Below are 72,089 nucleotides of genomic sequence, written 5' to 3' on the forward strand. Positions count from 1 at the left end.
TGACCATTATGAAACAGGTCTTGCAGAGGCATTTGTTTAAGAGGCTGAGGTTCAGGATGGGCTTGATGTTCTGTGTTTTCTTCAGAACCAAAAAGAACTTTAAGTAAAATCCTAACCCTCTCTGGTCTGGTGGAATCTCTTGGTTTGCTGTTTTTTCTAGAAGAGAGTCTATCTCTTTTTGATCTACTTTCACCTGGTTGGATAGGACATCAGGCAACAGCTTGCTGGGTTGAGGTGGGGTTAGGAAAAAGGTAATATAATTGCCTCTGGATTTTATCCATCTTGCTCACTTATCCTGTGTGATGGCCTGCCATGTGGTCAGTGGGGTGAAAGATATCCCCTGACTGTCTCTAGAGTAGAACAGTCAGGCAGACCTTTAGGGATACTGCTAATTATGAAAATGGGCCATTGTATCCCTGATTTTGCAGTCCAATCTGCCTCTGGGTTGGTGTCTGTTAAAGGGGCCACCTTTACCATGGCTGTCCCTGTCAGAGGGTAAATGAAATTGGTGGCACTTAGACTTCTTGAACTGAAGAGATCAAGGCCCCATTTGGTTTCTACTGTAAAATCTCTGGGGAACCTAAAGCTTACCTCCAATAGCAGAAAGAGTCTTACCATCCTGCTGACACTTCTGCATCCTTGTCTTCACTGAAGGGCAAAATGTAGATGATCCATCAAAAGGGACATTAGCAGAAGATGCCCAAAAGTTGTCCACAAAGTACCATAAGCACAGCCATGCATGGAGTCTCTTAGTTGTGCCAAGGCTCACTGTACCAGGGGCTTGGCTTAATCTGTGGCTTTTTGGAAAGGGTTGGATTCTAGATGTATTCTAGAAGTAGCATCATGGTCCTCTGTACATATTTTTACAAAGCCCTACAAGCTTAATTCCTTCTCTAGGTCTAGATCAGGGTTTGCTAGGACCATTCACCAGGTTTCCTGGACCCTTCCCCTTCCCCCTCTCAAATGTAAGCTAGGGTAATCCACCCTTGTAGCGTATGCTACTACAGCAGTGAGCTATATGATGAGCTTAGTAAATTTGTGTAAGTAAACTTATCAGAACAGTAGCTGTTCGAATGATCAATGCTGCAGTAGGTGCTCCCTTTCTCCCTCCATCCCCTTAGTCTTTAGTGTGTTTTTGTGCCAAGGTGTGGGCATTCATGTATTTTTATTGCTAGTTTTGTCCTGTTAAGTTCAGTCTCCTTCCTTCAGTTGGCATGAAAGCTCTGAAGGGCTTGATGCCCAAACCTGTCTGCTTAGGCATTTCTAATTGAGCTGTTTGGGCACATGGAAGGTGCCCTGAAGCTTTTGAAGCTGGTCAGCTGTTATGTCCATGACAGAATATAACCCATATAGCTTAGGATACTGCAGCAATGATCATTCAAACATCTGCTGTTATGGCAAGTTTACTTATACAACTGTATTTTGATGCTGAAGGTACCTCCCCAGATGTAGAAGATGCCAAGCCATAAGCCTCAGTCAGTACAATTTCATCCTCAAAGTGGGGTTTACAGGCCAAGCTCCCTTCTGGTAAATATTTTCAATGTTTCACCAAATGAGACATCCTCTGACTAAGATTGGGGGAGCCCTCTTGATCATTTGAGTTAGAATCTGAAATGGGAGACTCCAAAGGGAAGTCTGGGTGCTTCCTTTTGCATGTTTTCTTTTTCAGTATATTAGGAGATGATTCACCTAAATCCTCAGAGGACCAAAGTTGCTGTTCATCAGGGGGATTGAATCTCAGACCCTGGCTCTGAACCATAGATGGTTGAAGAGATGAAGGCAAGATAGAAATAGAGTTTCAGAGTAGAAATGTACCTGCTGGGACTTGTGGCACTGTCCTCAGAAAACCAGTCATCCTCCCCAAGACCTAGAAAGCCAAACCTACCTTCATCATATCTGAAGGCCTTGCTCCAGCTACTGGATCCAACTCCACCTTCAGAGAGAGTGTCCAAACAGGAGGCAGAGGCTCTGAAATCTGGAGAATGGATGCCTTCAATGAAGAGATCGGGGCTGAAGAGCTGAAACTAATGGGTGTAATAGTATAGTAGAGGCCACCAGTCTGTCTCTTCAGTCTCATGACTGTCTCAGCTCTGACAAGACCAGAGTCAAAAGAATCGGATCCAAAAACCTTGGTGCTGAAGCTAAATAAGCAGTCTGCATCAGGGGCACAGGTCCTGGCAGTAGGGATGGATTCAGAGATGCCAGAATCAAAGTACGGACCAACAAAGGCACCATGATCAGGGCAAGATGAGTGGATCCAGCCATGTTTAGAACCAAAGTGCATGGCATTATTCTTTATCTCTATCTGGTTCCTTAAAAATTCTGCATCAAGAAGTACAAGTCTGTTTCAGAAGCACTCTTATAAGACCTGAAAGACCAGTTTGAAAGCACTGAAGAGGATCTCCTGGAAAGCCATTCGCCTGACCTGTCCACAGAGCATTCCTTTCTAGAAGTGTCATACAGTATGATCACCTCCAATAAGACTAGATCCACAGGGAGTGTAAGAATGAACCATCAAGACTAAGAGTCTTGGCTGTTTTGGAGATGAGGAAGAAGATATTGGACCAATGTGCATATCTCTTCTTCTGATCCGATTCTTTGAGTACTTCTAAGTGGATTTCTTTGTCTTAGAAGCCTCCAGATCCAGGGGAATATTTCTTTCAAAATCAATGTATTCAATTCATATGCTAATGCCCATGGAACCGTACACTTTGTAAATCATTCAGTCTACCAAGAGATGAGGTGCCCAAGCAAACCACACACAGATCATGAAGGTCCTGTGGTGGGATTTTATGCCTAAACATGAAACATTTCTTGAAACTAGTCTACATATCCATAGTTGGAGCCAACAAACTGTAACAATTGAACACAAACACAGCAACTTCTAAAATATTAGCTAAAATGGTAACAGTAACAGAGAGTTCAAAACACACTAATAATCTAATAACCTAACTTTCTACAATGATCCAAGGTACTTAAAACTATTATAACAGATTATAACAGTACCATCAATGACAAGAGCAGTTATCTACCAAGGAATATTATTTTAACTCTGACTAAGCCAGAAATACCAACTCAAAAAATTGCAGAGCCTTTGGGGCACTAACTATAAAACTATGCAATCATTTAAAAAAAACTCATACAATGTTTAAAAGATGAGACAAATCACTTTGCAAAAGGAAGAATGCATCTGTTTTTCAAAGGTGGCAAATGAGATCTGGGGTAATCAGGTGGACTGATGCATTATGAGAGGGAAATTCTTTAGGGGCTCAAGGTTGGAGGACTAATGCTGTCAGGGTGGATCAAGGACCCATATACCAGATCAGGTGGACTGAATGATAAGATATATTGTTTAGTATATGACCAGATGACAATGCTGTACAATGAAATTCATTTCAAACAGTTCAAAGTGTATCTGTCAGAAAATCGTGAAGCGCGCACACACACACACACACACACACACACACACACACACACACACACACACACACACACACACACACACACACACACTCACATGCACGCATGCACACACACACACACACACACACACACACACTCACACATGCATTTATAGAGAACGTAGCTATACTGAGTGCACATTTCATTGCAATACAAATAACTACGAAACACATACATAATGCATCAGTTACAGTGTTTTTACAGGGGGTGTGATGACCGTGCCCTGGCCCAGCAATCAAGGAGCCTCAATCCTCACCACTAACACCAGTGAGGTCATCTCATAGAAGAGAAAATGATAACTAATACACAGTAAAGTACAATTTCCCTTAAGTGCACACAGAGATCACAGTCAGTCTGGGGCTGGTTACTCCCTTGCTCTCCAGGTCCCCAGTAAGACTCCCTACTGGCACAGCTATAGGATCCAGATCTCAGCCTAGCTGGCAAGCTAACCTCCAGTACCCTCTCTGTCCAACCAGTGCTTTGTGTCCCTGCCCAGGTTGCTGACGCACCATACACACACTTTGAGAAGAGGTTATACAACCACACAGACCCTCCGGGGACAAAGGCTGGCACAGGTTCTCCAGCTGTGCCCCTTTACCCAGGCTATATGGTAGTAATTACTGCCACCACCAGCTAATAAATATCAGCTACTCAAAGACCCTTAAAAGGGTGTCCAATTATTACTGTACAATATTATTATCCAATGGTAGTATGACTAACAGTAAAGGCTTACTTTAGAGTGGCCTATTACAATAACCTCTATAAATATGCAATGTACTCTAGAGATTATCTTTACACAAAGCAGCCACAGGTAGAAGGTTTTAAAAATATTTAATAATAAATAAACACAAGACAAAACTACTGCACCACAGTGATATCTAAGAGTTCAGAGATCACACAGAAACTTAAAATAATGCAGTAGGACAGGTCTGATTTCAAAGACAAATACCTAATTAATCTTTACTAGCTTTAACTATTCCTACAAAAAATCACAGTGCAAAACTTACATGTGAGCACAAGGTAGAGTGCTGATAGTTGGATATCAAGATCAACATGCTCCAAGTCTCCCATGAGAAATAGTATTTAAACATTACTAACAAACATGTCTCTAAGGCCCTCCCAAAATTACATCATTTTTGACACTTAGGTTTTCCCAGTATCCATATTGCATCATCTTAGCACCTGGTCTGAGTTCTCAGGCAACAAACTGCATTATTTAGCAATCTAACACCTGCACAGAAACCTACAACAATAGAAGACATTTCATGTGTATATTCTAACAGAAACTAGAGCAATAAAGCACATTCCACATCTACATTTTGGTCATAAACTTTAGCCTTAAAACAATGGGCATGAAACCTTCATCCAGATGCACTGGAACCAACTTGTAAAACATTAAAGAGATTCATAAGATCTTTTCAGTTTTAAAAGACACATTTGAAATACTTGGCTTGGTTTTCCTTAATGCAGATGGCACTGTTACAACAATCTTGAAGTTTACATTTTACAGTGTTTTCTTACATTTAAAAACACAAGCCAGTATTTTACATTTATTTACAAATGCCAGAATTATATATCAAATTCTATTTGACTAGGCTGGCATCCTTCGCCCATCTCTCCCCAATCGTCACATCTCTTCCCCCCGGGGAACTCAAGCAAGTTTTTCAAGTGCCCCTTGAGAAACATCACTTGAGAGTGTCAGGTCTATCCGGGCGTACCTCACCCCATTCCCTGTCTTGAGAGCTCATCTGCATTGGCATTGCTACTCCCACTGTGGTGCTGCACTGACATATCATATACTTGCAATGCCAGACTCCATCTTAGCAACTTGGCATTTTGCTGACTGGCTCTGTTTAACCATGTTAGAGGGGTGTGATGTGTCATCACAGTGAATTTTCTTCCATACAGATATGGCTGAAGTTTTTGTAGTGTCCACACTATGGCTAGACATTCGTTTTCTACCGCTGCATAGCATTCCTCCCTGGGTTGGAGCCTATGACTGGGCGCTCTTCTCCCTCTGAAGAAATATGTTTAAGTACAGCCCCCACCCCATAGTTTGAAGCATCCACCTGCACAACAAATTCTTTCCTATAGTCTGGACTGGCTAACACAGGGGGTCCTCCCAAAGATTCCTTAAGCTTCTGAAATGCCTGCTCACATGCTGGGGTCCACACTACCTTATCTGGCCTGTTCTTCCTTATCAGGTCTGTGAGGGGAGCAGCTATGGTACTATAATTGGGAACGAACTTTCTGTAGTACCCTGCTGTCCCTAAGAATGCCCTCATCTGCTTTTTGATAACAGGTGCAGGCCATGCCTGAATAGCTTCCACTTTGGCAAGTTCTGGCCTTATGTTACCACTCCCCACCCCTGTCCTGGGTAAGAGACCTCTGCCATACCCACCTGACATTTGCTCGGCATAATGGTCAACCCTGCCCTCTGTAGTCTGCCCAGCACCTCCCTGACATGCTGAAAGTGCTCTTGCCAGGAATGGCTGTAGATAGCAATATCATCCATGTAAGCAAGGGAAAACCCTCCTGCTCCTACTAAGATATGATCTACCAGCCTCTGGAAAGTCGCTGGGGCATTCTTCATCCCAAAGGGCATTTTTGTGAACTCATACAAGCCAAAAGGAGTCACAAAGGCTGACTTCTCTCTAGCACTGGGAGTCAAGGGCACCTGCCAGTAACCTTTGGTAAGATCAATGGTTGTAAGATACTTGGCCCCATCCAGCTGCTCTAGGGCCTCATCTGTCCTAGGCATGGGGTAAGCATCTGCCTCTGTGTGACTATTTAATTTCCTGTAATCCACACAGAACCTGGTGCTGCCATCTTTCTTTGGCACCAACACCACTGGTGAGGCCCAGGGACTGTTGGACTCTTGAATCACCCCTAATTCCAACATCTCCTGTACCTCTTCCCTCAGAGTCTGTTTGACTCTCTCTCAGGCACCCTATAAGTGGCCTGCCTGATAGGCCGTTGGGATCCTTCATCCACCTGTTGCTGCTCCCTGGTTTCCCGGTGAACATGCCCCCAAACTCCTGCAACACTGCTCGGATTTCTCGAACCTGTGTAGGAGATAGCTGCTGGGACATTGCTACCCCTTCCACCGAGGTGTCAGCCCGAGCCTCACTGAGGAGATCAGTCACAAGATCTTTCTCAGACTCCTCCTGCAATCCACTGCAAATGCTCAGCATAAGAGCCTCCCTATCATGGTAAGGTTTCATCATGTTAAAATGGTACCATTTGTGCCCCTGCCATCTGCCTAGCACTTCCACCATGTAGTTAACATCACTTACCTTTCTTACCACCTTGTAGGGTCCCTCCCAAGCTGCTTGCAGTTTGTTGTGTCTGACAGGAATGAGAACCATCACCTACTGCCCTACAGCATACTCTCTAGCTCGAGCATTCCTTTATTACCACACCTTTTTCTGTTGTTGGGCTTCTGCCAGGTTCTCCTGGGCCAGGCCCAGGAGTTCTCTGAGCCTTGTCCTGAGGTTCAGGATATTTGCCACAACAGACTCCTTGTTAGACTCACACTCACCTTCCCACACATCTCAAATTAAATATAGAGGTCCCTTCACCCTATGCCCACACAGCAACTCTGTGGGTTCCTGGGAAACCTCTCTGTAAGCAAACAACAGATGGGGCAAATATTTGTCCCACTCCCTCTTAAACTGATCTGCAAATGCCCATAGCATGGACTTGATTGTAGAGTTTAACCTCTCAACAAGTCCATTAGTCTGGGGATGGTAGGGGGTGGTCTTCATGTGCTTCACCCCACAGGACTTCCACAGACAAGCCAGCAGGTCTGATATAAAATTGGCACCTCTGTCAGACAGTATTTCCTTTGGGAAACCTACCCTGCTGAAAATCTCTAGCACAGCATTTGCCACCTTCTCGGCCTCAATGGAGGACAAAGCCACTGCCTCAGGGTATCGTGTAGCATAATCTACAATCACTAGGATATACGTTTTCCCTGTGGAACTTGAGGTACTCAGAGGACCCACAATATCCATAGCTACCCTCTGAAATGGCTCCTCAATCACAGGCAAAGGCATCAAAGGAGCTCTCACCTTGTCTCCTGCCTTGCCTACATTTTGGCACTGCTCACTGGTCCTGCAGTACTCTGTTACATCTCTGGTAATTCCAGGCCAATAGAAGGTTTACATAATATGCCTCTTGGTACGTTTTATGCCCATATGACCTGCAAAAGGGAATATCATGGGCTATGGCTAGAAGAGCCAGACCGTAAGCTTTAGGCACTACCAACTGCTGTACTCTCTCACCTTCTAGCCCTCCCTCAGGGGTCCACTCTCTGTACAGTAACCCTTTGTTCCAGTATTCAGATTCCCCCTTCCGTTGAGAATCAGGTGCCTCCCTAGCGACCTGCCTCAGGCCTTGCAATGTAGGGTCTGAGAGCTGAGCCTGTCTCAAGTGTCTCCTTGTAACCCTTCCCAGTTCCCCTTCCACAGGAAGTCTGGCATCCTCTGACAGCAGTGTCTCACTGTCAGCCTGGGTACTACTATTCACCTCTACCTTTGAAGTTACTGTGTCCAAGGGACCATCAGTACCCACAAGCAGCTGTGGCTCACCTTCAGTCTCACTGCTACAGAGCAGCTCCCTCCCTGAAGTAACCACCTCAGTAGTCCTGGCTGCAAGTGTGCAGTCTGTCTGGGTCTCCTCCAGGCTACCAGACCCACATACTTGCCTCCTTGCCTCACTGCATGTAACTGCATAAGTACATAGTACTGCCTCATCCAAATCCTTCCCTCTCAAGACATCTGCAGGATGGTAGTTCCATACCCCTGTTGTCTCAAGACAACCTACTATTGGTATTTTGTCTTTCCCACTTACTGGCTCCCTCACTGTTGGTTCTCCACCTAGCCTCCACGGACATCTGTATGCCACATGGCCCCACTGGTTGCATTCAAAAAATGTAACCCTAGCTCCTGGATGTGTACCTGGACTAGTGGCTTCCCCTGCTACTGGTGGATTCTGTTGGGGCAGTCTGTGCTGCCCACCATGGGTTCCTTTAGTCCCATGAGCAGTACTGGGGTCCCTTTCCTGTGCAGGGCTGCCCTGCTTGCTAGGTATAGGTCTCCCTTCTTCCCCAACTCCCCTGAAGTAGCACACTGTCTATCAGCTAATCAGATCCTCATGTCCTTAGGCAAAGTGCTAAGGGCTTGTTCCCTTACCAAAAGGTCTGCCAGCCCTTCAAAAGTGGTGACCTGACATCCACTCACCCAGCTATGAAAATAAGTTCTCAGTTCAGCAACATATTCACATACATTTTCATCTGCCTTGCGTCTATGCTCATGAAACCTTTTCCTATACATTTCAGGTGTTAGCTTAAAACATTCTAATAAATGTCTTTTTACAGTAGTATAATCAAAATAGTCAGTGTCATGCATTCTTCCTAATGCAGTTACAGCTTTACCATGGAGTAAGGGGGTCAGGAACTGTACCCAGAGCCCTTAGTCAACTTCATACTGTTTACCTACCCGCTCAAACATATGAATGAAGCTATCAAAATTATCCCCCTCTTTAAATTGTGGAAGTAATTTACTGACCTTTTGTGCTTCTGGGGTCCAGTTACTCCCTTCCCCATTACCTCCATGACTCTGGCGAAGAGTCAGCATTTCCCTCTCATGCCTCCTCTGCCGTTCATTTTCCTCAGCTTGTAGACTCCTCATTTTCTCGGCTACTTCTAGTTCCATATGCCTGGCCTCCAACTCAAGTCTCTTTAGTTCCAGCTGGATTTTTAAGTCCACTGCAGAAAGGTTGAGCTGTCCATTCTCCGAGGATATTGTATCTCCACTATCAGTCTGATTGTCCTCCAGGCTGCTGTTTTCTGATGCAGCTGTAACCAAGGCTGCAGTCAGGTCTGCCTTAGTCAGGTTTCCATGCACCAGCCCCCTAGCCTGGCACATCTCCACCAGCTGGCTCCTTGTCAGCTTTCCATACTCTTCTGCTGACATGCTGCCTGCTCACCCTGACTAACACTAAGCTAACAAAAGAAATAAAATAATTGTGATCTGAAATCTGAGTATACACTGCGTGGCTGTTTTAGAGTACAAAACACTTTTAGAGATCACTGTACATAAGCTACAGGAATTCGCTCTACCCCACACCACTACAAGCCAATTTGTATATGAAGTAGATCCCACCATTGCCAAACACTTGTGACGACCGTGCCCTGGCCCAGCAATCAAAGAGCCTCAATCCTCACCACTAACACCAGGGAGGTTGTCTCATAGAAGAGAAAAGGATAACTAATGCACACAGTAAAGTACAATTTTCCTTAAGTGCACACAGAGATCGCAGTCAGTCTGGGGCTGGTTGATCTCTTGCTCTCCAGGTCCCCAATAAGACTCCCCACTGGCACAGCTATAGGGTCCAGATCTCAGCCTATCTGGCAAGCTAACCTCCAGTACCCTCTCTGTCCAACCAGTGCTTTGTGTCCCTGCCAAAGTAGCTGACACACCACACACACACTTTGAAAAGAGGTTATACAACCACACAGACCCTCCTGCGACAAAGGCTGGCACAGTTTCTCCAGCTGTGCTCCTTTACCCAGGCTATACAGTAGTAATTACTGCCACCACCAGCTAATAAATATCAGCTACTCAACGGCCCTTAAAAGGGTGTCCAATTATTACTGTGCAATATTATTATCCAATGGTAGTATGACTAACAGTCAAGGCTTACTTTAGAGTGGCCTATTACAATAACCTCTATAGATATGCAATGTACTCTAGAGCTTATCTCTACCCAAAGCAGCCACAGGTAGAAGGTTTTAAAATATCTAATAATAAATAATTAAAACACAAGACAAAACTACTACACCACAGAGATATCTAAGAGTTCAGATATCACACAGAAATTTAAAATAATGCAGTAGGACAGGCCTGATTTCAAAGAAAAATACCTAATTAATCTTTACTAGCTTTAACTATTCCTACAAGAAATCACAGTGCTAAAACTTACATGTGAGCACAAGGCAGAGTGCTGATAGTTGGATATCAAGATCAAAATGCTCCAAGTCTCTTGTGAGAAATGGTATTTAAACATTACTAACACACATGTCTCTAAGGCCCTCCCAAAATTGCATCATTTTTGACGTTTTTCCAGTATTCATATTGCATCATCTTAACACCTGGTCTGAGTTCTTAGGCCACAAACTGCATTATTTAGCAATCTAACACCTGCACAGAAACTTATAACAATAGAAGACATTTCACATGTATATTCTAACAGAAACTAGAGCAATAAAGCAAATTCCACATCTAAATTTTGGTCATAAACTTTAGCCTTAAAACAATGGGCATGAAACCTTCATCCAGATGCACTGGAACCGACTTGTAAAACATTAAAGAGATTCATAAGATCTTTTCAATTTTAAAAGACACATTTGAAATACTTGGCTTGGTTTTCCTTACAGCAGATGGAACTGTTGCAACAATCTTGAAGTTCACATTTTACAGTGTTTTCTTACATTTAAAAACACAAGCATGTATTTTACATTTATTTACAAATGCCAGAATTATATATCAAATTCTATTTGACTAGGCCGGCAGCCTTCGCCCATCTCTCCCCAATCATCACAGGGGGTATAAGCTCTCTGTACTCCCACTTGGGTGTTAGTGCCTCCCACACCCTTACAACCTATAAACCAGTTCTGATATCAAACAGCAGTAGGAAAAAGGAGAACCTTCCTTAACCCACTATCCACCAAACTCAAACTAATTTAATGGACTACTACTTTACCAGTCAATGAAATGAGAATCAACATAAAAATATAACTATTGCAGTTTCAGCAATCCATATATAAATCCATCTTCACACACACACACACACACACACACACACACACACACACACACACACACACACACACACACACACACACACACACACACACACACATATATATATATACTGGGACAATGACAGTACTTTACCAGTCAATGAAATGAGAATCAACATAAAAATATAACTATTGCAGTTTCAGCAATCCATATATAAATCCATCTTCACACACATGCACACACACACACACACACACACACACACACACACACACACACACACACACACACACACACACACACACACACACACATATATATATACTGGGACAATGACAGTATAAATATGAATAATGGAAATTGCACCCAACGCAATATTCCTTTTTTAATATACTCAGTTTATTCACAAAACTTAAATGAAATACTGTTTTTGCAAAAGTAAAAACAGCGACTGTGCTGTACAGCCACAGGAAACATTGAAACAAAACTCTAACAAGCTTTTGCAAATTTGCTACTTCAGATTATTTTGTGAAAGCTTCTTGATGTTTTATACATTAAAGTGTTTATTTATTTATTATTTGTTACCCAGGGTGATGGATACTTTTTTTCAGCCACAACCCAGGAACATAAGCTAAGTTACATTATCAATAAGTATATAATAAAACCAAATAAATATATGCAGCCATTAAACATATGGTGGTAAAGCTGCTTCTTAAGACATTCAAAATATACACTGAATACATTTACTAGTGTAGCTAAAAACATGAAAGACTCCAAAGCATTGTCTTCATAAATTAAAATACATACATTTAAATGATAAATATCTAATAACAACAACATGTTTAAATAATGGATTTAAAATAGCATGATTCGGGGCAAGGGCTGTGTTAAATTTATGAATTTATTTTTATTTGTTTTTTGGTAACTGGGAAAGTCCGACTCAACCAATTATCTATTTTCAGTGGTTGCCTGGGGGAGAAAAGGTCCGTAAGACATTCAAAAACATTTAAACAGAAGCTGATGACTAATTATTTACAAGGGGAGACAAGCCCTGCAGTAGATTAAATATTTTACAATTAGCTGGGGAGAAAGGCTCCACAAAACACACATAAAACACATTTTACAAAGCTGATAAGTAAATTATATACAAGGAGAGAAAATCCTCATAACTGATGAAATATGAACATACTGAATACATTTTCAGAAACTTACTAGAATAAACTATGATCTAGAATACAATATGAACTGCAAGTAGTAAGACACTTTGCATAAGTGAATAACCTGTGTCAAGTAAACTAATACATAGTTTTCAAAATAAAGGCTATACTTCTAATAATATACTGAGGTTTGAAATAACAGAGTATTCTATAGAATAACATGAGAAGGAGTAATGAGCAGGAGGGAAAATGAAGGACATTGAGAGCGAGTTTATTATTAGAGAGAGGAGAATGTTATTTAATGGCAGTAGAGAGGAAAATAAATATTATTAAGTGACGGCTGAAGAGGTAAAAGAGCATACATTACTAGTACGGTGCAATTAAAGTGAGAGCTTCTTTTGATGTTGGGCCATTAGTACCTGATAAGATGAAAGTGTTAGGGAATTAAGAGTGAGAAAGCCATAGTTATAGTGAGTCAGTGGTCATGCAACTGTTTTGAGGGTTGTACAGGTACAGGTTTCATATAGATACTTTTTTTAGATTTGTCTTGAAATTGGAAAAGTTGCTAGTATATTTAACGGATAAGCGAATATAGTTCCAGGAGTGGGCTGCATAGTTGGAATAGAGAATTTATTGCTGACCATATGTTTCTTTAGGTAATGAGAAGCATTTTGTTTTTAGATCAAGGTGGCCTAAAAGAGGTGTACGTATATAATATGTCTAGTAGGGTGTTTCTTTGTTCTGGTTTATATATTCATTTGTGGACTAGAAATAGTTGGGTGTAAATTTGTTGCTTATGTAATTCAAGACAAAGAACTGGTAGTTGTTTTTTAACCATGGCCATGGTTCCCCAAAGTATTTACAGTCAGTCTCACAGGTTTCCTTCATGGTTCCTGGGCCATTTTTTTTTCTTTTGCATATTTGATTTTACTTGGCTGGATTTACTTCCAGCAGTCATTGTTGTTATCCTTCTACCTTGAAAGAAACTTGGGTGATGAACACAACTAAAAGAAATCACAAAGCATCTAGCTCTGATCTCCTTCCAAAGCAAATGAGGTTCACATCTCTGTTAATAATTCTTAGAAGTATTTTCCCAGAAAAAAAAAAAGATGTGCATTAGCACAAAACTTCTGAAGGAATTTTGCATCTGTAATGAAAATAGGTATTTCTTACCAAAAAAATCCACTATCTGTTTTGAAAAAAAAATGTTTTCGGTTTCCAGTGGGAGAGAAGAAAATTTTCAGCCCATATTAGGGATGTCCTCAATAATTAGAACAGCTAAGAAACATATCTGTTTGCAGAGTTTGCATGTTTAGGATGCTTGGATTTCAGCTTTAGGCCCACAGTGTCTCACTAAATTCAGTCAAAGTTGTTCAGAGTTGGATGTCATTCATAAATTGTGGGCGGGGCTTCCTGTGTCACTGATGTCAGCATGTGAAGATGTCACAAAAGGTGTTCTGTTTGTGTCATTAGTACTGAACATTCTAGAGTTTAGTCAGTTGGTAATGACGTTTTACCCATGGCAGCAAGTTGAAATTATACATCAAATCAGGCAAAGCGAGAGAGAGAGGGAAAGAGATAGAAGAAAGAGAATTTAGAAGTTTAAGAAGGACTAAGAAAAACAGTAGAAGATGAGGCAACTATATATGGATGAAAAGGTAAAGGTCAAAGTCTAATTGACCAAACTCTTATCTTGGAAGAAGCAACATTTTTATATGTCATTTTATATATTAATATTACTTTATGTTGCATTGGATTGGTATGTCAATTTATTATAAAAAGGCAGTTTTATGCTTCTTATTAACACCTACTAATTTTGTTAATGTTAAGTATGTTATATATGTCATGTTGTAAGGCAGTACTTTCAGGCTTTGGCTTTGTAAAGTACATGACCTTACTGTTGATAGTAATACAAAATGTACTTCCTCATCAAATTACGTTGTTATTTTTATTTACGAGTTTCATATGTGTAACAAACAAGTTTCAGAAGAGCTATACCATGATAGGAATATATTATTTTTTAAATTAAAAGCTAAATCTTAAACTCTTCAGGATGGTAAAGTTGTGAAAATTTGAGACAGATTTATCTTTCCTGAATGTTGTTTCATACCTGTATCTTGAAGTGATGGGAGCCATTTACAAGAAACATGCTTTTAAAATAACTTATACACAACATTTACTGGAAAGTCAACTGTAGTGAGATTTTTTTTTTTTTTTTGTAAAATTGCAAATGCTTTGTCATATTGACATGTACCATCTTTAGGCTACACTATAGACCAGTTTCATGTTGAAATGTGGCTGGCCCATTTTGGAAATGTTACGTGCAGTTATCTATTTTTTAATTTAACATAAATAAGAGACTGAGAGGATAATATAATACCAGATTCATGGACTTCAGCAACTGATAGGATAATTCTGCATTAATAAACTGTGCAGGATATGTACAACTGGCAACTGTTATTTGGAGTATGAAGTTATAAAAGGTATATATTTGTTTTAGCTATTGTGTAGAACGTAACTCGTGTGCTGGCTGTTGACAGACTGACATCTGCGCTTGTTGATGCAATGTTACATCTCTCAGATGGCTCTAGTGGTTTGTTAATGAGATCTGAATTTCTGATTATTCTGTTTTATACTAAGATAGGTGAGCCAGAATTAGCCTCCCACCCGCTCATCTGTGATTTTCTGTACTTTAGTTCTGGAATACCCATTGCTAGATTGTGGTTTATTTTGTACATCTCATGTGGATTGCCAACATTTTTTGGTCTTTCACTCACTGGGCACTTGAGTTTTCAAACTATTCAGTATGAAGCCAGTATTTGTTTGCTTGCTTGATTTATTTATTTTTATGTGTTTGCTTTCTCTGTAATGTGGGTACATCTTCACTAATCTGAAGACCTTTACACTACTAGCATGCAGCAAGTGACACAGGTAGGTGTTCACACATACTATGAGTATTACTTTAATGCTTTCAATATTTTTTCTTTTTTTTTTCTAGCTAAACTGCATTGTTTTGGTTTGAATGAGTCCTTTGTTGTATTAGTCAAAACATTTACTGCATAAACCTCACCAGACACTTGCAGCAGCTGGAGAGACCACAGAGGTTTCTCACCAAGAAAGTTCAGGGCCTACAAACCATAACTTAAGTGGCTACACTGAAAGACCTGTCACTGTACACTGTATCATATAGGCTGCTAAGGGGTGACTTGTGCCAGGTCTACCTGGCAGTCTCTCACCCTGCCCTGATGGATATGCTGCACATCCACAAGTCAAATGGCACAAGAGTCACTCGCTCTAGGGATCTTTGCCTAGCCTGTGACATTTACAGAAGATGCTGGTGAGACAGATATATCTCGCACAGATTGCCACTACTCTGGAATAAACCTCCATTTCACATGAAACAGAGCTCTTCACTTACACTCTTCAAGCGCAACCTGGATAAATGGATGATAGACCACCAATTCACCCTGGAGGATGGCACCCATGTCCCTCATGGACATGGGTAGTCATTGTTTATCATAGACTCGCTCTGTGAATTATGTCCATCTACCCAAGGACAATTGAGGCAACTTGAGATTTACATGGGTTAGCTTGTAAGGATTCTAGGGTCGCTAGCCTAGTAACCACCTATGAATCTGTAAGATGTAAAGGTATAAACCTCAGGAAGCTATTCAGTTCCAGATTGTCTGGGCTGTATAGTCCTTCATGCTGAACAACAGAGACATGATACATTTTGCTACCATCTCCAATTGTCAAGTTCATGTCTGTGTGGAAAAAACAGATCTGAGCATGGAGTGAGCACCTCCTCCTCAATGACTGACTTTATTCTGTGACTGTGGGGAGTGAGTCCTACAAAAGGGCCATCTAGCAGCTTCTCACACATCTGTTGTTATGTTAAGTACTTATATCTTTCATTGATTCATATGTATATATCTGTAGCTACAGTTATCTTTATGTTTATACACATTTAAATGTCTGTGTTTACACACACACACACACACACACACACACACACACACACACACACACACACACACACACACACACACACACACTTTGTGTGTGTGTATGTGTGTGTCTGTGAAACAACTAAAAAGGAAGGACGAGAACATCAGAACACAAAATCTAAAGGTTTTATTTCTCTAAAGAAAGCAAAATTCACACACATTTTAATCCAGTTTAACTTTGGAATACTGGATAAGTCTTTCATTGACTTTGTTCCCACCAAGGCTGGTGCAGAATAGGAGACAATCTACATGAGGTGTACAATATAAACTGTTTCCTGGTATCTAAACTCTAACACCAAACTCAATCCAGCCAAACTTTGGGACTGACAGATGATTTGCTGGATTTTTTTGTCATGTGCCAGGAAGTTGGGCTGCATGTGCAAAGAGTAGCAAAACAATAACTTATTATCTTTTATGATACCTCACTTCTAAAGTATTCATTGATGGATAGTGCCTTACTTTGCATAGTGTATGTACATTGTTACTTGTTCTGTATTATCAGGCTTATTAGGGTGGCACAGTGGTGCAGTGTTTAGTGTTATCACCATACAACAAGAGGTTCTTTGGTTCGATTCTTGACTGGGGTGCTTTCTGTACAGAGTCTGCAGGTCCTCCTTGGGTTTACTCTGGTTTTCTCGCACATTCCAAAGATATGCATCTGGAACATTTATCCCTGGGCCTCCGCTGAAAATGGGCTCTGTCCCAGTCAGAATTTCCCAGTAAACATATGTTAAATAAAATCATTTATCAAATGTTGTCCAAAAAAGGAGGTGTATGTATATATCATGATTATTATTGCTACAATGTATTTATTTTCTGTTTTTCCTAGCTAAAATACTTTAGCTGTTTGATGTAATGTTGGATATTACTGTGGCAAGACATAAGTATATGTTCAAATACTAATAAAATAAACCTATTGTTTAGTGATGTATCTGTCACTTGACCATTAAAGGTAAAGGCTACAAACTATTAACAAGATTCAAACTTTAATTCTTGGCTTGATTCCTTTAGTTTTCACTGACAAACTGTGTGACTCTGAGGAGCTGGCTTAACTAGACAGTTGCTCCCAGCTCTCCCCAGAAAAGGGGTAATTGATTAGTGGGTTTACCTGATTAGCCAACAAAGAAAACATATAAAATTGTTAAGCAGAGGGAAAGTAAAATCCCCAAATCATTGGTCATTCCAGGGGTATGTGGGTTTGATCCCTTTGCCCCATGAATGAGAAAAGGCTTTGGTACATTTTACTAGCATCACCCTAGTTATGAGTCGTTATGAGTCTGATATATATGTTTTTATGCATGTATGCATATACATATTATATATATATATATATATATATATATATATATATATATATATATATATATATATATATATATATATATATATATATATATATATATATATATATATATATATATATATATATATATATATACAATACAATATAATATAAGCATACTAAAATTGAGCAAAACTGTAAAATGTTGATGTCACTAACACCAACAACAAAATGTCAACCAAATCAACGTTGACACATCACCATGCATGTGCTGCAAAACAACATCAGAGCATGCAAGACAAACAGGTAAAAATCATTTTTTTGTAGGTTGCAATCCCCCCTCAACTCACCCATACACCCTGCTAATTTTATATTCTACCTTCAAGATCGAACATTAGCAGAGAAAGGGCATATTCATCATCCACAGTAATGTTACAGTCTCACACACCTGTCAGACTTAATGCCAGTGGACTTAATTACAGGCTACTTGTTTTATATGTATGTGTGTGTGTGTGTGTGTGTGTGTGTGTGTGTGTGTGTGTGTGTATATATATATATATATATATATATATATATATATATATATATATATATATATATATATATATATACATATATATATGCATATCCCAGTCTACACATGTTTGAAATCATCATAATCATCAACTCCAATTTTTCCATTTTCTACATGTGGTCAGTATGTCCTGTCAAATATCACCATCTCTCTTTATTCATTTCCACTCTCCTCCCTTCTTTGACACTCATGCATGTCTCACGTCTTCCACCTCTTTGTTGGATACCCTCAATTCTTCTTGTCTTCCTCTTGTCTCTCCCAAATCTTCTTCACCAGATTGTCTTCTATTTTTCTGCACATGTACCCAAATCACCATAATCTGTTCTCTTTGAGCTTTTCTGCAATTACAGTTACTTTGGCTTTTACACGTAGGTCCTCATTTCTTCATCTTACCCACAGTGTTCATCCTACCTCCCATCTCAGGCACTTCATCTCCATCAACAAGCAAAAAAAATCTAATAAACTGATAAAAAAACACAAATAAAAAAAACAGGTCTCCAACTTTTTAATAACAAAGTACAAATAGCAAACTCTAGCACCTGAGCTTTCAAATAGCCTTCCCAGAGTTGGAGACCTGTTTTTTTATTTGTGTTTTTTTTTTTTTTACTTCATCTCCATCACCTTTTGCTTCCTCAACTGCTCTGCTTTTACTGCTCAGTTTTCTGTTTCACACAGTAGTACTGTGTTTTACATTTTACTTTTCAGCTTCTTTGGCATTCTGCTGTCATATACTACACTTGACACTCTGCCAGTTGGCTGCACACCCTCTGATTTGAGCTTTGACCTTCTCATTCAGACTTTCCTTCTCCTCAACCACCTCTCCTAGATACTTGAAGCTGTTAACCCATTCCACTATTTTCATTTCTATCTCAATTTTCAGCTTCTTTTGGTTACCGCCATCTGCTGCCATTAGAACTGTCTTATCTGTACTCACTTTCATCCCACATGCCTCCAGTTTTCCATTCCATTGCCTATCCTTTGCTGAAGTCCTTAGCCTGTAATGCCACATCATCTGCATACTGCAGCTTTGTTGATCAGTCCCCTCCAACCTGTTTGCCAATATAGTCCATCACCAGTATGAACAGCAGTGGGCTCAGAGATGAACCCTAATGCACACTCACTCCCACTGGGAAACCCTCTGTGAGACTGAAGACTGTTCTGCCTTGAGTCATTAGGTCCTTGTACATAGCTTGTACTAATTCTACCAATGTTTCTGGGACTTTGAACCACTACAAGACTGCCCAAATCAGCTTTCTTGGGACCTTGTCATATGCTTTCTTCAAGTCTAGGAATGCTCATTTGGGACCCTATCCTCATCTTTAGCTTCCTCTCAACTATCTGTCTCACTGCAAAGATCAGGTCAGTTGTGCTGTATCCTGATATAAAGCTGAACTGCTCATTTCCCATCTTACTTTGTACTACTGCGTATTTGTTTATCAATTAGCCTCTTTAGACCTTTTGTAAAATTTGACAGGAGTTTGATACCTCTGTATTGCCCACAGTGGTGAATGTCGCCTTTGTTCTTGAGCATTGTCATTAGTATGCTTATTCTCCATACATCTGGGATACTTATAGTAGTGTGGATGGAAAGGTGTATTCCAGATGTATGCTTATTCTCCATACATCTGGGATACACCTTTACATTCACACTACTATGAGTACGCTCAGGAGCCATTTCTCCCCATCTCACCTAACATCTTTATCATATCTGTTGGTACTTCATTTGAGTCTGCTGCTTTCCCTGACTTCATTTTCCTTCATGCTGTTCTTACTTTTATGGTGGGCTTCTCCTCTTCTCTCATCATAGGCTGTGTCTGGGGCAGTCCAGCTTCTGTGAGATCTTCTTCATTCAGTAAATCTTGCTGGAAGTACTGTTTCCATCTGCCTTTAATGTCTTGTGGACTGGTGAGCAGGTTGTTGCTGGCATCCCTTTTGATGGGTGTCTGACTATCTTCTTTATCTTTCTGTCTTTGCCTTACAACCAAATATAGTTTTTTTTTTAATGCCAACAGCTGAGTCACCTTGTAGAAGCTGGTAGAGTGCTTCTGATACCTTGTTCTGTGCCATTCCAACTCCTTTCTTAGCCTCATTTTTAGCCAGCCAGTATTAATTCCTAGCCTGGTCCATCTTTTCTGTCCTCTGCTTTTTACTGCACTCCTTCTTTCTGTTGATGACCCCCTGGGCTTCTGCAGTCCACCACCACCTTTCCTTATGTAACTTATTTCCATACTTGGCTCGAACACATATCTGTTCTGTAGTCCTCACACATGCTGTTTTGAGGCACTACCATTCTTCTTCATCTCTATTTCCTCATCTTGAGGTGCTAGAGCCCTGATTAATTCTTTGAACTGTTGTGCTTTCTCTCCATTGAACTTCCATGTCTTCAGCCTGGTCTCTGTTGTCCTTAAAGCCTTCTCTGACTACTGCTTTCTGTGTTTTGTGGTAATCAGTGGTTTATGCTATGGTTTGATTATTTCAATGGGGATGACTATGCAATCACTGATTCTACCCCGGTGCTCTTTCTGTACTAGGAGAAATCTACTTAAGTTGCATATTGTCCACTGTTGTATGTGATCTGTGACTGTCTCTCTTTCTGAACCACATGTTGGCTACTATTATGTCATTTGGCCGACAGAAGACTAGAATGCCCCCTCCTTCTTTATTCCTGTTACCCAAACCATTTGGACAGAGGCAGTCCTCATATGCTGTTCTGTCTGTCCCAGTATGAGCATTCAAGTCACCCATTATAAATACCAATTCATGTTGTCCTGCTTTATCTAGTAGGTCCTGCAACTGTTGAATGAGCACACTCTTTTCCTCATTATCACAACCATGCTGTGAGGCATAGGCTGAGACTATGAACACCGCCCTGTTAGTAGGCTGAAATCTGATTGCCATGAGTCTATCACCATGTCTGATGGCATCCCTCACTGTCTTCTGAAGCCTCTCCCTCACCACTGGACTGTATACTTCTGTCCACCCCAAATGTAACTCCCTATTACAAATTTCAGAGCAATGCACCCCAGTTTAAGATCTCGGATACACTCACACGCAAAGTAAATTTAAATCTGTCCTCCTGAGTAGTAGACTCTGGATCCCAAGCCAAGTGGTATTGTCCTTTTCTCTTGTCTCCTGGATACATAGTATGTCCACCCTTCTCCTTACCATCATGTCATCCATTTCCAAGCTCTGTCCTGTCAATGAACCTACATTGCATGCAGCAATTCTTAGTTTATGTTTGGCAGGTTAATTGGTTTTTAGGTCCAGCTTTCACTCAATAGAGCTATCCCAGGTAACGCAAGTTGGGCAAATGGATATGGGCCAAACAGTAGCTTATAAACCCATGGCTGCTGAGCTTTTATGGCAGGCACATGCTGGCCAATAGGAGCACATACACTTTTCTCACTGTTAGTATGGGTCCTTAGCATAGGTTGGAGTAGGCCAGGTCATCAGTTCACTTATCACTGGCAAATACCTATGCCTGTTTGGGAATATAGTCAACACAACCAAATCAGCTAGTCCCATATTTTAGACCATCAAGTGGTTAGCCCAGCCACAGTGTACAGTCTGTGATCTGTGTTCTCCTAGCTTGAGGATAGTGCATACCTGAGTAGATACTCTAAGCAATTGGACTATATAACTTTTCCCCTATTGAGCACCACAATGTCTGTGGTATTGCCCAAAGCTCTATTCTTGTATGAAGCTCAGATGGAAACACTAAGCGTGTTTTTTTGGAGATGGGAAGAACCCCCCCCCAGAGACACAGGGAGTACATGTAAACTCCAAACAGGTATTGGTCAGAGGTCAACACTGAACTCTATACTTTGTGTATGAGAGGCAAAAACCCTTACCATTATGCCAACTGGTCTGCCCCCCCACTCCCACTGCAGACCCACTGCTATTTATATATATCAACTCTGAGATAACACAACAGTGGAGAAAAGGGTAGACTCCCCAAATCCCAGTGTTTGCCTGTCTTGCAATAAGTACCATCTTCTGATGGTTGTTGTTTAAAGAATTGTGATTCACAATTTGACCAAAAAAAAAAAAAACCTTTATTTTTTTTTTCAAATTGAAATTTTTATTGAATTTTTTTCGTATCACAAACAGAAAGAGAACATAACACAATCAGATGCAGATTAACATGCGTGTTCATAAAAAAAGATAACAATAAAAAAAAACAAATCTTATCTACAATATGTAAAAAGTGCTACTTTGGACGAATCCCTAGATATATGAGACAAAAAGAGCATTAATTGTATTGAAATTTAACAGTAGCAAATTTATAAATCCAGACAATACCGACTGTGGCATCAGCCACAAATTTAGAACAGAGCAGATGAATGTTAAAACATTTTTTCCCCTGAACCACACACCAAGAGGAAAAATAAAAGGGGAAGGAATAATTTCCTATCCAATAGATAGGAATAGAATCTAGAGGTAACTCTGATCAGAACAGGAAAATTAATCTAATTATCCCACAAAAGTTCAAATAGGGTATTCCATAATTTCTTAAAGTAGATGTGTTTCTTTGGACTTTTTATTAAGAGCTTTTGTGAAGTTATGTATGTGATCGCCATGTTCCTGGAGCCACTCCATGACATCTTGGTACGATCTACCCAGTGTTTGGTAATGTAAAATTTGACTAATGAACATAAAGTTATTAGAATGTGAGATTTTGATTTCGATAAGTTATTATTTGTGATATGTAAGAGTGCCATCTCCCATGAAAGAGTTGATTTATGGTATTCCATTTTGTCCAGTTTCACCTTGAGAGAGCACCAAACGGAGTGGGAGTATCTACAAAACCATAAAATATGCATAATGTCTGCTTGAGGGTAGGATCAGCAGGGGCATGCAGTTGAAATATTTGGATTAATTTTGTTTAAACAGACAGGTGTGAAATATAGATTGTTATTGATCATGAATTGGGTGTAAGTACGTTTTTTAAAAGGGGAGAAAGATAAAGTAGATCTAATCGCATATAGTTTCTGATCGTCTGATAAGATTGATCCTTGCTGGTTCCAATAATCTGCAAATAACACATTATCTTTATGGAGTATTACAATGATAAACTTGTATGTTTAGGATAGCATGTTCTTATTAGTTGATAAAACTTCCAATAGTTTAGAGACCTGATTAAAATCTATTTCATTTATAGTGTGGGCATAAGGCAGAGAGGCAAAAAGTTCCCTTAGTTGATGCAGAATTATAATATATTTTTTGGACAGGTTTAGCATATACCGTAATTTTGTGGGTGATAAACCCCTAAATTTATGAATATCCCATACAGTAAAGTCTCTGATATGAGGGTAGTTAGCTAAATTAATCATATTTCTGTTCAGCATAAGATTAGGGTTTAGATGAATAGGCTGTAATAGAAGGAGCGATTTTTCCAAATTAACAGATTTAACTAGTTCCTGAAATTTTTTTATTTTTTCCTTTAGAATATGATGCAATTTTGATTTCTTAAGAAATAATGGGTCTATAAAAGGCAGAGCTTTGGGGTTAAGATTGTTATCTATGATGTGATTAAACCACATATTAACCCAAAGGGGGATCTCAGCTGGGCATTTGGTTTGTGATTAGCAATTTTAATTAGTCTATTAGCATGTAGAATTCTATAGTAAATATGTAGGTCTGGCATGCCCAAACCCCCCTTATCTTTTGGAAGTGTAAGTCTTAGATAAGATACTCTGACTGCTTTTGGGTACCATAAAAAGTTCGCAAGTGTCTTGTGTATTTTTGAAATAAAAGTTTTGGGAATGGATGAGATAGATGCCTAGAAAAAGTATAACGTTTTTGGCAGGATATTCATCTTGATAATAGATGCTTTGGAAAGCAAAGAGAGTTTCAGTTGTTGCCACCTGGACATATCTTGGGTTATATTTGACCATACCATTGTTAAATTGGAATGTAGCACAGTAGGTGTGGCATGGTCATACCTAACTCCTAGATATTTAAAGGAATATACTGTGCGAAATGGAGAGTCTATAAAAAAATTTCTTTATGAGCTAAAGGATTAATTGGGGAGATACAAGATTTATCTTGAATAACCTTATAATCCGAAATGTGCGTAAAAGTATTAAGGGTTGCGATTATCTTCTTAGTGTCTGTTATGGGGTTTTCAGAATAAAGGTTCAAGTCATCAGCAAATGCAGTCAGACATATATTGGAATGCAAAATTTTGGGTATTGAATGGAAAGTTTTCTGAAACAAGAGTAGAAATAATGGTTCTAAGTAAAGATTGAAAAGAAGGGGAGAGAGGGGGCATCCCTGACAGGTTCCATTAGAAATTTTTATTGGCGATGAATACTTCTTGTTTATATAATGGCGTGTATAGGCACTATTATATAGAGTTTTAATAATATTAATAAAGTTTACAGGTATATTGTAATGTTCTAATACTATGAATAGAAATTTCCAATTAGCCCTGTCAAAGGCTTTGGAAGCATCAAGACTCATGGCATATCTTGGATTTTTGTCTTTCTTAGTAATTTTGATCATGGTCTCTAAGGTTAATGTGTTGTCCCATGTATGTCTATTGGACATGAAACCAGCTTGATCATTTGAAATAAGGGAGGGGATAACTTTTTTAAGCCTTTCAGCTAAAATAGAAGATAGGATGTTGATATCAATATTCATTAAAGATTTTTATATAAAAAGATTTTTATATAAAAGCCTTGATCCAGGTGTACATAATATTATCCCCTTTCAATGATATTTTGTTTTAAGCTAGAGGTAATCTTGGAACCTGTATTTTATTATTCACATCACTTTGCATATGATTGAGACAAAAATATGTCTCTTGAAGGAGATGGATTTAGAAAAATATGTGCTTTGAAGACAAGTTATGTATTATTCCTGCAGGCATATTCTGTTTTTCTTTTAACCTCTTATGATTTTATTAGCTAGATCTGTACCTTTTGCCATCTATTTTGATATACCGCATGTCATCCATTCATCCTTAGAAGTCACAAAGCATTTTCTTTTAAGCTACATGACATAAAATACTGTTACTGCTCTGATCCAGATTCTGGTTGCTAATGTTACCTCGTAAGTTTTGATTGTTCTGGCAAAGCAGTATACATTAATATGTCCTACAGAGAAAGGATAACCAATTTTCTGGTCTAAAAAAGTTAACCTTTAACATATGTTACAATTCATGCTTATGGCAGCAGTTAAAATCTATTTGGGTGTACCATGAGCATTATATGACAATAATATGACCCACTACAGAAAGGGATACTCCTGTTAATTTCATATGTGGCATGATCTTATGGTTTGGGTTAGCTTTAAAAAAGATGTTACTAATCATATTCTTTTAAATCACTGGCTATTAATAGTCAACTTTAAAGGTCTAGAAACTACATTGGTGTAAATAGTCCTGCTTGTTCTTGAGTTAAATTGAATTGTACTCGTATGGGTGAGCTATATCCTTGAAATGTTATATTCAAAACCATTTATATCTTTACAAAGGAAGTAATAGTATGTACTTGATTATTTGAAACCTAACTTAGCCTATTTTTTCCTCATTGTTGATAAGATGGAAGAGTAAAATTAATGGAACAAAAAATCTTCTAAGCAGACAGAATTCCTAACCTTTTCAATGTTATTTAGGAAGGTTGATTTGGTGATGACAAGCTTTACGGCATAATTGTTGTATTAGGAATGTGCAGATTAATGTTGGACATAAAAAGTAGTTAAATCATCACTATTATAATGATCTTTAAGATATTCAGTATCAGTTTCTCTTAAATAAACAACTATAGAATGATACTATATGTGATTTTTACGCAATAATCTGCTAATTAGCTTGATTCATATACTAAGATTTGGTTCTACTCCTCTGTGAAAATTTTCTATTTAAATTGCTTCTACGTTAATTCAGAAGATGACTTTCTGTCAGACAACAAGATGATAAATCAACACTTGTTTAATTCCCAAATTGGATGTTTTATAATTACCCTTTACATGATCCTTTGAATCTTCACGTAGTAAATAATATTTTCCTTCTATACTTGTATATGGTTGATAAAGTTAAGTTACAGGAAATAAAGTTACATGTAATGATTTTAAAAGGTTTAATTTGTACCTACTTGCATAAAGAAGTTTGCAGGCCCCGAGTTAACCTGACTAAGATAGAATCTTTTTTTTTCATATAGAAATGGGTTAGATAAAGCCTTCTGCCAGTTTTTACTAAATTTTGAACAAAAGGTGGTAATCAGCAAACCTCATTTATTCAGTGTTCTCTTGGTTAACAAATTATATTTATATCCACTTCTTTTTTGGTTAATTTGGACTACACTACTTAGAATAAATTCTTTAACATTACTACCTTTGTTGATACCCCCTTCATATCTGGCGGCTACTTTAAAGGAAGAGCTGAGTGGATATGTAAAGTAGGGTACTTAATGACGACAGTTGGAATTGTATTAATGATGTACATAGGTTGTAAATATTCTTTTGTTTTCTTTAGGTACTTCTCAAATTCCTCAATAAAAATTCTAGTAATATTTTTTCACTTTTAGCTCTCTCAAATAAAGGGGCTAGTTGGGTAGGCACAGGGTCAGGTTTGAGAGAGATTAGTGCTGCTTGTTCAACTAAATCTACACAAAGTCCAATCTTTTCATTGAAATATGAACCACTCAATTATTTTCCCTATTTTACATATCATCTTCACATTCTCTCTAAATTCATAACTCAGTATAAACATGATCAATAGTTGCAAAATAATATCCTGGAATGTTAGAGGTTTTCAGAACAAAAATAAAATAAATCTTTTAATGCACCTCAGTTTAAAAGCAGAAGCAGATATTTCATACATTAAAGAAACCCATATGGTAGACGATGAGTGGACCAAAGAAAAAAGTAGGAAATGGATAAAAGACATGATATCAGCAGGTAGCAGCTCTAACTCCAGAGGGGTGGCAATAATTATCAAAAATTCATTTAAACCTATTATAGTTGACAGAGGTTTAGATAATCAAGGTAGATTGTACTACTTTGCATGTCTAATCCCACCAATTAACAATCCAATTCTATTCTTAAACATATATGGTCCTTGTTCAGGACAACAGCAATTCATTTTGAATATTTATAACCTACTATTAAAATTTACAAATCACTACTTGATTATGGGGGGAGGGATTGGAACACTGTTATTAATCCCAATATTGATCGTTCTAATATATCCAAACCCTACAATTTGCAAGCATCTCTTACCCTGCTAGATCTAATTCCAGACTTTAATCTAATTGACCCTATTTCTTTTGGAGAAGTCACACAGAATACCAATAACTATACATACTTTTCAAGGTGCCATAACTCCTGGTCAAGATTAGACTTTTTTTTAATATCTGAAATACTAATAAACTGGCAAATAAAATTTATGGTTGAACCAAGATTCTTTTTGGATCACTCTAAAATCACCTTGTTGATAAATTTCAATCAATATTCATCCTCCCATAGTAATGGTTTTAAATGGTCCCTTAACAATAACATCATACTGAACCAAGGTGTGAAAGAAGAAATTGTATCTGCCCTTCGAGAGTGTGCAAATGATCCCAGAAACTCAAGTATCCCAAATGACATTCAATGGGCGGCTTGTAAATCTATCCTCAGAGGTATATTCATTCAGAAATCTACATTTCTTAAAAAGAAAAAGAAAGAAAAAGAATATGGTCTCATATCGGAAATTAGGGATTTAAATAACAAACTCCAAGAAAATCATTCATTAGAGTTGGAAAATGTTATGATAAATAAACAAAAGGAACTATTCAACTTACATCAATACAATTACTTCTTGCAAGAATTAAAGTTTATTGCCAAATTCTCTGAATGGACACAAGTCCCCTCTAAAGCTTTAGCTAGATTGATTGAAAACAAACAATCGTCTTCCCGAATAACCTTTTTTAGCCACCAAGGTAAAATATTTAAATCAGACTCCCAGATAATTAGCTTATTTCATCAAATATACTCCAATTTATATTCAAGTAATGATCACCACATCTCTCCTTCAGAGACTGAAAATTATATTAATTCCATTACTTTTCCTAAATTAAAGCGAGCTCAGAAAGAAATCCTATCAGCCCCTTTGGCCCAATCAGAAGTATTAAATGCCATTGTTAACTTCAAATTAGGAAAAGCCCCAGGCCCTGATGGTTACACCCCAGACTTTTATAAATCATTTAAAGACTCATTAGCTCCCATTCTATTAAAAGTATATAATTCTGTTGCTAGTAATGGGATTTTGGACCTTTATATCAATCACTCCAAGACAATTCTAATCCCCAAAAATAACCTGGACAAATCAAACATTAACAACTATAGACCAATCTCTTAAAAAAAAAAAAAAAAAAAAAACTTTAAAGAAATGAAAGTAATACTACACACACAAACACTCACTGAAATATACATATATATATATATATATATATATATATATATATATATATATATATATATATATATATATATATATATATGGGTCTACTTTCATTTATTGAAATTACACTTACTCGAAATTCAGAATCCCGAGATGACTTCTATGAAAGACACTTTATTCAAAACTTCGGACCATCAAAATTTTATGTAGGGTAAAGAACCACTTGGCCACAAGGACAACATATTACAACCAAACATATTTAATCCCACTCCCACACTCCTCATAACTAAATATATCAACTCCAATATTGCACTCCACTGGAGAAAAGGAGGGGAAAGGTCTCCATGGTGGACAAGAGGTTCTTTACCGTATGTAAAATTTTGATGATCTGAGGTTTTGAATAAAGTGTCTTTCAAAGAAACCTTCTCAGGATTCTGCATTTTCAGTAAGTGTAATTTTGATAAAGGGAGGTGGACCTATATAATAAGGGTGGCCCAATGGTTAAGGTGTTTGCCTTACAAACACAAGGTGCAGGGTTCGAGTCTCACAAGGGATAATTGGCTAAGCTTAAAAATGTCTTGCAAGGGCAGTTAGCCTAGTACTAATATATATATATATATATATATATATATATGGGTCTAGGTTATAACGTCGACAGATGGGAAGACCGTCAGCGAAATCACCGACGCGAGAAGATCAACGGATGAAAACACCGACGCGGAGAACACCGAGATGGGGAAAGGATGTGTAAGTATGCGGTAGTGACGGACGTTAGGGTGCGAGTAAGGTAAGTGTGCGATGTTGGCGGTCTGTAGGGGTAGGGGTGGGTTAAGTGAGTTAGGGTTAGGGCGCAAGTTAGGTAAGGGTGCAGTAGTGAATGTTTTGGGCTAGGGGCGGGTTAAGTGAGTTAGGGTTAGGGCGAGTTAGGTAAGGGTGCAGTAGTGAATGTTTTGGGTTAGGGCGGGTTAAGTGAGTTAGGGTTAGCGAGTTAGGTAAGGGTGCAGTAGTGACTTTGTTTGGGTTAGGGGCAGGTTAAGTGAGTTAGGGTCAGGGAGCGGGTTAGGTTAGTGTGCGATAGTGACGGACCTTAGGGTTAGGGTTTCGGTTAAGGTAGTGGATAGTTGTGTATGTAAGGTTTAGTGTTTGTTTGTTAGGATTTAGGTGTGCTTGTGTTGTGTGTGTGGTTTTTGGTCAGGGAATTTGTTTTGTTTATTGGTTGTTGTGATGATGTGTTGAGTGTGTGTGGTGTCGTGTTTGTGAGCTGTCGATGATGTGGTGTCGGTGATGTTGTTGTCGATGTTGTGTGCTGTCGGTGTTATAACCTAGAACCATATATATATATATATATATATATATATATACACACACACATATATATATATATATATATATATATATATATATATATATATATATATATATATATATATATATATATATATGTATATATATATATATATATATATATAGATCTATGTCAGATTATCAAAGTTCCAAAACTTTGAAATTCATATTGCCAAGACCATATGATCAAAGTATCAGAACTTTGAACATTAAAAAAATACAAAACAAAAAAAATAAATGTTTAATGTTTTTGCAGTTGCAGTTTTAATGTTCTTTGCAGGGGGCAATCCCCCCTGCATTCCCACACCCCATGCTAATGAAATATACCATCTGTGAGATCGTACTACATTGCGGCAGAGGGTAAATTTCCCATTCCATGGTGTACCGTGATCTCCATTCAAAACGTTTAAAGTTACAAAACTTATATATATATATGTGAGTGTGTGTGTGTGTGTGTGTGTGTGTGTGTGTGTGTGTGTGTGTGTGTGTGTGTGTGTGAATGTGTGTGTGTATGTGTGTGTGTGTGTGTGTGTGTGTGTGTATCTACTTCACTACTTCAAAATACCAGAATCCCAAATGTTATAATACCAAGATGATATTGCTGCAAACAGAAAAGACTGAAACTTGCACTGACAGACTTAGGAGATTGATGGAATATATAGGTTGTACATTAGCATGAACTTTCTGAAGAGCATGATGTTTGAAAATCAAATGTCAGTCATCATTTTCTTTTTTTTTTCAAAGAATTTTATTAAATAATTATTAAAATGAACAAATATTTCCATAAAATTATAACATTTTTTCTTTAAAGTTAAAAAACAAGAAAATAAAAAAAAACCTTTCTAATATATAAACCAATTTTACTAAACTATGTACAAAGACGTTCATCATGCAAAAAAACAATTCTTAATGTAGCTGTAGGATTAATAAAAATCATCTGTTTACATAAATTAATAAACAATTTTTCTAGAAGTTCATAGATGATATTCCATGAATTATATAATGTAGTATTCCTAGATGATCTAGATTTAATAGTTAACATTTGCAAATTACATGTTTCAAGGAGTATATTTTTAAATTCCAAAAATGTAGGGGCTGTACTAGATTTCCAATTCTTAGTGATTGTTTTTCTAGCTATAGATAGTATAGACCAAACCAAATGGTACTTATTCTCTTTTACACAATCAGGAACAGGAGTATTAAATAAAACAAGTGATTTAGATACAAAGAAATTATCAGTAAAAAATGTTTGCAACAAATTATTGAGATCATCCCAATTTTTTCTTAAATATATGCAATTATAAAACATATGAGACCAGTCAGCATTCAATATTACATCTCCAACATGTTATATTCTTTTTAGAAAATATACTTATATTATGAGGAGTGATAAATGATCTATTTAAAATTCTCCATGTGAATAATTTCCATTTTAAAGAAGAAGTAGTCATACTTGCTGATTATTCAATTTGTCTTTCTCAGAAGGGGGATTATTATTAATTAAAGAAAATGTTTCCAATAATTATCTGAATGTGTATCTAAATCACATTTAATTGCCCTATAAATGTTTGATTTATGCAAAACTGATAAAATCATATATTGTATTAGCTTGGGAATTATTTTCCTAATTATAGGAGACATGGAATCCAATTTATTTAATACATATTGTCTAGCTTCTTGAAGCTCTAACCATAAACAAGTATCAAGTTTATACTCTTCCAAGAGTAAAGTATTGGATTTTATCTCATTATTTATCATCATTTGGTGCCAAAATATTAAATGCTCTTGCTGAAATATAGACATTTTTGTATAATCTGAAGAGAAAATAGAACTGTGTGTGTAGGCTCTAGGGAAGAGTAAAAAAGCCAATCCTTATAGATATCATATTTAAATATATAAATTTTAAATGATTTTAAGAGAAAAACTATATACTTAGAGTTAAAACACAGAGAAGAAAATTCAGAAATATAATCTTTTAACCTCCAAATAAATTGATTATTAATTATATTTAGCTTATAGGAACTGTTTATATCTTTGGTATTTTATGACAATACCTCTATTAACTCTTTCCACTTAGCAGTGTATTCCATATCAATGAGATGAGAGATTGTGTTGAATACTGATGAAATTGAATACATTTCTAAATTTGGTAAGGCTATACCCCCATTATTCCAATTATACATATGGTATGTTAATGCAATCCTTGGCTTATTTGGTAACCACAAATATTTCTGAATCATTGAATTAATTTTTTTAATTATTTGGTAAGAAGGAGGTATAGATAAAGATTGAATTATATATAAGATTTTGGGGAGAAGGATCATCTTTATTATTAAAAGTTTATCATCCATAGAAAAGGGTAATTTGTTCCATTTATTTATTAAATTTTCTATCTGTAATAGACTTTTATTATAATGTATTTGAATGGTATCTTTCATATTGTTAGTAATAATTATACCTAAATATGCTATTTGTTGAGACTGAGCTATTCATTATAGTCATCAGGTATATTGTATTTTTTGAACCTGTTAAAATAATTTGTGTTTTATTATTATTAAAAGTAAGGCCGGAATTTTTTTGAAAATATTCCATATTTTTAAAAAGTTTTTGTATAGATTCCCTTCTACTCCCAAGAGTAATCAATATGTCATCTGCAAACATTTGTATTGTAGATGATATAGTGGGGTTTAACTTGTACCCTTCAATATCTGTATCATGTCTTATTAAATTTGCCCATGGTTCCATTACTAATGAAAATAAAAGAGGGGATAAAGGACATCCTTGCTTAGTACCTTTTACTATTGGTATATTTTGAGATTTACTAGTACCAATTTTAACATAAACTTGGCTACCTTCATATAACAGAGTGATAAGATTGATATAATTATTGGAGAAATTTAATTCCTTTAATAGAGTGAACAGATATTCCCATGTAACTGAGTTGAAAGCACAATTTATATCTAAACTAACTAAGGTTAAATTTGTTTTACGATTTTTCACCGAATCAATTAATGTTAATATTCTTTTAATGTTATCATATGAAGTTCTCTTTATTATAAACCCCATTTGATCACTATCAAGTAATTTGGGTAAAAGTGTTTTAAGCCTTTCTGCATAAATGGACATAAATATTTTGTAATCAGTGTTTAATAGGGAGATGGGTCTATAGGAGGTACACTTAGAGGGATCTTTATTAGATTTTAAAATAGGAGACATAAAAGTGTATTTCCAAGGAGGTGGAATTATGTTTTTGTCCTGAACAAGATTAAATACTTTATAAAGCAATTTTAGAGCATTTATAGGTAGTAATTTGTAAATTTCAGGAATGATGCCGTCATTACCTGGTGCTTTATTTTGCTTTAATTTGGTAATGTGAGTTTGAAGTTCTTTGAAAGATATTTGTTTATCAATAGAAATCCCTTGTTCCTCTGAAAGTCTTGTTTTAGTGTATTTATTAATAAATGTTTTTATTTCCTCTTTAGAGTTAATTTCAGTAGTTGTTTGGTTGATGTTTATAAAAAACTCTCTAAATTCAGTTAATATATTATGAATTTCCGATACCATTTTCCTTTTTTAGGGGAGAATATTTCATTAATATGATTAAATCTATTTAATCTTTTCATTTTATTAGCAAGGATTTTTAAGGATTTAGTGTTAGAAGAGAAATTTATAAACTTGAATTTTTCTATATTCATCATAGTTTTATGTTTTAATATTTCTAGATATTTATTATTTAACACATTTATTTCTTTTCTTTTATCTGATATATCTTTATCACCCATATTACTAAGTTTTAAAGTGTCTAATTTACATTGTATATCTTGCAGCTCTTTATCCCAAGCTTTCTTTTTTTGTTGTACCAATTCAATATCCTACCATATAGATAAGCTTTTAGGTCATCCCATATGTAAATTTCTGATATATCTTTAGTATTGTTAAGTTCTAAAAAAATCTGTACTTCTGTAGAAATTAAATCATTAAAATCTTTTAATTTTTTGATATAAACTGGGATCCTTTTTATATGAATATTAAAATTTGGATTGACTACCACTTCAAAAAATATAGAATTATGACCTGCTAAAGGACATGAAATCACTGTTGATTTGTTTAAGGAATCTGTTAAATTATTAGAAATAAAAAGTCTATCTATCCTCGTGTATGAGTTATGTCTATGAGAAAAAAGGTGTAAAACAAAGAAGTAGTATCTGCAAAATAATTTATATCTTTCAAAAAATAAGTATCTGAAAAGTCTTTTAATAATTTAGATGATGTAGATATTCTTCTCTTCCCATTAGTACTAGAGTCTTTGTAATCTAGAATACAATTGAAATCTCCTGTCAAAATAATGTTCCCTTTAGAGAATAGTACAATTTGATCTAGATGTTGTTTCACTGTGTTTATCCCTATCCCTGGGATTCATTATATGTTAATCAATGGGAAGATTTTATTGTTTATTTCTATGGTGACTGCACAAAACATTCCTTTATTATCCTTATATGTATCTATTATTTTAGGAAAAGGCATTATGCTGTTCCATAGGATAGCTACTCCTCTCTTTTTCTTAGTATGTTCAGAACTTACTAAAATCTTATATGTTTTAGATTCAAGTCTGAATATATCCTCTGTTATTAAGTGAGTTTCTTGTAAAAATACTAACTGGGATTTATGTAACTTAAGATATCTAGTTAAATTTCTCATTTTATTAGGATGATTTAAACCATTAATGTTAACTGATATACCTTTTAGTGTAGTCATTGAAAATTAAATGATGTACATATAAACATACTAATCTAAGAAATACACAAGAATATATCTAATAGGAATACTATTATGATCATTAGAACAAATATAGTGTAAAATTATCATATTCTTAAAATTAAGGTAGTTTCCTACTACATAAGATATGAACGTCTGAAAAGTTATTAGAAAATATTTATAACATAAACATGAAACAAAATAACCAACCCGAACCCCTCTGGAGTTTAAAACTCCTAACTCGAATGACATCAGTCACTCAAATCAACCTCCTATCAAAAGCAGCATCCAATCAGCACCTGCCTAAATGTCTATAGTCATAACTATAAAAATAAGGCGTCTCATTAATATCATAAACAATTTTTTGTATGAACCAAACAAGCAATGACAGCTATCAAGCAAAGCTTCACCACACTATCAACCAGACTATCTGGTTAATCTCTGACCAAAGCACACAGGCACCAAAACATACAATTAACACAAACAACACCACACATGTCTTTACAGTGCTAGAGCACCAAACTAGAGCCTCCAATTAAACACACCAACAACTCGGAAATGACAACAGAACCATACCATTACTCCAGCCACACTGCCACTCATATCACGGGTCAGAAGTACCATCACTAGCACAGCAATTCTGCAACTATACATCGGGTCATCATACAAGATTCCTTTATCAAACAATTAACCACAAATCAACTAAAATACAAATACAGCAATTATAACTAAATAAAAGTTTTCCAACCACTATAAGAACCAAAATCAAGATAAACAAATACGGCCCCTAATGATAAGCACCACTACAAGACATCCGGAAGCATAGATATCCGAGACAGGAGAATCACTGCATCCATGGGAATCAAACCAATAAATATTAAGATAATTAATCTTAAACAAATAGTACAAATGAAAAAGAAAAATCCCAACAAATGACTATTCTACAAAACAAAATAAATAACTATTTAGTTAACTAATTTACATTATATTAAATATAATACCAAAAGCTCTCCTGGATGTCTGGTTTCATTTCCCCAACTGAGTGAATCAAGTGCAAATATTTACTTGTTATGATTCATCTTTTGATTTTTTTTTTAGAGTCAAATGTTTTCCAAGTGTTCTCAGCATTTCTTTTAAGACTAGGACTGGCCCACTCCATTTCATCTATGTTTTCCAGTATGTTATTAGATTTTATATAAGTTATTGCATTGTCTAGGTCATTAAAAATTTTAAAACCATCTTGATAAAATATTTTCAGTCTTGCAGGAAAAAGCAAATGGGTTTTTATTTTATTCTTTTTTAGTTCTCTGACTAAAGGCAAGAAATGTTTCCTTTTTGATAATACTGAAGAAGAATAGTCATTATCAAAGCGTATAATATTGTCCTTCAGTTTGATTGGGGATTTTGCCCACATCGTCTTTAGTACCATTTCCTTATCATGGGCTGATAGGAACTTTACAATAACAGATTTAGTATAATTACTCTTGGTGTTTTTAGATGTCACCATTGATCTATGGGCTCTTTCAATACCATATGAAAGAGCCTCTGGCAGTTCAAGTACTTCAGGCAACCAGGAAGATAAACATTTTTCCATATTATTTCCCTCTATGTTATCTGGTAAGCCAAAAATGCTCACATTATTCCTACGGGACCTGTTCTCAAGGTCATCAACCTTTGTCTGAAGAAGAGAATTTTGCTTTAACAGGAACTCAACATTATGTTCACTCTCCTGAATTCTGGTATTCATATCACTTAATGCAGTTTCCATTCCTGAAATCTGCTTCCTTTGTTGCAATAAATCTTCATGTAGAATGTCCATTTGGTGAGAACACTTTTCTTTGAAATTGTCAATATTTATATCCATTTTGTCTATTTTGACACTTAGTTCTTGAATAGTAGTTAGTAATGACTGTAGTTCTTTTTTGATAGTTGTCTATTGATGCGAACATTTAGTGAAGCTCATCCTGTTCTTTTACTGTAGTACTTCCAAGTGTAACTTTGACAGGAAAACTTAAAATCTACTTGAAATTTTTTATTTACTACCCTAATATATATTTTAAAGAATTAATTAAAATAAAATATATATATATTATTAGGGAAGTTTATATCAATATTTCATGTTAATAAAGTTCTGTAAAGGCAGAGCTGATAAGAAAAGCTGCTACTCTGTGCTCATCTTGGCCATGCCCCCCCGTCAGTCATCATTTTCTGACTACACTGCAGTAGCATGTTGATGATTTGCCAGGGAAAAATATTATGTGGATAAGATCACAAATATGAGACAAAAACTGGACATTCTGCACAGATTTGGACAGTTGACAGGTATGTACTTAAATGTAGGTAATACTGAGTTGACAGGATGTCATACATTTGTTAAGGAAAACATCTGGACCTCCTGGAAATATCTGGACAGTTGAGAGGTATGAATGTGAAGTATATGGTTCAAAGACAGTGCAGGACATTGTCCCTACAGTGCAGAGTATTGTGATATCCCATTCCTAGCATTTTGTACTGAAGCTGTGTTGATCTGTAACAGGACATGAGACTACTATGTAAAATGATCACCCAGGGGAAGCGTGTGTATTGAATAGGGACACACAGATAAATTCTAGGAATGAATACAGGGAAAGACTACAGGTGAAACTCCCACATGTATAGCAGAGAAAGGCATATCAATGGAAGATGATTGTAGGAGCAACGCCAAGCACGTATCTATATTGTACAATGCATACTATACAGTGAAAATGTGTTGTCTGTGACAGTCAGACAAGGGGACATAACAATGGGGAGGTTGTCTCTGTAAGATAAGCATCTTTACATGAATAATGCAGAGGACATCTATCAGGGATCTGACATATAATTGGGATAAGGTGCATATTGGGAAGCTATGCAAAATGATATACCTGAATATGAGATTACTCTCAGCAGAGATCTCCAGCAGAGTGGCCACAGGTAAAGGCTCATAGCAAACATTACAGGAACCAACCACAATCTTGGACAATATCAGAATAATACCACCACTAATCCAATGCCTCTGACGTAACATATGTGATATGGAGTGATAACAGATGAGCCTGAAAACACACACACACACACACACACACACACACACACACACACACACACACACACACACACACACACACACACACACACACACACACTTTACAACTATTACGATACATCCATACTCTATGAGTGTAACCACGCATACTGTCCTGGTACTGTGATGTATGAGGAGATGTAAGGAGGGACACTGCTATACCTGTATGTGACAGTATGATCAATACAGGCTACTTGCCTGGTGTGCATGACGTATATCTGTGACACAGTCCACATTATCAAGACTGATATACATGCCATTAATGCTGTCAAAACCTATGTATGCAGTGTGTGCATAAGCTGAACAGGTAGCACACATGCATGTGGTGTAACAACTCTCTAAGGCCAAGAACACTGCATCAATGGGTCCAGACAATATCCCAGGATGCTGTCTAAATGAAATATTACCTATCAGGCCTTCTGGAATTGCTATTTAATTGTAGCTTCCAAACAGGCTTCATGCCTCATGAATGGAGAATGGCAACAGTCATTCCTCTGCACAAAGGTGGGCCATCTACAGACCCTGGAAACTACAGACCCATCAGTCTCACAAGTCTTATATGTAAAGCCATGGAAAGAAGTATCATGGAAATGATCAACAGTGATATAGTAAACCTCCAGAGACTGGACCCAACCCAGTTTGTTTTTTTCAAGGGCAGGACATGCCTACTTAACCTGATGGACTTCTTTGAGAAGGTCACCAAAGCGATGGATGAGGGTAAAATGATTTACACTGCCTACCTTCACCTGTCCAAGGCATTTGACATAATATCCCCACTCAGGCATTGTTGACACTTGGTGGATAGCCAACTGCCTCACAGACAGGACCTATGAAGTTATAATTGGAGAGTCCACCTCTACAAAGATGTCAGTCACAAGTGGGGTACCTCAGGGATCTGTTTTTGGACCACTCCTTCTTGGACTTTCTTCTCTGAAGTCAAGGCCAATGTCAATGGTCTCTGGCTGACTATATTTGCAGATGATTGCAAATTAAGAGCCGTCATTGACTCTCACACTGACACAAATGTTCTCTAGGAAGGTCTGACACAGACAAACAAGTGGTGTCAGAGCCATGGACTAAAAATGAATGACAAGAAATGCGTAATAGTATCTGTCAGGAAATCATCCACCCCTGGTAACTATCATATTGACAATACACCCATTAAATCTGACCCAGCAGTTATGGACACACATAGTCAGTACTCTAGCCTTTGACCATCTCGTGTCTACAGTAGAGAGAAAATCATTGCATGTTGTGCAATTTATAAACAAAGGTATGGCATCTAGGTCCAAGGAACTCATTGTTCCACTGTATTCCGCATTCATCAGACCTATCTTTGAGTACAATGCTCCCTTTGGTATGTACCTAACCAGGCATATCCAACAATTGGAATGTCCACAGAAGTTCCTCACTAAAAGAGTACAGCATGTAAATAAAATGTGCTATGCATAATGCCTCCAGGCCCTATCCCTGTATTCTGTCTCTTACAGGCTTTTATGGGAAGATCTATGCCTGGCATACAGGAAATTGTCAGACCCCACTCTGGACCTCCTGCATATCTACAACACAAACAGCACCAGATTTATCCATTCTAAAGACTTAAACCTTGCCTATGATATAAATAGGATGTGCTGGAGAGACATGTATATATCCCAGAAACTACCCCATCTATGGAACAGGCTCCCCAACCATGTGAAGCAGAGCTCCTCCCTAACCCAATTCAACTGCAACTTGGACAATTGGATGAGGAACAGGGAATTCAGCCCTGGTTTGGCACCTACATCTCTAATGGTCACAGGCAACCTGTAAATGTTTCATCTCCCATGCCCCTGTTTACACTTATCAAGGGTATCAGAACTTGTCAGAGATTTAGAATGCATGGCAGGCTTAAAAAGTGCCTTCTGGTCATTAGCCTAGTAAACACCTATAAACCTATTGTTGTTCTGCACCATCAGACAGTCATGTATATTTCCAAGAAAGAATACCGAGGTATGACCAATAAGCTGTGTGACAGCGCACTGTGACAAAGGTGGTACACTTCAGTTACACATCACTGGAATATGTGTAGGGAGGTATATGAAGAAGGGTGCATTGTACACAGTTATTGGTGTGATGAAGGCTGGAAACCATGACGTTATTATGGCCTCTGATGTTCATGTACTTCACATACCCAGTACTTGTGTTACATTCCAGGGAGTAGTCAGCACTGTAACCACATGCTGGTGGATGTACCATTTGCTCTCTACCCCAGGACACAGGTCACATACCTATATGTCTGATTATAGGCTGTGATGTCCACATTATATTTGGGTGGTATGTCTATTTCCTGATTGAACAAATCCCCTCCATGTGCTTCATCAATGCAGGTGTTGTCATGGCTGTGGCTGCAGTCTCTGGTATGTGTTGATAGTGTCTGTATTATACTAATATCACAGTTGGAGTCAATGATTGCACATAAGCTGTTGTCCTTCAGGCAGCTGTTTGGACACAGCATGTGTTTGTCATCTGTGAAGTCTATCACTGAACTAATGGGCAGAAAAGGGCCTAGCAGACATTCCAGATGTACTGGACCTGAGATATATGTCACATTACACATTTCAACATAGTGAGATGCCACATATGTCATACACTGGTATACCCATTTGGTGATATAACAGTTTATGGCCACATATGACAGTGTTGATTGAATACCTCAGTGAGGATTTTTGTCAAATGCCTTGAACTGTTCAAGTTCCACATGATGATACTGTAGTCATCATGCATACTATCAATGACCTGTTTTGGGACATCTATCAGATGTAACAGACCAGATGTAGCAGTAACAACACACACAGGTCTGTTGCACACACCTGGAATATTACTAGTGTACATGTAGAGGAGGTCCATGATGACATGTTGGTCTACTTTACAGTCGAGGAGAGTCAGGATGTCCCTCTACATGCATGCTTCAGGTGCTGTGCCCTCAGCTCAGGTGGATGCATGTTGATGTACACCCTTGTATGGGAACATAGGCCCTGTGGAGAGTGTGTTGAACCATGTATTCAACCATATCAGGAAGGTGCATGTGCTGGGTCACACCATAGGTGATCTGTGATGTTGTCAAAGCACATTGATTCCATGTTTTAGGCCTGGATGAAGGTAAGACAGTGCATACTGTCTATTGTGATCTGGCCTAGGGTTTTGACACAATCACAGGCAGGTATCACTGAGAAAAAACCCAAGCTGGGGATACAATCTTAAGTCAGTTGATGGATAAACAGTTGGCTCACTCACAGAACACATCATGTGGAAGTTGGTGAATCAACCTGTACCAGTAGAGCTGTCACCACTGGAAAATCCCAGGGATCTGTGCTTGGTGCTTCACTGTTTGAATTGTATTTATCGACAGTTCAGGCTAAAGTCTATGGCCTTTGCCTTACTAAGTTTGCTGATTCTTGCATATTGTATTGCAATCATTGAGTCCACTAATGGTGATAACATAGTACAGGAAGAGCTAACACCCACAACTGAATGGTGACAAAAGCACATGATCTACAAATAAATGCAGAAATATGTGTTTGTAATGTCCATCTGAAAAGTGAAGTTCTGTGATAATCACAGCACTGACAGAAGTCCTGCTATGCAGAAACCCAGTGATGCAAGCACTGGGAACACATTTAGGTAGCACTCTGAACTTTGACCATCAACTGTCCACACTGCTATTGAAAGCCTATGTTGTGCACATCCTAAATCATGCCATCATATTGATATCTTAGGACTGTATGAGAGCACTGTAGTCAAACCTCATTACAGCACTAATAGACTATAATGCCTTTTTTTACATGTACCTCACCAGGCACATGTAGCAGCTGGAGAGATCACAGGGCTTTCTCAGCAAGATAACACAGGGCCGACACACCATGCCATGATGTATGTGGATAGATTGAAAGCCATGTCACTATAAACTTTATTGTATGAAGTGACTTCGGTCAGACCCTGCCCTGGTAGGAGTACTGCATATCCAAAAATGTGATATAGCTTATGACATCAGCAGTGTCTGTTGAGAAGAAGATAACAGTGTCCCACGTGCTGGTATAAAATGCCCTCTGTAATGTTAAGCATCAACTCACACACACACACACACACACACACACACACACACACACACACACACACACACACACACACACACACACACACACACACACATACACATGCACACACACACTTGACTGCAGTGAGAATAGAACCCCTACCTATCTAAGCACACAGACAACAGAACACAGTACTTTACACAAGCACCACATTTCAAGTTCAACTTGGAGTGTGTCACACAACACTTTATAGCTGATGACATCAGTAGTGTCTGTTGAGGAGAAGATAACAGTGTCCCATATGCTGGTGTAAAATGCTCTCTGCAGTGCCAAGCAACAGATCACATACACACACACACACACACACACACACACACACACACACACACACACACACACACACACACACACACACACAGTTGACTGCAGTGAGAATAGAACCCCTACCTAAGTACACAGACTACAGTACACAGTACTTTACTCAAGCACCACAGCTCAAGTCCAGTCTGTAATGTGTCATACAATGGTTTAAACAGTTTATAGATTATGACATCAGCAGTGTCTGTTGAGGAGAAGATAAAAGTGTCTCACATGGTGGTGTAAAATGCTCTCTGTAATGTGAAGCAACAGCTTACACACATACCTTTGACTGCAGTGAGAACAGAACCCCTACCTAAGTACACAGACTACAGAACATAGTATGTTGCGCAAGTGCCATAGCACAAATCTGTTTTGTACAAGAGTGCAGGTGAACGTATAGTAGATGACATCAGCAGGCCATGTGGTTGACAACAGGTTATGAGGTCTGCATAGGCACATAGCTTCATAAGTTCATATGAGGCTACTAGCCTAATAGCACTAGAATCTTTAGAAGTACCATTATTAAGCATAGGTGGATGGTCATTTTTAGCAGAGCATGTTTGTGAGCAGCACCAACTGGCCCTGTCAATGAGGGTCATAGGTGCCAGCCCAGAGGTGTCTTTACAATCACCCAACTAGTAGTCAAGTTTGCGGTAGAACAGGGTCATTGAGGAGCACTGCTTCACATGCAGTGGCAGCTTACTACAGAGGAGTGTGAATCATTGTGGGATATCATGTTCTGTTTATGTCACATGTTATGTTGGGAACCCTGGGGGAAATTATAGTTGTCCCGTTTAAATTGCAGATGTCCATCATTTACAGAAAGCCAGGGTCTGAGACTGCTTTGCAGGGCAGCCATAGACCACCTATCAGCAGCCTGCATAATACCGACTACAGTGACAGGTATGTCAGTCATAGGTTCATAAGTTCATAGATGTTTACTAGGCTAATGACTGCAAGGGCCTTTTAAGCCTAACCATGCATCCTCAATCTCTGACAAGTTCTGATACCCTTGATGAGTGTAAGCATGGGCCTGAGAGATGAACCATTTACAGGTTACCTGTGTCCGTTAGAGACATAGGTGCCAAACCAGGTCTTTCCATGTTTGTCATGTTTGGAGACCTGGAAGTCTCCCAGGCACAACCCTGTGTTCCCTCCAATTGCTGCAGGTGTCTGGTGAGGTACAGAGAGATGTGAGCATTGTACGCCATTATCAGTGTGATAAGGGTAGAGTACAGCAGAGGTATGACTACCCTGATCTTGAATGTGATGTCCATATGTAAGATGTACACAATGCAGATTGTGTGTGTCACCACTATGGGCACAAAGTGATGAACATGTAGATTGCTAATCAACCTGTGTTCCCAAGTCTCGCAACACTGTGTTTGAGCCTGGGGGTGCTATGTATATCATAATTAGCAGGGGTACTTCAATGACAAAGGTGACAGAGTCATTGTATGATTAAAGTTCAGTCCATGAGTTTGTCACCAGTCATCAGTCTGTGTTAGCCTCTCCTGTAATATGTTACCATCATTGGGGGACTCTATATGAGTGAGTTCATTTAACAATCATCTACAAACTTGGAAAACCACAGGCAATCTGCTATTGCCTGCGCTTCAGGGAAATATTTCCCAAACAGTTAAAGGCCCAGCACAGATCCTTGTGGCATTTCATTAGTGAATGGGTTAGTGGTGGAGGTGCAGTCCCCAACTTTGAGAGTGTGTGTTCTGTTGTTGAGCCAGTTGGCTCTCCATCTAGTACTGTATGGCCTAATTCCCAGATAGGAGATCTTCACTATGAGACATGAATGCGAGATAGTGTCAAAGGCTTTGGATAACTCAACATAGGCATTATGTCCAGTTATGCCTCATTCAGGTCTTTGGGGTCAGTATCCAAGAAGTCCACAACAGTTATTAAGCAAGATCTAACCTTGCCAACCCCAAATGGGTAGGGTCAAGTGTTTTGAAGGTCACCTCTATCCCTGTGGATATGGTCCATGCTGATTGCTGCAGTAGCTGTGCAGATAAGGCTTTTTAGGCATGTGGGTCAGTAGTTATAGTTCTGCATGTTACCAGATTGATGTGCATTGCATAGCACACAACAATTGATATTACATTTTGTAGTATGGTTGATATATGTGTGGAAAAAGTACTGAGACCCAAGGGTTGTAGGGCTTGGGGGGTGCCAACACATGGATATAGTTAAGATATATGACATACAGTTAGCTAGGACCCTCAGTTTGTAATGTTTCTACATGTACTTTCATTTCATACAAAGAAAGAGGAAAGTAAACAGCAGAAATACAGTATAATATATATAGAGTTCCATAACAAGAGAAACAGCAGGTTTGAGTGATGGTTAGTAAAGTGTATCCACATGCGAAATACACCTGTTTGTGTATTGCTCAGGCTTGTATGATGGTTAGTAAAGTGTATGCACATGCGAGATGCACCTGTTTGCGTATTGCAAAGCACTGCACAAATGTGAACCGCATTGCTAAAGTCTGACAGTTAGCATTGAGTCTGTGGAATACACCTGATACTTAACTGACTCTGTGGCAGCAGATGTTAATGCAGTGATATATTCTGTTTTTCAGCTAGATGGTACTGGCTTGGAATATAGCTGTATCTAATACTTTTAACTAGTTTTGCTTTACTGTTGGTGTGTGTTGGTGCGTGATGTGCACCATCACGCAATAATGCATTAAAGAAAAGAAATGGGGAAGATAGGATAGTGGTGAACTGGGGATGCTAAAGTCTGACAGTTAGTACTGAGTCTCTGGAATGCACCTGCTACTTAACTGACTCTGTTGCGGCACATGTTAATCCAGTTAATGCAGTAATGCAGTCCTTTTTGGGACCAGATGGTACTGGGTTCAAATACAACTGAATCTAACACTTTTAAGTACTTTTGTATTACCATTGCTGCTTGTTAGTGTGCAATGCACACCATTGCACAATAATTCATTAAAGAAAAGAAATGGGGAAGATAGGATAGTGGTGAATTGGGGAGGCTAAAGTCTGACAGTTAGTACTGAGTCTCTGGAATACACCTGCTACATAACTGACTCTGTTGCGGCACATTTTAATGCAGTTAATGCAGTAATACAGTCCTTTTTGGGACCAGATAGTACTGGGTTCAAATACAACTGAATCTAACACTTTTAAGTACTTTTGTATTATTGTTGCTGCTTGTTATCGTGCAATGCACACCATCACACAATAATGCATTAAAGTAAAGGAATGGAGAAGATAGGACAGTGGTGAAATGGAGAGAAAGCAGGAGGAAGAACAAATGGAAAGCAATACAGAAATGTAGAGGAGGGAGGTAAAAAAGAAACATAGCTATTCATTTCTTCATAAATATGCAGAATAATAGTTGAATTTGGACTGTCACCTCAGAGAGAGAGAGAGAGAGGTGACCACAAAATAATCATGTTGTACAGCCAACTGGACTGAATCAAGTGTGTCAAGAAGACATGTGTGCAAAATGGAGAGCTATGTATGGGGCAATTTTTTTTTGTGGGACAGGTGCCCATTTTTTTGTAGAGAGGGAGAGTAATGTTGGGGAAGGGAAGTAGGCATTTCTGGGACTGGTAAGTTGGGTAGGTGAGGAAGCACTTGCAGACAGACAAGACCAACAAGACAAGGCACAGGGGCGGTGATGGATAAAAGAGGTTAGTGGACACCATGGATGGGGTGAGGGTGGGGACATCCAGGACCTAAGGACATCAAGCTGGTTGACAGTAAGAACTGAGTCCTCACCTACAGACTGTCATCACTGTCACCTCACTCCACCACTGGCTGGAGCACTTGATGTTTTCTTCTTCTACTGGTGCTATGTAAAATGAGGGAGAGCTGCCCCTTCATATAACATAGGCATGCACCTGCAGTGTGGCACACAACCTTGCTTACAATCCATGGCAGTTCAGTGTGGGTGATACACTCACCCCCCCCACTACTGGCTATCCTCTGTGACTGAATTACCTGAGGAGGCAGGTAGTGCAGGGGCAGCAGAGGTGGTGCTGCTAGGTCGGCTCCCAGACATGCTGGGCAACAGTGCCAGGGCTGGTGGATTTGGTGCAAGTGGAACTTCTGCAGCATACCTACCCCACTGTACTGTGGTGCATTTCATGATGTGGTACACATGGATGACATGGACACATTTAGATGACACATAAAATAAAACAACATAAAAGAGATAAGGGTTGGTGTGAGAGAAAAAATATAAGATTAGTACCTTCATGTGTAACTTACAATTATTGGACTCTATTATCTTAACCTTTACTCTTAAGACTACCACCCCCTAACAGATAATTTATTACTTTTAAGACTAGCAGCACCTAACAGATGCACACTACACTACAGACTGCAGCAAGTACTCCTTTACATGTGCATATATTGCACTTATGCATGTTCCAGTTATCCAGATTACAGTTTACAGCAGTGCATCTGTGCCACTGGTATAGAGCTTTTACTTTAAACCTTTAAGTCACACATAATTGAAGAATTAACAGTTATTGTATAATTGGGAAGTGTGGTATTTAAACTCACCACCTCTGATTAAAGTCTAATATTGTACTCTTGGTTTGTGCTACAGACTAATGCATGCACACTTTCTTTTACAGTTTAAATATGCATATTCAATTTTATATAACTGTATAGAATATCAAACGAGCTATCTTTGTTTGTGCTACAGACTAATGCATGCATACTTGCTTTTACAGTTAAAATATGCATGCTCAATTTGATACAACTGTATAAAATACCAAAAAAAGCTATATTTAACTTTTAATGCTACAATAACACTACTCTTCTGCTGCATACATACCGTATGCCTTCCTCATCCTTGCCAGTCTAGTGGCATGGGTCCTAAAATTGCATTCCCTCTCCATGGCAACTGTGGAAAAAACAGAACTGAGTACCATTGTGAATACCAGTCTTCTCTATATTCAGCTTTTAAGCCTTACAAGAACTGTCTGTAGTTGATACTTACACATCTATGGGATGTCCTCCATCCTAAATTCCTCAATTAAAGCAAAGAGGGATACCCATCCTCCTCTGCCATAGGTCACTAAAGTGCTGCCTACATTGGTCACCAGTGCAGGGGATATCAGTGGCACTGGTCATAGCCCGGGCCAAAATTCATTTTTTGCATTTTACTAGTTTACATCCTATAGGAGACAAAAAAACAGTGGTAAAAGGACAATTCATCCGGGCTACAAGAATGGTAACCCTGGACATGGATTTTGAAATAGAATGTGAGGGGCTCAAAAATATGTTTATTAAGAGAGGCTATCCAGAAAATATGCTGCATGAATTATATAATGAAGTCAAGATAAAAAGATTGCAAGGTTATTTTGCTCCTATTCTCAAGTACCATGTAGTTGACCATCAGATAAAATTTAATGAGACACAATATGACTGCTCAACAGCATTTATAACAATGTTTAGCACACATTTCTATGAAATCAAAGCCATTATGGTTAAAAATTGGGCGGTCATTAACGATGATGCTAAGATCAGGGTTAGATTGGGGGAAGGACCAAGGATAGTAGCAAGGAGAGGTAAAAATCTCAAGAATTTAATTGAACATTGTAAGATATGCAGAAATAATTCCCATGTGGGTATGAGTAGGTGTGGTATATGTAATTATTGCACCTATATACACCAAGGTCAATCTGTTGAGATAAAAAATAAGAAGTATGAAATTCGTGGTAAATACAATTGTAGCACCAGAAGGGTGGTTTATGTTGATATGTGCCAGTTATGTCCGGCATACTATATAGGAAATACCACTAGGAGTCTTAAAGAAAGAATATATGAGCATATTTATGCTACTAGAAAAGGGACTTTAACTAATGCATTAGCGAAGCATGTATACGAGCATAAAGACCACGTATTTAAATTTTGTATCATACAGCAAATTAACGAGCAGGATAGAGGTGGTCCTTGGGCAATTTAGTTGGAAAAGGCTGAATTAGTTTGGCAGCTAAATTTACATTTATGTGTGTAGCCAGGACTCAATGACTATTGCACTATAAATAGTATACTCAGGTTAAAGACATTAGCAAGGTAATATACAATATTTATAATAGTAGGAATGATCATAATATTATTGTTTTTATAAAATGTAGTTTATAAAATAACATAGTAATGTAATTATAGGCTAGTCATATAATCAATGATGTGTTTAACATATCTATATGAATGATCTGTTATATTTTTAAAAATGTATCACTTCTTATTACTTTTTATGCTTAGTGGATATCACTAGGAGGTTTGAGAAATATATTACAACAACAAGTTATGTCTATTTCATAACTATAGTACTGTTACAAGCATATCAATTATGGAAGTATATATATAATTTTTTATTTTTTTGTTTTTTGACTTTCACTATTATCTAATGAATTATTTTTTATGCTGGTTGTAGCAATTAGATATTCAATTTATCAATAAGGATTTTCATAGTACTTTACAATGAGTTGTATATTTACCATGATATTTTTAGAATAATGGTTATTTTAATAATAATGTTCATTTATGGTTAGACTGTACCTTTAAGAAAAAGAACAAGATATGTCACTTCCTGTTTGGAAGGTGACGACGGTACATTTGACTATAAAAGTGAGTGGATTTTGTTTAATTAATGTCTGATGAAGTTTGCTATTTGAGACAAATGAAAAGCACTTAACAGTATTTAATAAAAGTAGCCATTTTACATGCATTTGGCTGCTACACTTTTTATGTTTTTAATTCACTCATTTGAAGACATCCATGAAATCCTAACATAGAGAGGTTGCTGGAAGTCCAGCAATTTTCATCAGAGGAATCTGTGCTCCATGAGGCTTTTGATACTGGCCCATCTACACCCTGGGTGATTCCACCTGCTGAATAGCTCCTAGATTTGGTCTTGCAGCAGGCATGCAAGGAGCCTAACTCCATTGAGCCCATACCAAAGAAACTTGACAAAATTATGTCTTCTCCTGAAGACAGACAATTTTGGTCCAAAGGCCCCCCTGTTGATGCCATGGTTGTAGCAGCAACCACCAGGAAGGAACTAGCTGACAGAAGTTCTTCTCTTCATCCCCCTGACAAGGAGTTGCTGGCCATGGACAGATTTGGGAAGTGTGCCTATGCTTCAGAGACCTTTACCTTGAGGTCCCTGAACTGCCTGGCACATTTCAACTGATTGAAAAAGGATCTGATAAAGGAGCTCTCAGATACCCTTACAGTAACAGTGTCTGAGGATGTGAAAGATTCAGTCACCTCACAGCTGGTGACCCTTCAATTGATGTCAACTCATCCATGGGGCTGATTTCCAATATGGCTGAAGAAACCTCAAGAGCAGTGGGCTCAAGCATAGCCATCAGCTGACACTCCTGGATGTGCTTGTGTGACTTTGTGGAGCCTTTTAAGTCTGCATTCATCAATGCTCCTTTTGAGGGCACCTCTCTTTTTGGCCCCAAAGTAAAAGATACATTGTCCAGGTGTGAGAAGGATGGAAAAACCCTTTCTCCCATGGGCGTTTGTTTTTCCACTACCCAAAGATTCTAATTTAGGAATCACCAGAGATGTGGAAAACTGTGGTTCAAGAAATCTGAAAAATCTTTTCAAGACACATGTGGATGGATGTCCCCCAGAGGTAGAGGGGGAAACTGAAATGGTAGATGTCACCTTCAAGGCAGAGAGGATGCCCACAATATCAAGGGTCCAGAGAGTCTTTCTTTAGCAAACCCTTCTAACACTCCTGAATGGAGGCCTGATTGTCCCCCTCTGGAGGCAATCAGTGGTCATTTGTCTCTGCACCAGACAGCCTGACTAGAAATAACAAAAGATACTTGGGTACAGAGGATCATGTCCAGAGGATATATAATTCCATTTTCCCTTCTCTTCCACCTTCCAAGAAAATCCCTGATGTGCTACCCAATCAAAAGGATCAAGCAGCAGTGCAAATACAAAAGCTGCTAAACAAAAGAGTCATCCAAGAGGTCCACCCAGACCAGATAGGATCTGGAACTTACTCAAGATTCTTTTTAGTATCAAAGAAAACAGAGACTGGAAACCAATTCTGGATTTCAGCAATCTAAACAGATTTGTTCGAAAGACATAGTTCCAAAAGGTCATGGTTCAGTCCATTCTTCCATTTCTGCAAAAGGACAACTGAATGTGCTCAATAGATCTCCAGGATATGTACTATCATATAAAAATAAACAGGCAACCAGGAGATTGTTCCGCTTCAGGCTGGGAGCCAGTAATTATCAGTTCATAGCACTGCCCTTTGGCCTCACCACAGCCCCCAGGGTGTTCAAGTGGTAACATCTCACTTGAGACTGCAAGGATTCCATGTGTTTCTATACTTAGACAACTGGCTCATTACTGCTCCAACCAGGCATCAACTCATGACAAAAGAAGAGGTCATCTACACTTGGACAAGATTTGGAATAACCATAAATTCTGAGAAGTCAAATCTACCAGGCAGGGGGTGTCCTCTTTCCCCCTTGTTATTCACTTTATATTTAAATCCTCTGGCAGAAAAATAAGGGACTCAGAAATTCAAGTATATAATTGGTATGGTAATCAAGAAAAGTTGGCTTTATTTGCAGATGATCATTTTCCAAATATATCAAGCATCCCTCCTCAGCACATGTCCAAACCAACATAATCCCATCTCTCTGGCTAGAGATATAGTCAGGATATAAAATTAATGAAGATAAAACAAAGGCTGTAGCTGTAAATTATATACTGACACATGGCTTGGTTCAGTGATACCTATATTTATGGTGACAAGATAAGATGAACATTTTTAGGAGTATGGATTAGAAAATGTTTGTTATGACAGTTAAGTGTATGTGGGAAGAGACTAAAGAAAAGGTAACACAAAAACTGTGAAACTGAAAGTTTTTGTTTATGGATATTTGGATAATAAGATACAAGCAGTGAAATTCTTTTCAGTCCCTTAAGTTTTATATACAGGTCAGGCATATTTTTATCAACCAGAGGAAAAGTTGTGGCCAGTAATTAATAAAGAGTTGAAGGACTTTATCTGCAAGGAAAAGAGGGCAAGGGTTAAGTGGGATACATTGTTACTCCCAGTAGAATATGGTAGTTTAGGACTACCTGATTTGAAGGGATATTTTAACACTATACAGTTAAGGCTCATATACATAACACAAGCAGAATGTTATAATTCAAACTGGGAAAGGGATGCTGATGAAACAGGGGGAGTTCAAGAAATAAAGAGAGGGTGAGATTTTGTGTATAGATCCTTAGGGAGAAAAATAACCACCATACTTGCAGTTGTCCCTATTGGTAAAATCTCCTTTCCCCATTCAGGTGTTGACTTAGTTCTTAGAATAATTTCTGCCACTTTAAGATTATAATATTATATTCTTAAAGTGGCAGAAATTATTCTAAGAACTAAGTCAACACCTGCATGGAGAAAGGAGATTTTGCCAATAGGGACAACTGCAAGTATGTGTATAGAAAATAGACAAGAGGGGGCTAGAATGTACTTGACAAAGCTGTCAAAGGAACCAAAGAATTGAGAAGCAAATAACTAGAAAGGAAAAGGTAATAGAATGGGATGAGGCCAAGAAGAAGTTTGGACTGCAGGCAAGTGACTGCCTTCTATGTCAGGGATTAATATCAGAATACAGGCAAACACTCTATCTCCCTTTCCCTCCTAGTTACTTGCTCTCAATACCTTGGGTCCTTTTCTAATTTTCCTTAATAAATTCCAACTCCCTTTTGCCTGTTTTGTATGCCTCTGCTTGCAGTCATTCATATTGGTGAAAATCACCTTTTCTATTCCTGTGTTAACTTAGTTCTTAAAATTACTTTCTCTTACTTTATACATTTCATACTTTTTATGGTTGTTATTATTCTCATTAAGAGCCTGAATGCAAAATCCTATTCTCTCCTTATTTCATGGCTTCTCTCTCCAATTTCAGTTTCATTTCTTTCCACTTTGATTTGTAATCTTCTACTTGTTTTATGTATATGAGCCTTAATTGTATAACTTTAAAGTGTCCCTTCAAATCAGGTAAACCTAAATCACCTTCTTCTATGGGGAGAAACAAGTTGTCCAACTTAACCCTTGCCCTCTATGATGGCCTCACTTCACTCCAGGCCAGTAATCAAGGAGCCTCAATCCTCACCACTGATACTGGTGAGAGATGGTCACTAAAATCAGGAATGAATTTACATAGTATTTTCAAATGCAGCTCTATGCATCAAACACCATTTCCCCCAAGTGCACACAGGGAACACGCTCCATGGGGACTGCACTCTCTGTCTCCACAGATCCCAAACTTCACTTCAGAAGCACTGTTTCCCAGTTCCAAGTAGCTGACACACCCAGGCCTGGGTATTTGATTTTCACACACACAGACACATACACACACACACACACACACACACACACACACACACACACACACACACACACACACACACACACACACACACACACACACACACACACACACACACACACACACACACACACACACACACACACACACACACACACTCCTGGGAAAGGCTGGTGCAGATTTACTATCTGTACCCTTTATACCCAGACTATAAGGTAACCTCACTGCCACCAGTCAACCATTGTCAGGCTCTTACAAGGATATGCAATTATAATGAATACAATCAATACTAACATAAATGGTAGAGTATAACCAAAGCAGCAAAGCAGTCAGACATCACTTAAAATAAGCACAGGTACTTTCAAGATGTTGAAAAAGTATTATCTAAAAGACCAGCCACAATGAAAGGTATAAAAATATTTAATAATAAATAATAAAACAAACCAGAAAACATGAGAATATTAAATATCAAAGTACAATAAACATCAGAGTTTCAGAGGAGAAATAAAAATAACACAGTTGGACAGATTCAAAGAGATGCAGAAAAAACACTACTAATCTAATTTCACTTTACTTCTGTTCCCTAGCCAACTTAGTTAATACAGCAAGGCAAGACAGGATACTGAGATGCTTACTTCCACAAGGCAATGTGATGAACTTCCATCTAACTAAACTCAACTTAACTAACTGACTCAACTGACTGTCATAGATTTTTATATCAGGTTCCAAAGAGAACAAAACAAGCTGCAGTGAGAATTCCATTGTCTCAGTGCTGGTTATGCAGTAGAATGACATCACATTTGATCATCTGATTCTGGTACAATAAACATTCAGACCTTTGCTAAGATCTGTTGCAGTATTTGAAAATTATAGAACAATTTCAAAAACTTCTACTTTTCCCTTCCAGAATTCTTTGTTTAAACATAAACATTTAGTCAGTTATAATAACACTCTTGATACATTTTTAACACAAGCATTTGTACAAGTCAGTGTGATAGTCAAATGACACAAAAGTATTTACAAAACTCCAGCTAGTTATGCTGGCATATGTTATACATGCACTACCCTATTTTCCCTGCACAGATGGTAGTACTTCACATCGTCACACCCACTTTCCCTCCCAAAAGAAATCCTTCAATTATTTATTAATTATGGTCCATGACTGTTCCTCTGATTGATAAAAATATGCCTGAAATATATATAATACATAAGGTTCTAGAAACATTTTCACTGTTTGTACCCGGAGCTTACAGCTACTCAGTTTTATATTATCTTTTTAGTATCTTCTCAGATATCCTTAGTTACCATAACATAATCCATTGTAATCCATATGCCATAGTATTTCATCTTATTATGTTCCTATATAGCCTTTGTTTTACAGCATGAAAAAAAAACACAAACTTCCACAACACTGACATTTCCTTCTCTAGATTTATCAAGTGAAAAATGCTATCATATGCACATAAGGCTATTTTTTTCTTGATTGACATGCAAGTTAAACCATTGAATTTGTGAGACCCTTATTTTGTTTATCAGTGACTATAAATGTAAAGCAAATAAAAATGAAAGAGAACACCACTGCCTGGCTCCTGTGTTCAAAAGCAGCTTGTCAGAGAGGAACCTTCCCACCTAAATTCTTGACTCTGACTCCTCATACATCTCCCTAACTAACTCCACTATTCTGTCAGTCATCAGAAAATGTTGCCCTTGCCCTACTCACAAAATTTCAGCTGACTCCATCAAGTACCTTCTCTGCATCAAAACCAGCCAACAATAGCAGCATCTTCTTGCACTCTGTTTAGCAGGTCTAGGCATAGGCAGTTTATAACTATACTTTAAAATTGAAAGGGGTCTATATGAAGCTGTGTCTGAGGCATCTTTATTCTTTTTCGATAGTACAGTCACCACAGCTTTTTTCCATGTTAATGGTACTGTTCCCACTGTCCTTCCTTTAAAATATTGTTGAACAAAATCTTCCATATGTTTACCACTTTCTACCCTCCTACCTTCCAGATTTCCACAGGAATAATTTCTGTTTCTGAGACTTCCATGTTGATTGATTATACATCACCGTTTTTATCTCCTACCCTCCTCACTTTTAATTCTTGTTTCCCCATTTCTTTGCTTTATACAGATTTTCATGCTATTTCCAAAATATACCTAGTATCTCTGTAGTGTCTCTGGTTAATCTTCTCGTCATAGGCTCTCTAAATTTGGCAACACCCCTTTCTATTTGCTGTTGCCTACATGATTGTGCTAATATATTTTCTGCTCTGGAGTTGTTATAAAAATATTTGCTTAACAGCAACCTTTCTAAGCTCACTTATATTATTTAAATACTCCACTATTTTCTCTTTAGCACACAACAATTGTTCCAGTTACTGTTCTGTAAAATTCCCCATTCATCTGCAATACTTTTAAACTTTGATGATCCCCTAAATATTTACTATTACTTCTTTCCCATATCTTTTTCTGTTTTATTTCTACTACATATATTTTAAATACATTTTCATTTTATCCAACTCCCTAGGTATCTCTTCTGAAGAAATTTGTATCGTCCCTAATAACTCGTGAATCATTTCTACTGTCCATTCTTTAAACTCCTCCCTTTTTAACAAATAAGTAGGAAAGCACCATTTTTTTATTTGGGTCTACTTTATACCCTCGAAACATGAAAAACCCAAATCCAAATCGTGCGACACATAAAGAGTGAACCGTGGATACGTCGAACGTACTAAAGCATGAAAATTTAAACCTCGAACCGTCATAGTTGGCCAACCCACCAACTGCAACACACTACCTACCCAAACACAATAAAAAAAACACATACATACACTAACCAAATCCCTACTTCTAACCCTAAATTAAAGCACCAAAATCCTACTGCTAACCCTACACTAAACCCACATACACAACTGTCTATGCACTATCCTAAACCCCTCCCTAACCCTAAGGTCCATAACTACTGCACACTTCCCCTATGGAGCTATACGCAAACAAACTAAATATTCCACACGCATACACTTAAAAAAAACCTTCACTAAACCTTACATACATTACTTACACAAAACCTTACATACACTACTTACCTATGCACTTACCTTAACCCCTCCCTAACCCTAAGGTCCGTAACTATCGCACACTTACCTTACGGAGCTATACTGCAGACGGGCCAACCATGCAATTTCAATATTTCCTCTTTTGCGGTTTCGTTTGACGGATTTGCGGCTCGCTGTTTATGTGTCGCACGATTTGGATTTGGGTTTTACTACTTTCGAGAGCTTAAAGTAGACCCTTTTTATTTGACTACCCTGTATCTTTATCTTAGTCTTTTTTGGTGCATGATGTCATATAGTTATTAGATGTGTTTCATAACTTTCAATTAAATATCCATGATCCTATGAAACACAAATTCTTTCCAGTATAACCCAATTCTTGTACCTTGGAGAATAATGTGCAAATTCTGTCTGGGTTCCTGCTAGTAAATTGTTCACATCTTCCATTCTAAATATTCTCATGTATTTCTCATGAAACTACACTCTCTTTTTATATTTTCCCTTCTAGGTCCCTCAATATACCCTCACTATTGAAGATCAGTTTCCGGTCCCTACCCATGAAAAATATTCCCAGATTAAAAATAATTACTTCTTCTATAAACTCCTTAACTCATTCTCTTCAACTGAGCTCTGGAAGTTTGCACTGTAAATCCCAATGGGCACAGCTTATTTTTTTTTTTGATAGAATCAAATTATGTCCTCACATTTTAAACAAATGTTCATATTTCTGGAACCATAGATGTGCAAATGGCTCTTCAGCACAAACTGTTTTTTACAGTGCTAGTATTCTTTAGATTTTAGGTTTTAAGATGCATTTTATAAGTCATAGTAAATACAGTAACTATTAGGTTTGTAATATTTTGTAAACAAGTTACAATATCTCACTAACCACTCAAGTTACCCATGCACTGTCATCTGCAATTTGTTCATCCAGCTGAGAGCTTTTATATAAACAGTTCTGTCTGTGCTACTTGGTTGTGGAGATATTTAGAAAAACAAGACATTTATGACAATATAAATACATTTTATATGAACAAAAATGAATATCTCTTTACCTGTATTGGACATTGTCAGATATTAATATAGTTGTGTTTGCCATTGTGTAAGTTTTAAGATGAAATATTTTAGTCATTTGTATGCGGCATGGTTTTGGAATTATTAATGCAAATACAAACAAGTAATATTTGATCCCTAAAGGTGTCAGTAGAATGCAACTGCAGAAATGCCTGGAGCCAAATATAAATCCCTGCCAGTATAATTCTCCTTCCCTGCCAACAACTCATTATTACCACAAATCTACCGTTGTCTTTCTTTATGTATTCTATTGGATCCATTTTCATAATTAGCATTATTACCCCCATTTTCCTTTGTCCATGATACCTTCCTGAATATCCATTCTGAAATCATGCTGTTTTCTGTGTGTTTCTCATGTAACATTGCTATTTGCACCATATACTTCTTAATACAATTTAATACCCTTTACTTCTAGTGTCATTTACAATCCATGATGTAATTAATAAGGCAGTCATTCTGATAAAAATCTATTACTCTCACATATCCTGCATGTAAATAAATGCATTATAAATTATACATTAAATATATATTATATTTACATTATACATTGTATTATATATAACTATAAAATAAATTATAAATATTCTACATATTCTGGAAAATATGTTATATGTGTGTGTGTGTGTGTGTGTGTGTGTGTGTATGTGTGTGTGTGTGTGTGTGTGTGTGTGTGTGTAAAGATATATATATATATATCTACATATATATATATATATATATATATATATATATATATATATATCTACATATATATATATATATATATATATGACAGGGTGCCTAGAGAGGAGTTGTGGTATTGTATGAGGAAGTCAGGAGTGTCAGAGAAGTATGTAAGAGTGGTACAGGATATGTACCAGGGTAGTGTGATAGCGGTGAGGTCTGCGGTGGGAGTGACAGTTGCATTTAAGGTGGAGGTGGGATTACATCAAGGATCAGCTCTGAGCCCTTTCTTATTTGCAATGGTGATGGACAGGTTGACAGACGAGATCAGACAGGAGTCCCCGTGGACTATGATGTTTGCAGATGACATTGTGATCTGTAGTGAGAGTAGGGAACAGGTGGAGGAGACCCTGGAGAGGTGGAAATATGCTCTAGAGAGAAGAGGAATGAAGGTCAGCAGGACTAAGACATAATATATGTGTGTGAATGAGAGGGAGGATAGAGGAATGGTGAGGATGCAGGCAGTAGAGCTGGGTGGATGAGTTTAAGTACTTGGGATCAACAGTTCAGAGTAATGGTGAGTGTTAAAGAGAGGTGAAGAAGAGAGTACAGGCAGGATGGAGTGGGTGGAGAAGAGTGTCAGGAGTGATTTGTGACAGACGAGTACCAGTAAGAGTGAAAGGGAAGGTCTACAAGAGGGTAGTGAGATCAGCTATGTTATATGGGTTGGAGACAATGGCATGGACAAAAAGGCAGGAGTCAGAGCTTGATGTGGCAGAGTTGAAGATGTTAAGATTTGCACTGGGTGTGACGAGGATGGACAGGATTAGGAATAAGTATATTAGAGGGTCAGCCCAGGTTGGATGGTTTGGAGACAAAGCCAGAGAGGCAAGATTACGTTGGTTTGGACATGTGCTGAGGAGGGATGCAGAGTATATTGGGAAAAAGATGCTAAGGATGAAGCTGCCAGCTAACAGGAAAAGAGGAAGGCCTAAGATAAGGTTTATGGATGTGGTGAGAGAGGACATGCAGGTGGTTGGTGTGACAGAGCAAGATGCAGAGGACAGGAAGAAATGGAAACAGTTGATCTGCTGTGGCGGCCCCTAAAGGGAGCAGCCGAAATAAGAAGAAGAAGATATATATATATATGGTTCCAAGTTGTTATATCGAAAGTACAGTTCATTGAACCATACTTCCAATAAACTGACTTCCACGAAAGTGCATTATATCGAAAATGCACTTTCACGGAAAAATAAAAATAAAAACTGAATAAAAAAACCCCACACTAAACACAATTATGCATGGGGGCAAGCCCCCCTGCACCGCCCGTGAGGGAGGGCTGTGCACCCACACCCTCTACTTTAATATTCTCACTCTGAGATCGCACTACAGTGTGAAAAAGAGAATATTCTGTTATCCCCACTGTACCACGATCTCAACAAGAGTTTGCTTAGTTGTACATCAACACTACACATTGATATACAACTAATGTTACATGCAAACTGCATGTTTTTTTTTTTTGGTTTTCTTTAGCAAAAGTGCATTTTCAATAAAATACACTTTCGCTAAACTGGGTCCGCGAATTCGATGAACCGTACTTTCGATGCAACAACTAGGACCCATATATATATATATATATATATATATATATATATATATATATATATATATATATGGGTCTACTTTAAAATACAGTCACGCGAAATACCGACGACAAGAACACCGAGACCAGAAGATCGACAACTGAGATGACCGACAGTTTAAAAGCACAAAACTTCACATGCCCGACAAACCACAATCCCGACAATCAACAAAACAAAACAAATACCTTTTCCGAAAAACACACACACAACACAAGCACAACAAAAAACTTACAAACCTACACTAAACCTTACATGCACAACTATTTATGCACTGACCTTAACCCAAACCCTAAACCTAAGGTCCGTCACTATCGCACACTAACCTAACCCACAACCTAACCCTAACTCACTTAACCCGTCCCTAACCCTAAAGTCTGTCACTATCGCACACTTACCTTACCCGCACCCTAACCCTAACTCACTTAACCTGTCCCTAACCCTAAAATCTGTCACTATCGCACACTTACCTTAACATGTCGGTGTTCTCAGCATCGGGCTTTTACACTGTCGGTTATCTCAGTTGTCGATCTTCCGGTCTCGGTGTTCTCATCGTTGGTGTTTTGTGTGTCGGTCTTTTCAAGTAGACCCATATATATTTATATATATATATATATATATATATATATATATATATATATATATATATATATGTGTATATATATATATATATATATATATATATATATATATAGCTAAATGTATGTGTGTGTGTATATATATATATATATATATATATATATATATATATATATCTCCAACTTACAACTTTGATACACATATTGTTTGGTGAGCTGAACTTCTATGCAGTTATGGCTTCTCATCTGTTTCTGAAACCATGTCACAGTTTCTCACACTTTTTGCTTCAATAAACCCATTCAAGAAATAAAACATATACATTTTCATTTTAATCATCAAAACACGTTACCTTACAGCAAACACACAAAACTATACAGAATTTTTGAAAAGGGAATTTATCCCTCCATATAGGAGCAGTTACCTCAAACAGACAGCTACATTCACAGGCTTTACTTTTTCCAAAGTTAAGTTTAATTATGCTAGAAGTGCATGTTAAGCCTGTGTTCCTTCTTGCAACAACTCCATCCATTCTTGTCCCCATCTCTATATCCCTCCCACAACTTGCATGCTTTCATTTAATGGATTTTTAGCCTTATGAAAAATTGTACTGGCTATTCTTAAATTAATAAACTGCACTGTGTACTGTTATGTATGCTGCGGTGGTGGTGCTGCCGTAGCATTGTTGCCTCACAGTAAGACGTTGTCCTGTTCGATTCTCAGCTAAAGCGCCTTCTGTGTGGAGACATGCATAAATGGGTGTACCTTCATTGAAGGTTGTGCTTCAGGGCCGGCAACTCGGTACGTAAAAATCTACTGCCAATCATTAGTGGACCGGAGTTCCACTGTGGCGACCCCTAACCGGGAAAAGCTGAAAGATACAACAACAATTATGTACTGTTATGTCATACTGAAGTGCTAAATGCTGCTAGGAATGAATCTTCTTGCAAAAGTATTCTTTTCAGGTTGTCAGTCTATTTTCAGTGAACTGATTGCCAGTTCCCCTTGAAGTATTAATTATGGAGTTTCTCATATAAATACCTCCAAAATCATGGTTCCTTCAATTCCTGATTAATCATTTGCATCTGAAGACAAGCTGTCTATAGCTGCAGGGCTTTGCTGGTGGAGAGAAAAGCAGTTAAGATCTTTTAAAATGCATGGAATTGCTGCTCTCAAATGCATTTTACATGTGTTTCATTTTCTAGTCTTTTTGCTCAAAGAAGAAGAATGAAAATCTTTACCCTTTGCCTGCAGCACAAACTAAAGAACAATAGTCTATGTCTCCACTTGTATAACACCAGAGAAATCATCATAATTTAATAAACACATGATCAGTACACTTCCACACCTTTCCAAAGATCACAACATTACATTACTTACAGCTAGCCTTTACTGTATCTTGTTACTGTATGAACCCCAAATACATTTTGTTGTTGTGTCTTTCGGCTTCTCCCGGTTAGGGGTCGCCAAAGTGGAACTCCGGTCCACTAAGGATTGGCAGTAGGTTTTTACGTGCCGAGTTGCCATTTCTGACGCACAACCTTTAACGAAGGTACGCCCATTCACGCATGTCTCCACACAGAAGATGCTTTAGCTGAGAATCGAACAGGACAACGTCTTACTGTGAGGCGACAATGCTACCGCAGCACCACCACCGTATTGTTCTTGAACCCCACATACATTACAGTCAAGAAAAAAAAATTCTTACTTTAACATCCCCAGCATAAACAACAGTTAGTGATAAGACTCCCTCCCACTTCACATTTAAAATACCTGTGTTTATTGTCCAGAACTACTTTACAATGTAATATGCAGTTTACTTCAAGAAATGTATTATGGGGTGTGGAGTCTAGATGGCCAACTGAAAGCAGCATCTTTTTAGAGCTCTGTAGAATTATTTAAATATACAGGAACATAATTCTTCTTCTTCTTCTTTTGGCTTTTCCTGGTTAGGGGTCGCCACAGCAGATCACCTGTCCACTCATGATTGGCAGTGGAGTTTTACAGTGCCAAGTTGCCAGCCCGGTGCTCAACCTTCCACAGAAGGCACACACATGCACACACTCACACCTAAGGCCAATTTAGAGTGTCCAATCCTCATATAGCATGTTTTTGGGATGTGGGAGGAAACCAGAGCGCCTGAAGGAAACCCACATGACCACAGGGAGACTCCACACAGAAGGCACCCCAGCCGAGAATCAAACCGGAGAACCTCTTGCTATGAGGTAACAATGCTAACCGCTGCACCACCGTGGCTGCCCTATACAGGAACATAATTAATTTACTGAAAAAAATACATAGTATTTTATATACTTATCTAGTGTTTTTGTTTTCCAAATATAAAGAAATATTATAAACATTTTCCTGTCAAATTTACTTGGAGACTGGTTTTCTGAATGAAAATGAGTAATTCCAAACATTCATGGGCTGAAACTTCTCTGGAAAAGGATTTATGACAAATAACTTCAACACTAGAAGAGCTGTCTCTGAAAATGGATGAGAGGGTTGTTTTAAGCAGACAGAAATCTTTAACGAAATATTACAATAACAGTAAACAAAAATCTCTGAAATGGATAATGCTCTAAATGACATTGATGGCAGACTGAAGGAGGAAGAAATAGAATCTGATTTCTTACTAAAACAAAACACTTGGCTCTTAAACAAAATCGACGATCTGGAAAACAGAGAAATGGGATGCAATATAAGAATATTTGGATTACCTCAATAAAAAAGAAGGTGAGGACTTAATTTCTTTTTTGAACTCTTGGCTCCCTGAAATTTTAAATCTTCAGGAAGGCTTTTTATATACCATTGAAAGAGTGCATAGAGCCATAGGAAAACCCATTTCATCTTCTTCAGCATCACCACTGAGGTCCTTTATTATAAAATGTTTTGTCTTATACAGATAAAGAACTGATACTTAAATCTGCTTGAAGGAAATCTCCATTAAAATATAAACAAAATCTTATTAGATTTGACAATGACTATTCCTCAAAAGCTATTGAACAGAGAAAGAACTGCTGGACCCTAGTAAAACCTTTAAGACAAAATGGAGTAAAATCCCAGATATTATTTCCAGCTAAAATTAAAATATAACTATCCAATGGAACTAGAGTCTAACAATCTGGAAGAAGCATCTGCATTTGTTTAAAACAATAATTTGCTGCCTATAACTGAAGACGTGGACTGGTCCTCTCCTTCTTTGAAAAGAACATCAGGAAAAAAACACATGGACTGATGATATGAAGAAAATGAAACAAAAAAATGGCTCCATTTCAACGTCTTCAAGCAAAACATAAAAAAATGTTAATTTGAAATAAACGATTGCATGGCGCAGAACCTCCCAGAGACATCAAATCTCCTATTCTCAGAATGGCCATTGTCTTTGTTGTTTACATAAAACGGTATTTGTAAAAAGACTCTTATGTTGTTAACTTTTCTGAAACCAGTTCACTGTTCTGCCCAACATGGCAGGCTGCATATTTGGGGTTTTTTTTTGTAACAGATAAAGAAGAGATGGCATTTTTGCTCATCGAAGAGGTCTTTCTTATGGATTTATAACCTCACTAAAGTTGTTTGCAGCTCTCATTGTTTGAGATGCTTTTTTAAAAGGTATGTCTGGGGCTTGAATATTGCTGGAGTGATTAAATTTAGACATTACAGATACTAACATTCTCTTCTGTATTGTTAATTCAGTTTTCTGTATACTGCTTCTAAACCTGTCAATTCCATTGTGTAACAGAAAATTTAAAACTTTCTGAATTTCCATGTTCCTGGGCACCTACATAATGACAATTTTGCAGAGTGTTCTTATTTCTGTTATGCCAAACAAGCTAAAGTAATTAGTTTTATGATGTTATAAAAATGGCTGTTGTGGAACTGATATTTATTCTAATGATTTTTTTAGTCAGTTGATGATCATAAACCCTATGCAATAATAAGACAGTGACTTTATTTTCCCCTGTATGCAGAGACATAAATTTTCATTTATTATATGATATTATTAAATCATATAATAAATGAAAATGTATGTCTCCGCATACAGGGGAAAAAATAGAGTCACTAAATGGGGTGGCCACGGTGGTGCAGAGGTTAGCGTTGCAGCCTCACAGCAAGAGGTTCTCCAACTTATTCTTTAGTTGCTGCAAAGCTCTATATTCATATTATGTAGGAAAAACTAACAGGGTCCTGAAAGACAGGATCCTTGAGCATATTAGAGATATAAATAATTGTAAAGAGACAAGTGCACTGGCAAGTCATGTTAAAAAAACTGATTCATCTCATATTAAGTTTTTTGTTATTCAGCATGTTCTCTCCAATATACGGGGGGGGGGGGTGATCTAGAAAATACTACAGAAAGCATAGAACAAAAATTGATTCTTAAGTTGAATGCTGAGAAATATCCTGGCTTAAATGGAAATAGTTCCTTAAAACCTTTTTTAAAAGCCTGACCACTGAAGTACTAGACTTATTATATTATTTTAACTAAGTTTTATATATATTTATTGTAATGTTTTAACCATCTATTCAGTGTATTAATGCATATTTATTTATGTTTTTATGCATATCCTTAATGATTATACATTTATAAGCATTGGAACATGTGACTATTGGATTGTCAGCTGACTTTATTGCATCTTCTATATAAGGTTTATTATGTAAAACTACTGTGTCTGAAGCAATTAGTGTAGTTGTGAAAGTGGTAACCACCTTTATTTTTTATTTTTTGGTTTGAATAAATGTATGTTTGTGTGTTAACTTGGTGCATTTTATTTTATTTTACGTATCTGTTTTATGCACCTTGTTTTTACTCTGAGTCACTCGTATTCTTTTTGTTTGGGTACAGAAAAAGATATTTGGAATCCAGGGAAATTCATAGTTTTAGCTCAATTGAACTTCAAGCCAAAGAAAAGTGGTGTCCTGATTTTATGGAAAATATCTCAATATCTTCCCAGTTTATATATGAATATGAAGCTCAGAATGGTCTTTTAATTTTCATAATCTTCAAATTTAACAACAGATTATGGACTTTGGTTAATCTATATTGGTTTCTGGGTTTGGGCTCAAATCTTGCTAAGAGGCATTTAGATATAATACTTGATAAATATAAAGGTAGCCCAATTACTGGTGGGATTTTAGCTGCAATCTAGAAGATTCTGATACTAATAACAAAAGGAAATTAAGATTAACCTCTACAGCTAAAATATTAACATGGATAGATTGTCTTAATTTAAAAGATGCTTTTAATATGAAAGATTTAGTTCAATATTATTCTCTCATCAGTACTACAGACATGGCACACAAACCAGAATAGATTGAATACTAATTTCTCAAGATTTAATCTCTAACACATTATATTGTACTATATTCTGCTGGCCTATCTCTAATCATGATGCTCTCATACTAAATTTACAAGCTAGTTCTAAAAGTCTTTCATTAATAACTAGAATTCCCACTTATATAACTAAATGTAAGGAACTTAAATCTTAGATGATTTCAGGATTGAATTAATTTCTGGAAATCAGTGATACACCAGACATAGATATTGTTATGATTTGCATAAATATATTCCAATTCAAATAATTTATTTTGGCATTATCTTTGTAATTTAATACAGTATAACATATTACTTCATACAGATTCTGAATATTTAAATATACTGAAATCTTTTAAAAATATGATTTTCTCTAATATTCACATTAAAACTTGGTATGAATCAATTATTCCATTCAGCATTACAAACAAAAAAATTTTATAAAATCAATCGTCGTACACTATAATTTTGGGAAACCAAGGGGTTTGGGTGTTGGTATCAATGTACTAAAGATTTAAAACCTAAAGATATTCAACAACATATTTTGGAATTTAATTTAAATTCTCAAGATTGGTTACTTTTATATAATCTGAAAACTTATGTAAATGATTTATGTATATACATCTCCAATTCACATTCTAATGAAGAACCTCAACTTGTTTATTTAATATATGAAACACTGTATAAGAAAAAAATGATAATTTAATTTCAAAACTTTAAAAAATATTTATTGAAAATGAAACAATCTTAATTTAAACTTTTGGAATCATATTTCTTTAGATCATGCATCCCAATTTACTTCTTGTAATAAATCTCAATTGTTGTTTCCTTCTTGGTCTCAATTCTGACATATTTTTACCTGGAAATTTCTGCACTGTACTTTTTAACTCCAGATAGAATTTCTAAAATAAATGTAAATTGTACCCTATTGTGTTGGAACCACCTACAACAATGTAAGGCTGATTGGATTGATATATTGTGTGAATGTTTCTCCTTGGTTTTATTTTGGGCTAAGACAGAATAATTTCTACAAGCTCTATTTTCTGATAAATTTTCTTTATCAAAATTTTTAACATTATATAATGTGGATGATACAAATGATCTGATGAATGTTAACTATAATCTTCTGTTGTCCATTCTGGTGGTAGCTAGAAAAAGCATTACTAAGAAATGGAAAATATCTACTCCTCCATCATTCGAAGATTTTCCTTGGTTCTTAAAGGAAATAACACTCAGAGACACTAAAGTCAAATAACTAAGAATACATCCTACTTTAACAATCAACAATCCTTAGATTAAAGTAATTTTTCTTACTGATTTATATTTGAAGAATCCTCTTAATAATGACTGAAATTGTTGATGAAAAGTGAGAAAAATTTCAGAGTTTTAATTTCAGTATTCACTTTTTCAGGCCTTTGCAAATATTGTATATAGTTCATTTTGGGGGGTTTCACAAGAATTGTTACATTATTTATGATTATATTGTATTTGATTCTATATCACTTATTTAGTAAAAAATAAAAAAAACAAAAAAAAGAAATATATTATACACATTACTATGAAAAAATAACTTTCTTTAGTTTAACATTAATGACAAAGTGGGAATTATGCTTTGGAGCAATTTAGCACAGTCCACAAACTTTTTTTAACAACTTCATATGGAAGCATACTTCTCCTGTCCAAATTACATCTTATGGAAATGTCACTTTATTTTATCATCTATTTCTTACTTTCACATGCCTCATCATCTTGTCTGCCCAACACCAGTCTCAGGTTCAAGTCTAAGGTACCCCTGATTTTTCTAGTCTGTTCCTGGGCTTTTTTCTGTCACACAATTATTTTCCTTTGGAACAAATGAAAAGGTTTGACTGGCAACTTCTGTCTGTGGGCTTGCTGTTGTCAGAGGAATGAGAAGCAGAGTCCCCATTAATGCTGCCTCACTATATTCTCACTATATTCACTATCTAAAATGTATTCATTATTTCCTCCTTACATGTTCTGCATTGAAAATATATTTTATCTCCCAGGAAAAAAATATTCTGAAAAGAGATGGATAGTAACTTCAATCTTACATCTGCATCTTGATAACCTATGATCGAAGGGAAACACATGCTTCTTTTCTGCTTGGTGTAGGGTGAATAATCATTTTCTACAAGCACTCTGATGGCCCCAATTGTTGAAATTGTGGTAGAAGGGAAAAACATTGTCATGAGAGCTCTTTCTACTGATATGAATTCATCTTAGCTACTCTCTCTCTATATATATATATATATATAGGCTTTTTTCTCTGGTCTAAATTTGAAGCATAGACATCGTCTGCCATTTCAATTAATGAACCCTACTTTGGAATACCAGTCCTGCTGCTTTTTTGTACTTTCATAAAATTAACTTAGACTGTTCCTTCCAGTGTCTCTAGTAAAGCAGACAATCTTAGGTTTTTGGCTGTGTGTTCTGCTTTCTAACTCTACTATTTTTTGAACAGTTCATCTTGAAAAGCCTCACACTCAGCCATTGTTTCCTTCATTTCATCCTCGTATTTCTGCAGTTTTCTCAGGTCATCTGAATAGGCACTTAAAGCTTCTGCTATTTGTAACAGTCCCTTTATTATTTGACTATATATATTTATCTAGTTTCTCACTTATTTTAAACACCTCTGAATGCATTTGATTTAGGTTTCTCTCCAAATTACTAGAAGATATATCCTGTACCAAAGCTGAAACCTGATCTGCGTTTTGCTGAATAGATGCAAGACTCTTCCCCATCAGAGTTTTTTCTTCTCCTTTACTACTTGATTTTCTCTTACTTTCTTCAGATGTCTTCTTTGCTGTATCCAGACAGTGTAGTTACTAGACAATAACTGAATTTTCTTCACATTGCCAGCTTATTTACTTCTCTTTTCTTATTCGCACTAGGATATCTCTAATCAACATGGTCTTCAGTGTGAAGCTATCTTGGAATCCTTCAGTTACTAGTGTGGCATGTTCTTTCTACAGCTTTTGTCAAATTTGGTATATTATTTGCTGCAGGCTCATTTTAAGTTTGTAGAACAGTTTTTTTTCTAATGTAAATCATTGACAAGGAGAGGCTGTATCCTTTTAAAGTTTTTACCCTGTTTCACAGGTCATTTTAGTTTCTCTTCCTGATGAATAATGTAAGGTACTGGAAATGCTGAATAAAGCCTTGAAAGATGAGAGTCAACCCCACTATTAGCCCTACTTTGGTCTTTGCCAATAGTAATGTTGCCAGTATGGACATAAATAAATCTGTCTAAATCTACAATGCGCTTTGGAAGCACTGAAACAAGAATCATAGTGGTGACAACAGTGGGGGTAGAACTTTGATTCTATTAAGCTTTATGACAAAAATCTGCTTAAAAATCTCTTCAGAAGGACATCATTTTTTTCTTGAGAAATGTATCAAAGTGAAGATATTGATGAAAGGATTAATGGTAAGTAAACTGACTAAAGGTATAATTCAAGGCAGTACTTTATTTCATGAGATCTTTTTTTTATACATTGGTGTGTGAACTAATGATATTGTTAAAACATAATGAAAAGAGTGAGAAAGAGCTACAAAAGGAAACAGAGGCTTTGCATGATAACAGTACATGGGACTTATTCTTTCATATCTATAGTACTATAATAATAATAATAATAATAATACTAATAATAGTACACATTTCTTAACCAGGTAGGCCCACTGGACATAAAGATATTTTTCAGGGGTGGCTGGAAGCAACGTCTGGTTAAATTACTTGCTAAGGTCACACAGTAGGCAAATTAAGTCTGAGGGAATTAAATCCTGTAGTAAGGGAACTACAATTTGCAACTTTAACCTCTTCACCAACTACCAAACTATGTACAAAAATATTTTAATAAACCTATCTTATTTGAAAATTCTCTGCAGTAGGGGAGATCTAAAAAAATTCATACAAGATCAGAAATTATGATAAATACGATATAGTTTACAGTATCAGCAAAGGTAGTGTTTGCTTAAGAATTTAATTCAAACAGTGGGGAAATTTATTCAGGTATCACCAGATTCATTTTTTTCCTTAGACATCATGCATCTTGCCTACACCCTACTAATAAGATACTGGTTGAGTACCAACAAAGAAATTTTCACAAGCTCCACTCAACTTCCTTCAGGAAATCAACTGGATCACAAAGAAAGGATGTTTTATTTTCCTGCAAGAAGAGCTAAACCAAGCCCTTTAAGCTCTTCCAGACAACAGTAGCATAACTTCAGAGGGTGAGTGAAAGGGAGCATGAATCCATACAGTGTGGCAATGAGTTCTGCAAAAGATATTTCATTTCAGCTCTTTTGTGTTTACTAATGACTAACTTTGAAGCTTAAAGAAAAAAGAGCTGATTTACTGGATATTTTATTATGCTTGAAAATATATGCTTAAAAGTGGATGCAACATTTATTTTGCAAGAAATCCCTTAAGTTAACAGCAACACGGGGATGACATTTACAAAACAGAGTACTTTCACTCCACCCTTGCAACAACCTTTAGCCATATTTGAAAGCACTTGTGAACAAAAATGCTTTATTAGCTAAGTTCTTAAATCATCCTGGTGCAATCTTGACAGTAATAAATTCAGAATTCTTGAACAGTTATAAAATAAAAGATAATTTAGATGTTCCAAAGCTGACTAAGGTGCTGGTATGTTTATAATGAGCACATACACTTTCAGATAAAAGACTCATGCCTATTAATATTGAATCTTACCTGTAAGTCACTAAGAGAGATGCCCAGCTGGCTCACAGAACTATAGATCTGGCTGTTACTGGAATTGGTACATAATAACATAATAATTCATGAATTACACTGCTTATTATTAAGTTTACCACCCAATAATTGAGACATTTTTGACATCATTAAACTTCATCATATTATGAATGAACTACAATTTAAAGCTATTGTATCAATAAGAAAGTATAAATAGAATCTTTGGCCATGTTTGTCAATTCTGAGCTTAACGAACTTGTGCAGTCTATTGACATATATAACAGATTCATAGCATCTTCATTAAAATCAGTGGAATGACAGGACCTTTTTGAGTAACTGTTGACAATACAGTTTTATAGTCAGGAGGGCATGAGAAGTTATGCAGTTTTCTTAATAACTGGAGCACATATCCTAATGTTGAAAGTGAGCTGATTTACACTTAGACGGAACTAATATTTCAGAACAATGTACATTTTTTCTTTCATCTAAAATGTTATCAGCATCCTGTGGGTGTCACCATCTTCAGTGTTATAACCACATTTTCAATAACCTAGTTCAACTTCTCACTGAAAAGGAAAGGCTTTATTTGTACTCTTCACTTTTTAATAATGTGATGTACATTATACTGGCAATCTTATTTTTAATATGGGCAGACTGAAAAAAAAAGCAGTTTAGTGAATTTGTGGTTTACATTAATTAGAACTAATTCTCTTTCACTTGCTGCAAATTTGTCTTAAATATGTTAATTATTTGGACATGCAAGTATATATTGATGCCACTAACTAATTTAAAGGAAGCCCACATTCAATAATAATAGTCTGTATGTTTTAAAATGTTTTAAATGTACATCCTGGATGTATTAGAGTGAATATTGCTATGAGACAGGCAATTCTCCTTTCTAGGTTCACGACCTCAGAAGATACATTTAATGAAGAATTAAGCAAATTGAAAATATATTTGTGGAAAGAGATTATAATCCTGCCACTGTCACTAATATTTTAGGTGATGTTAAAAAAGATAGAAGGAACAAATATGTACATATATTAAGTAATAAGGAGTGTAAAGAATTATTGCAAATACAAGAATTAGCAAATTCTCAGTTAATGTCTATTCTATGGAATACAGTGAAGATGTCAAACATATTTAAAATATTGTAAGTAGCAACCAGAAAAGTATCAAAGGTAATTCTGACTTGGCAAATGTTGTTGAGGAAGTGCTAGTAACTGGTGATAAGAAAATTTAGGGTGGTTGGCAAAATATACTTACATATATTCTCATGCAGGCTTTCAGTTTCCTGCTGTTTTATAAATAACAGACCAGCATTAGTTCTAACCAATTCTATCCCAAAACTTTTTTGGAAACAAAATATGATTTTAACTGTATTTCTACCGTGATAGCCCATGTAGTTACATGTACCTCTTGTGCAAGTTTCTACATAGGGAAGACTATAAGGAGGTGTTTGCAGCACATGTACAAACATGTATATGTAATTAAGGAGACTTTTTAAAAACAATTTATTTTTGTCATCAGCACAGTAGGAAATGAGATAGTGACCAGGACACTTTACTACAATACTAAGAACTCAAATTAACGAGAAAAAAAACAGATAGTGGTCTACTTGGTTTAAATAATTACTAGAATATCAAAAGCTTTCTGAAGGTCCGAAGTTTTAGGTAGTAAAAGTATTTTCCAAATGAACTAAATACAGTGGTATCAAACAGAGCAGTGACTAGGGTAGGGTGAAATGGGTACAAGCTGTCATGGGGACAAGCTGTTTGGAGGATGTAGGGCATAGGTGCAGAAATGGCTCTCATTTCAGAAGCTGCAAGTGATATTGGTAACTGCAGCAAGGAGCTTGCTACAGTCACAGAGTGAAAGACCTTTTAGACCTTTTTGTTTCATCAACTTTGGAAGGACCTTTTTTGTCCTCAATTCTGGGTAAGGAAGGGCACCAACCTATTGAATTGTCCAGGGTGAATAACCTATCTACAGTTCTGGTTTCACTACTGAGTTGTTAGAGTTTCAAAGTTGTGCAGGATTTAATTCCATGTCTTTGATTTGTTTATACGGATCAAGTGGCATTGTATCTGCAGAAAATGTTGTAATACTAATCTTCTAGAGTTGTTAAAATTATTTGGAACTGAATTTTGTATTTTTTTTCATTCACATAGGCCATATATCTTACTTTACTTATTGAAATGGTTGTTTTAATGTTATTTTAAGGTATACTAGAAGCAACCATTTGCTATATGCCAGAGATACACTTGATCGCTGCCACTTGCTCAAAAAGGTAAGTGCTCAAACTCCCACCAGCTCAACTTTAACTCCTTAAATACTTAGC

Source organism: Protopterus annectens, chromosome 3.part0 (genome assembly GCF_019279795.1).
Source record: "Protopterus annectens isolate FY-2018-M chromosome 3.part0, PAN1.0, whole genome shotgun sequence".
Taxonomy (NCBI): Eukaryota; Metazoa; Chordata; order Ceratodontiformes; family Protopteridae; genus Protopterus; species Protopterus annectens.